Source organism: Leptonotus elevatus, chromosome 20, assembly GCF_054856555.1.
Source record: "Leptonotus elevatus isolate MCC_2025b chromosome 20, RoL_Lele_1.0, whole genome shotgun sequence".
Taxonomy (NCBI): Eukaryota; Metazoa; Chordata; class Actinopteri; order Syngnathiformes; family Syngnathidae; genus Leptonotus; species Leptonotus elevatus.
In genome coordinates this window covers 233712-295617 of record NC_141258.1, presented here as the reverse complement: position 1 = coordinate 295617, position 61906 = coordinate 233712, and the positions used below count along the sequence as shown (strand labels likewise).

Sequence of the window (61906 nt, the reverse complement as noted above, 5' to 3'; positions counted from 1 at the left end):
GCGAGTCGTGGATCAGTTTTGGCAAGATGGACAATCCTCAAGGACTTCCTTCCCGGATTCGTTTGCCGTCTCCGTGGAAACGACGACATCAACAACAGATGTTTGTTTGGCGCACTTTTGCTTTTTTGACATCCTTACAAAGTCAAGCAAAAAAATAAAAACAATTTGTATTACATTACAAGAGAAGTAGTTTGACATTTTGCATTATGGGGAAAAAGTTCCCTTGGCAGACGGTGAACTCGCGCGTTCCAAAGTCAACATTGAACACTCAAATCCTTCCCTTTTTTTTTTCCTTTCTTCTCTTCAACTTTGGTGCTCAAGAGCCACGTTTGAGTTTTGAAAAGAAAAACATCAGAAAGCTAAAGCCGTGGGAAAAAGTGTAAAGGAACATCCACACATCATGTTCATCATTGTAATTGCATTCATTCCTGGTCGTTTCATGAATAATACATTTTCTGTATGTATCCATTTAAAAAAAATGGTACATATTTTTACTGTTGAATTAAATCTAGTAAAATACATCAATGAAAAACCTTTTATACCTATTAGAATATTTTAGTAAACCATACATTATAATAAAGCAATCATTCAATAATAAAAACAATTTTAATTCAAACTTTTCTGAACTCTGGTGCCATCTGGCGTCCAGGGAGCAGAACGCTCGGTAGAATTCGTCCTCCGTTTTAGCCCCTGCCACATCACGCGGGAAATGTGGTGAGCGGTCAGGTCAGCAGCAAACACTGATGTACATTTACAAGCTCAATTCTGACAATTGTTCATGACATTGTTTGCATGTTTTCCTCAGAAGTTTATTCTCTTCATTTTGTAACGTGTGTCTGGATTGTTTCAGTTCTGGCCAAACAAACAAAACTTTTCGTCAACCAGTCTGCAGGGAGATGTGAGCAAGGAAAGAGTGCGTCCACGCACGCACGCACGCACGCACGCACGCACGGCGCCTGCCATTTATATGTGGACTCCCCAGCAGCCCCCACGCAGCACGGAATAAAGTGGATCGTAACAAAGGGTCCGACGGCACACAAAGATTTGACGTGCAGGAGTCGGACGCGGCTTATGACGTCACGTGATGCAGAGGACACGCAGGGACCCCCGAAGTCCCCCAGCCCAGCCCTGCGTGTCCCAAGATGATATCTTAGGCGGCAAGAAAGCTATTTCTTTGTTAAGGCAACACGCAAATTGGATGGACGTTCGAAAGTGTCCTCAGTTCAGATGTTCAATGTTCGGACGTTGAAACACGATATTTCAATATCCGAACACGCCGTCGGGTCCTGCTCGATTTGGCTCCCCTTTGGTTCGAGCATTGGGGAAAAAAGTCAAGAAAAAGAAGTAGGCCTGTACAAGTTGGACTCAAGTCCGGTTGTTGTCAGGCAGGCAGCAAACCTCATTTGGGGTTGAACTAAATAGTGGACCACTGCTGTTTGCAGGGGACGGGGACCAAAACCAAAAACGCAAATAAGCCTTGTGCTTAAGTTCTGTTAAAAAGAGGCGCTTAGGTCAAAATAAATCCATAAAAAAAATAGCAGATGTAAAACTGAGTCTGCAAAAGTGAATTGGAGATGTCAATGTGTCATTTTGACGGGTCGCGATGACTTTACAGATGTGAAAATTCTCAACGACTCCAAATGTAATTGCGACGAGTCAGAAAGACATTGTTCATGTCTTCAAATGTCGGAACTTATCACTTGCCATGCAGAAGAATTACATTTTGATTGAAGAAGTACAAGCGCCCTCTACTGGCGATATAAAGACGACGAGAGTCGGCCATTCAAAAAAAAAAGAAACTATTTAATGTTGTTCAACAACCTGCAAAGGAAAATTTGTAAGGTTATAAAAAATACTAAATGAGGAAATCAAATTGAATATGTAATGACAAGACCCCAAAAAATGGCCACTAAAAAAAAACAAAAGTCCAAATTGATTTAATTATTTTATTCGAACATGCACGTCAGTTGACCTCATTGAAATCATGTGCAACTAATGGACATGTTTTCATTCAAAAAGTTCATGGGATATCGATTTGAATGAATAGCAACGAGAAAAGCACTATATGTTGCTGAACATGAAGTTATTTGTGTGTGTGCGTGTGTGTCCTTCCTTCCTTCCTGTCTCTTATCTGTCTTCCTAAACACTTTAAGCCCTCCTCATTTCAGCTTCAAAGCAACTCCCTCCTCACTAATTGCTTCTATTCAGCCCCATTTCTCTTTTTATTTTTCCCACATTCCCTTCTAACATTTCATTTCATTTTCCACTCAAGTGCTACTTTGCCCCTCTCCGTCAAGTCTCCTTCCATGCGTCCTTCCCTCCTTGAAACCTCCCTTTGATGTGTCCTCTTGCTCGACTCCTTTTCGGCCCTTCCCCTCAATCGCTTTAAATAACTCGGACCTTGACTCTTGAGGCGGTAAAAGTTGACATTTGGGTCTATTTTACAATCCACGGCGGTTTCTGTGGCCGGCTGCGATCCCGACGAGTGCGCCTCGCAGCCGTGTTGGATCGCGCCCGCCGCGGGTTCCCCAGATGTTGTTGGCCCAACTCGGGCGTTCGTGCGGCGGAGATACCGCAATGAAATGTGAGCCTGCGCCGTAATTTTGGGGATGTTTTACTCGGGGCAGGACAAAAGACACGTTAGCAGGCCACAGCCCAGCCGGAGCAGATGTTGGAGCTCCGGGAAAACGAGGCCGAGCGACGCCGAAAGAAGGACGCCGCTGCGAGACGGTAAGTCAGCTTTTCTTTTTCAATTTCAAGGGGGAGACACGCTCGCTAGCAAGTCGGCGTTTGAGCACCAACGTGTCGGAAACGTTACACAAGATGAACGTCGAGGGACTTTCGACGGCAATTGCTTGAAACGTCAACAAACATTTCGTGTTGCGATGTTTTGGAAGTTCGTCTTGGCGCCCAGGTCGTACGCGTCAATCAAACTTGGCGTAACCGGAGCACGTCGTTTGACGTCGGCGCACGCCATCCACACGTCATTACGTCACATGCTGGCAGCGACGTGTAAACCGTAAGCTAGGCGGTAACGTTTAAACTACGCGTTCCCGTGGCGGCGGACCGTCCACACCAAGAACAACTACAGAAAGCGACGACAAACGTTGTCTTGGCACGTCAGACGAGCAAAATTCGTCAGACTTGTCGTCAAAGTTTGAACAAACATTTTGACAGGTTTGAAGTGTTCAATTGCGACTGGTGGTGACAACAAACTTCCCAGAAAGTCTTTGTTTTAAAAAAGCCCACAAATGGAAAAATGTTGTCTTGGGAAGTAGGACAAGTCCAACGGGGAATGTCTTTTTATGGAGGGCTTGCGATGTGCTCATTCCTTCTTTCTTTTGTCTTTTTTTGAATGGGAGGGACGTTACGCAAAAGATGGCGGCCACTTGTCACGTGACTGCTACAAACGAGCTGCGGCTCACTTAGCAAGCTGCTCTCTGCCGGTCTTTGCAGATATGGCTGAAGATGTCGGTGGATTCTGACAATTCCTGCGTGCTGTTGTCCTCGCGAGACCCGCGCATCTCCTGCGTCTTCCAAGCGGCCGACGAGAACGATGACCACGTCCAGGCAGCGGGCGAGGAGAGGTATGGAACGAGATGCCAACAGATCCCAGTAGATGGCGTCGTTGCATCTCTTTGCGGTGCAGCTTTTGATCAATATTGGGCTCAGGGATCTTTGCTCGTCTTTTTGGTTATCCGGGAGAAAAGTGGCAACCGTTGCGGCACTTGACGCGTGCTAGCGGTGGAAAATGTTTGGCAGGAGGCTCAAAGTGCGCCGCTCGCGGGTGAACTTTTATAATCACTTTGTTTTGTCTTCATATACATATTTGAAATCAAATTGAAAAGAAAAAAAAGATGACGGGCATACGCGTGTTCAAAAGCTCAAATTCAAGAAAGTTTGTTCTTCCTTCGGTGGGTTTGACGCGTCTGTGGTCTCTCAACGCAACGTTCTGCAGCGGTTGAAGGACGACGCACTTGAAAATGTCTGCCAACATGAGGCACTTTGCTTGATTGCGTCTTCAAGACAGTCGAAGCTCAAACCTGTGCACTTGCGCTCCCCTCGCAGCGTGCTGGAGATGCTGAGCTGCTCCAAGTTCTCGGACCTGGAGACGTGGCTGTGCATGCCCTCCTCGCTCCTGCTGCCCAGACTCCTGGACTCCGCCCGCTCCTCCTCCTCCTCCTCCTCCTCCTCGTCCTGCTGCGCCCCCAATTGCCGCCGCTCCTCCTGCAGCGATGGCGGCGCCGCTGACGGGTAACGCCGCCATGATGTTTGGGGCTCTGAGATATTGAGAGGGGTCAAGTGTGACTTTAATCGGGTGGCGGGGGCTCAAAATTGGACCCGAGCTCACATTTGGCCAACTCAAAACGTTGACATTATCCAGATTCTTTTGTGCACTTTTTCCAGCAAAAACAAAATGTCCTCATTTGTTTTCTTATGTGTCATATTAAACATTTGAAATACTTTTAATTCAATTCGATTCCAAAAATGTATTTCATTATTTCAAAGAAAAAGAAATGAAAAGGGACAGAAAGAAGACAAACTTGGGAAATCTGCCGCTCAGGAGGGAAACCAACAACCCCAAAAGGGTCAACACAAAATAAATGACGGCCTCAAAGTAACAAAATACTTCAATAGAATGATCTTGTGCTAAATATATTTTCCCTGTAATTATGATTTTATAATTTTCTTAAAAATACAAATGGACTGAGATGATTTAGTTCCACAAACTGACACCTTGAGTTGAAAAACATCTTTCTTTTTCTTTTGTTCTCTATTTTGGTTTTGGGGGGGGAAAATATCGGTTCCTCCTTTTTTTCTTCTTTTTTTTTTTCATTTGCATGTTAACTCATTTGCTCCCCAAATCTATAAATATGTTCTATTTTAAACATCTTAAGTGTCCCAAAAACGTATTTAGATCATTTTTTTTAAATGCTAGAGCATACAGAAGTACAAAAAAGAAACGGCCAGCAGGTGGCAGCGGAGCAAAAGAGATCAACCGGGGGCTATGTTGAAAAAAGCTCTTTTACTCACATTTCTAAATAGATTTGTGAATAAAGATGAAGTTGAGCTCAATTCTAAAGCCAAACAGAAACAGACAGAAATCAACTTTCTTTTTTTTTCCTGATGAAAGAAGAGCCTCTCATCTTTCTTTTGCTCGGTTCCGTGTTTTGATAGCAATAAAACACAACATTCTGTGGGCGGGCCTTGCAAAATCAGTCCAAATCCAGTCAAACCGCCGGGAGCGAAGGGGGTTGCTTCATCGTTGATACATTATTTCAAGGCGGTTAAACTGTCTCAATTCCTCAACTTTTCAGGGCTCTGCTCCATCAGATGCAAATATTTGGTTTCTAATGCTGTATTGTATATAAAGTCTGAACGTGAGCAACGAACGACGGCGCTCCTCGGGTGGCGTTTGTCTGAAAGGCGAAACCGCGAGCGACGGCTCGGCCGCTTGCTTGGTTTCTTTTCAGGGCGGCACAAAGAGCCGATGGCCGCCCTTGATAAGCGCCGTTTTACGCCAGCGGGCGGCAAGCCAACGTCTGAGGAAGGTCCGCTTTCCCTGCAAGTCAGCCGCTTGTTGCGATGGAGCACTTTTTGACGGCCGCCTTTTGACGGGCGCGTGCGAACGACGGCGCCGATGTTGACTTGGGGCGAGCTGCTGGATTTTGTCCTGCGCAGGCAAAAAAAGGGCGTTTGCGAGCGTCGCTCTTGGCGCGGTCGCAGCTACGTCGTCTCGGATGGCAGGTATGACCGGGCGGAGGAACGGCGATTGGACTTTTTTCAACAATCATACCGACAGAAAAAAAAAATGCATGTGAGGTGAAAGTAGAAAATCCCTAAAGAACTTGAAGCATGAAAAAAATGATAAAAATGTCTTATTTTTTTGCTACATGTTAAAGATCACAAATTCACAATAATTTCAATATCTTAATATTCAACATCTATATTGCCCCCCCACCCCCCCCCTCCTGATATCGTTGAGCCCTATTTCCAAGTGTCTTCTATCTGCGTTCTTCCTCGATGGCGAGATGAACGTCACGGCCGTTAACGTGACTTCGCCAGCGCGTCGTGTCGTCTGCCGCATTCTGTGCAAGAGCCACAAAAAGTGCATGTGACGCACGAGCGGACTTTCCCTCCTTTGGGAAGTCTTTTGGACCGCATCTGTGGGAATTTATCTCCGAGAGCATTTTGAGGTCAGAAGGTTCCGATTCATCCAAAAAACAAAAAAAAACGGAAGTCCCCCAAACGCTTCTCACAAGGTTGGAAGCTTCCCGTCTCGTCCGCTTCGCACTCCCAATCAATAGGGGGCAGTATGTAGAACATGAGAGTGTATTGGATAATGAATGAATGACAGCAAAAGAAAAAGCACCATATGACGTGTTATTATTATTATCATTATTATAGAGATTTACCATGACCGAAAACAACACTAAATATGATGTAATACTGTTCATTAAAAAGTTTGTTGAATATGACGTCAATATGCTCGATGAAGCGAGTCGGCAATTAAGCGGCAACTTGTTGACGGCCCATCAGGACGCCGGAGCGGGACGCCGCCTTCCTGGCCCCGGCCTTGGGCAAGGAGACGCCCTTCCTGGTGACCCCGCTGCTGCCCATCCTCTCGTCCACGCCCGCCGACGCCGCCGCCGGCATCAGGAAGCGCCGCCGCCTGGCCGCCAGTCCCGGAGGACTTCACTGGAAGTCGACAGGTGAGACCGTCGCCACGACAACCCATGAAAACCGTTCATCAACCTTACGGCAATTGTGAATCGCAAGCAAAACATTTTGTGTTTTCGGGGCAACTTTTCAGTGCAAAATGGAACTTCAAAAAAGATGACGTAATAAAAATGAGAAGAATTAAAAAAATGGACAAAGTTGCGATCCAAAGTGAAGGCGAGGACTGTTGTCCCCTTTTGAGGTGCGAGCGTGTCACCATCATTTTCTTCTCTCGTCATGACTTGATCTCGTCGGGCCCGCTGCGCCTCCTGGTGGTTGGCCGACTCGTGCGCCAGCATCACCGCCGATGATCCGCTTAAAAAATCTGGAGGTCAAAATCCCAATTTAGTGATTGCCTGTAAGGAACGAGCGCAAAATCCGTATCTTGATGCTTTGATTTGAGCGCGTGGAGGTCGAATTGTGGCCTTTGAGTGTTTGTTTGATTTCAAGAAGAATGTCGAGTCCAAACACGCACGCTCCAGACTTCCTGTGTTGATCACGCCGCTCGTTTGCGCCACCCGGCACAGGAACGTTAATGACTTTCCTGCCGTGCATCTTGGGAACAACTTTTGTCAACAGTTGCACTGTCGCCGCCTCCTTTTTTTGGAGGGGGGGGGGGGGGGGGCTCATTGTTGGTTTACGTGATTTCGGTGAAGGGTCGGCCCGCTCTCAATATTTACATTTTTAAAGGTCCAGTAATAGTTGTTGCATAATTAATTCAGCTGCCCCCCCCCCCCCACATCCCACTAAAATCTAAAACAAAATGTGTTGATTTTATTGAATTTAATAATAATAATGATGAAAAAAAAACATCTGAACTTTTCAGGAAGTAACAATTCCCCCCAAAATGAATAAATACATTTGCCAGTTGTAGATAATAAATGGCAAATGTGCAGGATTATTGTGGTGAGCAAACTTCTTGTGATTATTTTTGTTTTTGTTTTTTATTCATCTGTCCACCAGAGGGAGCTCAATCACGTAATCTGACAGCAGAGTGAACGTTTCAAAGTGGAAAATGTGGGAAAAATTAGAAAGATTGTTGGTACATTGATAATAAATTAATTACCCCCCCCCCCCCACACACACACACACAAATTGGTTATATTTCGCTTTTTTTCCTCTTTTTTTTCAAATGTGCAGGTGATTACTGTAATCTGCACATTTCTTGCCGCTGTTTCTCTCTCCTCATTTGTCCACCAGAGGGAGACATTTCTCCTTCTGACAGAGTTTGTCAGCGCAGACTGAACATTGACAGAAGAACATTGGAACAAAGTCCAAATGAGCAGAATTATTTGGTCAGGAGATAATTCCCAGCACATTATTTATTAAGTAAAAGCCAAATAAGGAGATCATGTTGATAAAGGCTGTGGTGGGAATCCTTAACTCATTTCCTGGAATATTTTTGTCGTGGACAAAAAGGCTGCAGTTGAAAACAAAAGCCCCGCCTCCAGTTCGACACTCGCATGCATATATGATGTGAAGAGCAACTCATTCCTACGACTTACTTTGGAGTTTGCGGCACATTTGTGTACACTATATCTGTGTCTACTGCCCCCCGGTGGCCAAGTTGCGCACACCACAAGGAGCAGCGCCGTGTTAATTGAATCGAAGCATAAAAGTGGCATTTGTTTTTGTGAAGTGCAACATCTGGTGGTGAATGAAAACTGTTTGGATGCAAAGCGAGGCCCGCGTCGTCCTTCTGCTGTTTTGTCACCGAGCGGTCTCGTGCGCTTTTCATGCCAGCGCAGCCGGCCGACATCTGATCGCGCGCGCACGCACGCACGCACGCACGCTAAGTGGAAACCTGAAGCGACCTGAGGAGCTCAACGTGACAACATTGAAACTCTGCATCTGGCGTGTCGGGTGACAGCGTGCCGTCTCCGCTTTCTCTCGTCCAGGTTCGCTGTGGCCACCCGAGCCCGGCCAGGAGGAAGAGGAGGAGGAGGAGGAGGAGGCGAGGGGCCAGCGGGGGGGCGGGGCCGGCGAGCGTCTGGCCGTCAGGAAAACGCTGTCGGTGGACGAGCGACTGCTGCGGCCGCCCGGCGCCGAGCAACGCCACCTCAAACTGTTGGGCCGGTTGGAGAGAGGACGCAAGAAGCTGCGCAACATCCACGTGAGTCTCAGCGACACCTGCACATCATCCGGCCGCCGCCGCCGCCGCCGCGCAACACTGCGGCATCACAATTCATCCTCAACAGGATGTGTGGTCAATGACAGGCGGCTTCTTGTCAATTATGACCTCAGACGAGAGGCCAAACGTCTCGTCGGGACGGACGCCGCGGTCCAAAGACTTCAGTCCGTTCGTAGACGGCATGAAATCCCGTGGCGACGTGTACGAACATGAAAGACGCTGTAACGATATCGGCGATAACGCAATGTTTATTTTGCACTCGCTCACACAAACACGCGCACGTTCAAACACGGTCTCCCGGGCCAGGAAGCGAACCCGCGCCAACCTGCATCGTAGGCAAGCGGACGGTACGACTCCGTCACCCGATATCGCCATATTCAAATGGCACCATATCATCGTGTCAGTATTTGAAAGCAGCACATCCGTTAAAAAGGCAAGTTGGATTCCGTTTGTGCCCTTGAATTTGAATTTGAAAGATTTTGTCACTGCCATAAAGCAGTCCTTTTTTTCAGCATTCCAAAAAAGACATTTTGCGGGAGCGCATGCCGATGACGCTTGTCGCTGCTTAGAAACACAATCTGGAATGGGAGCGTTTTTACAACATCGGGAGTTTTGATACTGGTTTTCTTTCTTTTTTTAATATCACCAACCTCGGCACAATTTGGTGATCATGATCGCATCGTGACGTCCATCTTTCCTGTAAAGTGAATTTCGAGATGCGTTTGTGTTTGAAGATGTAAGATGCTGAAAACGTAGAATGAGGATCGAGTGTCTGGCTGATGTTTTTTTAAGTGCTCAAAAATCACTTTGGCAGCTCATTCTCTTTTATGGAGTCATTTTTACGACAGGAGAGAAGGTTCAAAGGTCGTCCCCCCTTAATCGGCAAAAAATCGGTCCATTGTAGCCAAGTGAAATAACGATATTCCTTTTGGTGACCTGATCATCATCTATATCCATAGTCAACATGTTATTTCTCTTCAGATCTTCCAGTTTTGACATTTCCAAATGATTCCTGGGAAATCACGATTGACTTTGAACGACGTGGTACCCATGTGGTCCTTGGGCCGAGCGCGCAGATGCCGTCGACGAGCCCTTCTGGAGAGTATTGCAATGTCGGCATTCCGAGGATAGTCCACTGGCGCGGTTGCATTAGAGCGCCTCGTGGTTTGACGTGGCGCGTCACGTGGACTGCCCAGTGCGTGCGTGCGTGCGTGCGAGGACGGCTGCTCGGGCTTGGCCGCCTTGGAGCGCCTTCTTGTGGTCCTCACGGCGACTTGCTGTGGCGAGCGTTTTGCGTTTCCTGCCTGTCGTTATTTTCAGGCTTAAGGACGAAACCACATTCGTTTTTCCAAGTCTTAGTATTTGATTGACAGTTGACGGTTGACGGTTGAGCGGGGGGGCGAACGAGAGGAGACGAGCTTTCACTTTCTCACAAAAGTCAAGTCTCATTTCATGTACTTGAGGTTTTTTGGGCTATTTTTTGCGAAAAACTGTTCACCTGACAGGAAATGTAAATATGTAACATTTGAGGTCAGCAATCCGTTGCCATCAAGTTTATGCTCATCCAACGTGACCTCGTCGCACGTGCGCGTCGGTGCGACATCCTTGTCGATGACGCTCATGCGAAATGCGGAAGCGCTAAACGTGTACGCACGCACGCGCGCGTGTGTGACTTTGAGGTTGCGAAACTTTGCAATTGTACGCGGTTGTCGTGTACCCGCGCGTCGCCGCTTGGCTCCGATTCGTGTTGTTGTGAGTCGCCGTCGCAAATCCCGCCCACCAATGAGAAGCTTTTAGCGCAAATGGGCAACGTTCGGGGTCTGGCGTTCACTCGGTGTCAAAACGCCATTCCGGTGTTTGGCCGCTGTTGCCCGGCAACCAAAGGAGGGCCACTTTGTTGTTGAAAAATAGGACGGCGCCTTTCGATGCTGATGATGAATTGAATTGGTTGCAACGAGTCCAACTGCAATTCAAGTGGACAAGGTGCGAGACGACACGGTGGCGCAGTGGGCGGCGCGTCTGCCTCCCGCTTCTCACTTTGGGGGTTTGAGTCTCTCGGCACCTGCGGGAGAAAACTCCCGCGCTGGTTCCTCGCGCATTTACAAAACAGGTTAGCATGTTAGCTTTGTGGACGAATGGGATTGTGTCGTATGGCACAAAAAAAAAAGTTTGTTTGGGATCAGGAGAAATTAAGCAAATGAATAATTAAAGCAAATGAATAATTAATCATTGTCATTTTCAATATGTGAAAGAAAATTGCAATTCAGTTGTTTTTTGAAATTGAAATGAATTCATTGTTAATTGTAGTAGTTTTGCTTTTCATCATTTCATTTTCAATGCCTTCGTTGAATAACAGGAATTGAATTGAAACGATGATTCTGTTCACGTCGTGCTAAAATGTGGCAAATTGTTTTCCGAATTGAAAAGCATTTCCCGCTGAGAGGACGACTTTCTTGTAAACGATCGGCCAAAGAATCCAAATCGTTGTCTCTGAACTTGTTGACAATTAGCCGACGAATGACGTGATGAACTTTCCTTCCGAGGTCATCTGGCCGGTCCGGTTCCGAAGCAGATCACGATCCAAAACCAGCTCATTTTCTTTCCTTGCCCGCTTTTTACTCTCCTGCTGCAGATGTCATTTCTTTGACGATGTGTGAAGCGTCAGCCCAAAACTCATTTTGTGCATGTGACGCGCGCACGCACGCACGCACGCGATGCGCACGGCCGAACCCGCCGCACTAAAAGCTGCAATTAGCGCAGATTTGAATGGCAGTAATTGCAGCCATCGTACCGTCGGCAAAAGTCACATTTGAAGAAAATGAGGCGAAATGGACCAAACGTCGTCATTGGCGTGCGGAGGAGGAGGAGGATGATGATGATGAGGAGGAAGAGTGTGCTGTTCTCGTGTACTCGTTGACGAATCGTGTCAACTTCAGCTCACGTCGCAAATGATGCCCCAAAAATCCCACTCACCAAAAATGAAACGTCGTCACCATTTTGAAATAACCACAAAAGCCTTTTTTCTTGTTTCTCCTCTTGCGACTTCAAAAAGTCCTCCAACGACTTCTATTCGTACATTTGAGAAGTTTTGTATGTTTCCCTCCTTGCTGATTTGTGCTTCAAACGTTGTCTTTTGAGGACGCACTGTCACGCTTTCTTCTGTCGACCGAGTCCGAACATTCCAACTTCAACGTGTTGGGATCTTTTCAAGGCGGCAGATTTTGTTTGAATGGACAAAATGGCCCCCATTTTCGAAAGCCCCAAATTTGATCCGCGCATTCAAATCATTGCAAGTTGAGCGCGTTCAGCTGAATATCATTGCACAATTTTGACAAACGTGCGTTTGGCATTTCAAAACGTGCACGTGCCTGCTGGTGAAGCGTTAAGGAGGAACGCACGCCAAACGCACGTGAGCACGCAACGTCACCAATTGCTGCGCAGTCACGTGCGCGTGTTCGGCGTTGGCTGCCGAAGTATTTGATTTCCCGGCAACGGGCCACCGAACCGGCCCGCGTGGAAAATCCCTCCAAAGCCTCGCGGCTCGTTTGCCCTCCCAATATTTGAATTGTACTTTTGTGGCCTTGCGTGCGTGCGTGTTGTGCGTGCGTGCGTGTTGTGCGTGCGCGCGTGTTGTGGGTGCGCGCGTCACCTTGTTACTGCGACTACGGAGCAATCCTCTCCTTCCACTTTTTTTCTGCCTGCTGTCCAGTTTAGGCAGGTGGAACAAATGTGCATTGTCAACATTGGCTTTTGTTTCCAAAGTGGACCCGAGTCGAGTCGTGGGTGGGTTCGATGTTATGACTTGAACTTTCGTTAACCTGAAATGTTCGAGAGGCTTATTTCCCTTTTTTAAAACAAACAAAGAACTTCTTCTTTTGTTATTGATTTCTTTTTGTGCAGAAGCTGTAACAGATGAATGTTAATTAATTTCGAGAACAACACCGCAAGCTCAGCCGCCATCTTTGGGCGGTGTCACCGAATTTCTCTGTTGAGGAAGGAAATGGGTTGGTGGCATTTTGATGTGTTCCACCAGGGGGCAGACGAGTTCTCTCCATCAGGTCTCACTCATGACTCGCATGTATTCCTCTGGATGTTATTTTTCCCGAGCTGGGTCTTTTTGTGTCGAGTGGAAAGTGTAACAAGTTGACAAAGATTGTAAAGCTGGACGGTGAGCCAGCAGATGTTGTCGCTTGATTTTTCCGTCGTGAGAGAAAACAACAACAACAACAACAACAACATCAGACTGTGATGGAAATCTTCCTCTTCCTTGTCTTATGTGCTTTCAAGCCTAAAATGGAGCCTTGGGGGAGGTCCACTGTGGGAGGCTTCTGAGGCAAAAAGTCCAAAATGAAGTTGAGGGATGAGCGCGTGCCAGCTTGTTGCTCAGCGGCTTTTCCTCACATTGGCCGGCGACCAGTCCGTTGTTTGTCTGCCTGATTTGTGAGCAATAAAATCGACGTGATATGAAATGTCGTCAAATCAAGACAAAGTCTTGTCGCAATTATTGAGAAATGTCATTACAAAAAGATATTCTTCACCCTTGCAAGTTTTCTTTCAAACATTCACAGATGATGTTCTTGTTTTTATGACCTTTGCACCAGGCCAAAAAGTAGACAGTAAACGGTAGAACGCGAGAATGGCGCCCCCAAGTGGACAAAAAATAATAACATGCACGTTCTTGTGTTTGATCAAACTACAAAATCAAATTCCTTTTGTGTCAACTTGTCCTTACGGTTGGATGCCGGATGCATTTGCACCCGTGACTCCAAAGAACATCTTTTTTATTTGAACGTTATTGTTGTAGTTTTTTTAATCTATCTTTTTATAGATTTTTTAAATTGTATTTTATTTATGTTTCGTTTCTTTTTTATTTCGTCGTACCAGAATAACGTGCAATTGCACACCCACTCTACAGTCTTTTTCTGTATTCTCTTTTTTTGCAACTCGCAAGGCGAGCGCAATTGTTTGCCGACTCAAGCGCGCCTTTCTGAGCATCCGCGAACCCGCAGCGCCGCTTCCAAATCCTCCAGCGTGAAATGTTGGCTCCACAAATTGCGCTTGTCGTCGTATGAGGCTTCATGCGGTGCAAAGCGGGAGATGTTTTGCCCCGCCCTCTTTGGGGGGAGCGAGAGAAAGAAATGGTCTGCAGTGCAGCGCGCGCGCGGCAAGTAACGAGCTTCCGCTTCCGCTTCCGCTTTCGCTTTCGCTTTCACTTTCGCCAGCACAATTTCACTTGACGATCGCTTTCGATATTGAACATCTTCCAAATGTCTTTGTCTTTCCCGATCAGCAAACAAAATCGTCCGACGTGAACTCAATTGGTCAGAAAGCGATTGATCACAAACTGCCAGCCGCCTTCGTGGCAGTCAAAACGACGGAACGCCAAATTGGCCTTTCTTTCCACCTGCGTTGACATCAACAGGCAAAAGGAAAGAAAAAAAAAGTCTGCTGGACGAAACAGGCAAACATTTCACGCCGAGTAAAAAGCATTTGGGAGGCAGCTGAGTTCCGCAGTTGAAGGGTTGCGTGCACGTTGCGTGCACGTTGCGGGCTTTGGCGCTTGATTTTGCGCGGACGGATGGCGGTTCTGTTCATTCTTTCGTTCTGAAATCACGGAGGAAGAAGTTGGCAAATGTTCCGCCTCTGCTGAGATGTGCAATTTGGAGCGTCGGTCCCGTTTTCAATTCGAACCAGGACGCAAAAATCATGAGCGATCCATTGTTGAGCTTGAGTTTTAGGATTGCGGATGCGCTTGTGATAGCTTGCTGCTTGCTGACGTGCTCGCGCGCGTGCACGCTTTCGGGATCCATTGTAAGCCGTCCCTTCCGAAGCAACGAAGGGAAAACGTGTCCTTTCCGCCAGCACACCTGCCGGTGGTGCGGTTGGGTTGGCAGTTGGGTCGGCCCAAAGCGCTCATCGGCCCAAAGCGCTCATCGGCACCTGCAGGTCGCGCGCTAATCTGCTGCGCGCGCCGCTGTGCGCTCGGCGCGGGAACATCCCGTTCGCGCGCGGGCCAAATTGACCCGAGTCACGCGAACACACGCGAGGAGGCGGGGCAGTCATCGCAGCGTTTGTCCCTTTTTCTCTCTTTCTTTTTGTACCTGCTGCAAGACACGTTGAAGGACAGAAAGTTCTTGATCCATAATTGCCTGAAATGATTGCGAAAAAGACGCAAAGCTCCAAATCAGCGCCATCTTTTTGTCCTCTCTGGGACTGGACGAGAAGAAAACGTTCTCCCACTGCAGATGCTGATTTTCCATTGGAAATCTTTACGACTCTATTTTCCAATACGCTAACCCCGCCCACTTGATTGTTTGTTTGGTGGCCATTTTGTAACAGCGACTCATTAAAAGCCAATAAGTGTGATCCGATTGTGATCTTTCTCCGTTTTGTCTCCTTCCGCAGAGTCTGGGAACGTCGAGTCGATTCGACTTGAGAAAGAAGTAAGTCCTGACTTCTTCTTCTTCTTCTTCTTCTTTTTTGGTGCATCCGTAGCACTTCTTCCAATCAGGGTGAGCCGATCCCAGCGCACTTTGGCTGACCGTGCACGCACGTTCACACCAGATCATGAAGAAAAACATCATGCATGCAACAAATATATCAATATAATCAAATCTATATAAATACAATCAAATGTGTGCAGTTTATCTCAATAATCAAAGATGTCAAAGTTGTAACCTCATGAATGAGCCAATTCCGATGATCTGCTTGCAATTCAATTTGATATGGACCGTTTTTAAAGACGCACAGCGCCCCCTGCTGGCCAGGAGGTCAGTGGATTGAGCGCATTGGTTGAATCAGTATTGGATTGATTCGGTTGAAACCGTTCATAATTTGATCTATTTTAAATATCCACTTCCTAAATGACATACATGAATACATAATGATAATATCAACATTTGGTGCCATTTTTTTGGTCATTTTTGCGATAGTTCACCCCAAAAACACATTATTTAAGGAGCTCAGCGACCAAATGCATCCAAATGAATATTGCAGGCTTTTTGCTGGTTGTGAAAATGCTCGGCGAGCGAACGTGTTGGGGTCCCTAATGAAGCGTCCCTTTGGTGAGACGGGTGAGACGTGGGCCCAAATGCGTCGTCTTCTGGCCGCTGTGTCATGGCCACTCGGGCCAGTGCGCGTATTGACGCCTCAAGGGTGTGATTTTCAGGAAGAGCGCCCGCCGCCGCCGCTGTTGCCGCCTCCCTCTTTTCTCTCCGCAAACGGCGCTTGACAATTGCGCTGGTTGTCAGCCGCACTCCGCCATCCTCACAACACGCGCTGCGGGGCCCAAGGTAGCCATTAAATCCAATATAGCCTCTGGCTACTTGTTGCCATGGCGACGGATGCGACGCAAGGTACAGTGCTGGCGTGTTTGAGGCAACGCGTCAAACGGACGCTTTGTTCTTTTCCGCCAGTCATTTGTGGCTTCTTTTCCTTTTTTTCTCTTGACTTTGGTGCCTTTTCATCTTCAAGCCGGTGACGAAACACAAAATCACGCCCCCCCAAAGAGAATCGGGATGAAAAGGTACAAATGTGCCGTGATACAAATCAATCGTTGATGAATCCACAACGAATCCACGATTGAATTTATCGTTCATTTGATCATCGATGAATGATTTCGATTTCTAAAATTGTGCAAATTCCCAGAATTTCCATTTTCCTCAACTTGCGTATTATAATTAGGGCTGTCAAAATGAGTGCGTTCATGTTCAGTTCATGAGAAGTTCCTTCAACGATCAAGTGTCGTTTGTGGTGCCGCAATTATTGGCCCCTCAAATCCACCTGAATGGGAGTCATGGAAACAAGGTAGCCAATCCGCCGCCGCCGCCGCTCGCTCGCTCTTCATGTCCTGAGCGGAGGAGGCGGGAAAGTGCCGTCAGCATTGTTTGCATTGTTGCCGTCTTTCGGGACGCGCGCCCGCCGCACGTCCTCGCGCTCGCGCCATCGTCAGCGTTTCTAAATTGCCAATTCGGATTGTTCTGTCACATTCTTGCAAACAATTCTGTTGCTCTTCTGGACTTCAGCAATAACTGGGACATTATAAATGGCTGAATATTCATTGTCTAAAGTTAGCACTGTCGTTAGCGTTAGCTTCTTTTTTTTTTCCCTTCTCAAAGACACCGAGGCAAATACACGTGCGACGTCACGCGCTAATAAATATCCGATCATAAAGTCTCGACGATCGCCTCAGCTGGAAAGCCGGCAGAACAACAGAATTTTGTTTTAGAATGTCACACGTGACTGGCCCATTGCTCCCAAAGACGTATTTAGACGTTTTAACGCTGTTGTTTTTTTCATGCTGGCGCCTACAGAAGGCTTCGATGCAGCCGCTCAACTGAAGAGAACGCTTGAAGCAGCAATGGAAGATATTACAAAAAAACGGCCATGTTGCAAAAAAAGCTCGTTTCCTCACAGTTCTAAACAGATTTGTGAATAACGATGAGACTTCGCTCCATTCGAATGCTAATTGCTGCAAAATGGAAACATAGAAATATATATATTTTTTTCCTGATGAAAGAAGAGACTCTCATCTTTCTTTTGGTAGGTTCCATGTTTTAATAGTCATCCGTCAAAATCCAGTAAAACAGCCTGGAGCGAAGGGGCTTGCTTCAGTGAAAATGGCTGCCAGTCAACGACTTCATAGAATTTCAATGTCACCCGGCGTGCTTGCAATATTTGCACACCAAAAAAGACATTGAAAAACGTGTCAAAATTGGTACAAATTTGGTCTCAAAACAAAAAGAAGAAATTCAGCAAAACATCAAATAAATCGATTTTTTTCCGTTGAACTGTCGCCTGCCGACGCGGGAAGCCGAGTGTCCTCAGGAAAGCGTGAAATCGTGTTTTGTCTTCCCATGAGCGTCGATGAGAGAGCGTCCACTTGAACGAATTTGCCGATTACGCTTGGCAGGCAAGAAAGCAAGTTTGCGCCACTTTAGCATTTTCAAACACGCCTGCTAGTGAGTTAGCCGTCTTATTTGCGACCATCGTTACAATGCCAGGTGTGCGTGGCCGTTTGGTTTTAGAACCCGATGGCAGGCATGTATTCTTTATCCTCTGCCAAGAATGACACTTATAAGACATTTTCTGCGGCTCGGCATTCACGTGACGGGCGAGAATGGAATTTTCCGTTTTTCAGATCACCAAAATGTTGCCGATGCCTTTCGGACGTGCCATCGGGTAGGAATCGGGTGTACCTAATCTTCTGTCCTGAGCTCAATTGACTGCACATTTTTCCTGTCAGACGTTTTCTTGATTATTAATTTTTTCGCTCTTCCGGGCGTGCTTCATCTCCCTCCTCATCATCAGAGCATGCAACACATCCTCATCCTCATCCTCGTCCTCATCCTCATCCTCGCCATTGTGCCTCAGCCCCTCCCCTCTGTGCGCGTGTGATATGAAAGGCGCCTCATCAAGGCTGTGGTCTCCTCCGTCATCTGAGCTTCTTCGCCGGCTGCGCTTTGCGGCGGCGTGGCCGCACGCGCCTGGCGAGCGGGCGTTGTGCGCACGCGTGGCTCGGGCGGCGCGCGTGACATTTCTGCGGCGCGCCGACATGCGCCGGCAGTCCGCTCGGGAGCTTGACGCGCCGCCTTAGAAATTCTGCGCTGGCTTTTCCGCTGTGAGTATGCACGCCGAGCACGCTGCCGCCGATTGCGCCGTGTGAAAATGCTTTTGAGGGAATCTTTGGATAAAAGTAGGTTTAGATAACCAGAGGTGAAAAAGTCACAAAAGGATAGCATATGACTTGATCTGAGCTAAAGGAGAAGAGGATTTTCAGGACTTTCAGGAGTTCTGGAAACGAGTAGCTTCAAAAAATGGTCTTCAAGGGAGTATTTTTGCTACCTCCAAATGGAGGATGGTACTACTTTCCTATTTTGGCTTGAACTCATGTTATATCCCTTCCCTTCAAATGTCTTAAGATTCCCAAGCAGAGAATGCTTGAAATGTGAAAATACACTATGAACATATTTGAATGGTCACCTGTCTCTGGATGGGCCTAGAGATTGACTGGCGACCAGTCCAGGGCGTAGTCAGCCTTTCATCGGTAGCGTTGTGGCAAACGTGTCCGATTTCCGTGCAGCGACTGCAGCTTCATTTTCCACTTCATCAACATGAATGGTCTTCTCTTCTGTCTGGAGGTTGAGAGGCGACCAATCCCCGCCGGCCGAATGTCGCGCAACGTCAGCGACACTCGCTCGCCTGATTTTGCTGCGTTTTGCACACTGTGGAAATGTGGGTGTGAATGGCCCTCTTTGTGTGTTCACCTGAGATTGACTGGCGACCGGTCCCAGGTGTAGCGCACGATAAGGTTGCGATGCATTCAGCGGAGCTTGCTGGGTTGACGTCCCGCTTGGCGTGAGTCGAATAGGAACGTTTCTGATCCTCTCGATAGGAATGCGCATCCGTCTTTGCGTCACTGGAGATGGGCCGGCGACCTGTCCTTTCGCTCCAAAGTCATCCGCAATTGGCCGCAGCGGCCCGCCCTCGGAAAAAGGGACTACGGCGCTGACGACGGCTTTCGGCGCGTTTGTCAGCAGGTCGGACGGCAAGCTCTCCCGATTGGCCGAGAGGTGGAGCCAGCGCGCGGCCGCCGGAGATGATCTGATCAAGGACCTCAACTTGTACACGGGAACCCCTCGCACCTGGCGAAGCCTGGACAGGTGAGCGCTCCGGCGACCGGTTCTCGAGATCACATTGATTAGCTGCACGTTTGGAATTTTGCAGCTGCTCACTGACTAATATGTTTTCATGGTCGATAAATCTGTCCGTCATTATTTTTCACTTTTTTCAATATTCTTTGCTGGTTTTGTATAAAAACAACGCAGGACGTTGCGTCAAATTGTCCCCTAAAGTTGATTGCTCCATTTTTGATGCATCATTGGGTTACTTGTGACCCAAATGTTTTGCGAGCGCATGATCACGATTTGCGGCCGATCGATGGATCGGAGCAGCACTCTTATTGCTTTTTTGTCACACAGCGGATCGCGTGCCTGCCGATCAATCGAGTTGATCCGATTCTCGGCATGATTTTTTTGTGCATGAATGTATGCTACAATATTAATATTGTCACCCTAAATCGAGATATGCCAATAAAGTCGCACCTGATTGGTTTCTGACACGAAAGCTTGAGTGGACCGACGGCACGTCGCGGCGCTCACCTCGAAGACGCCGTCGGAGCGGCTGAGGCCAGCCATTTTTCTTTAGCGTTTAGCGCCTTACTTGCTCGTTAAACGCGCGCTTGGCGTTTCCAGCCGAGTCGCATGGCCGCTGTTGCCGCGGTTACCAGCGGCAGCGCTTCACGACCTCGGCGGCCAACCGGCAGACTTGAAAGCTCAAGTGAGGCGTCCGACCTCGGCGGCTCGTCCTCAAAAGCTGACGAGGGAAACGTGGAAATGCTCTGCACGTGTTGAAGAATGAGGAATCCGTCGATTCTTCGTCCTCGGACCCATCAGTGAGTTTTTGGGAGGCCTCAGCTCGCCTGGAAAGTTGAAGTCGCTTTTCCCAGTCGGACGATTTTCCGGACGATTCCGCGTCAGGATTCCTCTTGGAGTCCGAGAAAATTACATCACAGTTGCTTTCTTTGAAAAAAATATTTTATAATTTTTTTTAAATGACGTCGTCCTTGTGCCTCTTTCGCCCTTCTCTTATGGAAAGTCAGCAAACAGAGTCCATGTGTGCTGCTGGGAAAAACAAAAACAAAATTCAGTCGTTCGGAGGTTGTTGGATGACCTTTTCCAAGATTCTCAACAACAACAAAAAAATCACCAAATTGGACGGACATGTCTATCATAAAAGTCTCACGGGCACACATCTGAAATTGGACAGGAAGTCAGCCATTTTGTTTTGAGGCCAGAACTCGTGCTCGTGACGATTTCAGAGGGGGCAAATCTAGCTAGCTAGCTAGCATCAGGGGCTAAAGCTAAGCTGTGGCAGGGATTTGACTTTCTGGACAAATCGGCGTAATTAGTAACGACGCTAACAAGATTGTTCGCTGCCTATTGCGGACGTCAACGTTGTGTTTTGGCCCTTCATCGCCGCTTACACTTTTGAATGTCTTCATATTCTTTAGTTGCAAAACAATTTGAATCGGCGTGCCGCTGCGTGCGCAACAAACATTCATCATCATCGTCGGAAGCATTTTGCCGATCGAAACGCGAGGCTGCCATTCAATTAGAGACTAACGCGGAGTCGTTACCGCCACCAGCCCGCCGTTGACAGCGACCCGCTTCAGTTTGTGGCCCCGCTGGGCCCAGAGCCAAACAATCAGCCGGAAGGCGCCAATTTGCGGAGTTTGCCGCCGCTAATGACGAGACCCGGCAGGTGTTTTTTCTTCCTGCCGAGCGCTCATCAAGAGTCTTTGAACTGGAAGCCGTCCGACTTGAGAGCCAGCGAGCGAACGCAGGCGACCTCCAGGACGACATTAGGCGGCGAGCGCGCACGGCGAGCGCGCACGGCGAGCGCGCACGGCGGGGAACCCGGCTGCTGATTGACAGGAGGTCGCGTGGGCTGCAGGAAGTAAAAGAACAAATCATTTCCTGTTCGCAGCCACACAAGCGGCTCATATTTGGAGGTCACAACCGAGGTTATTACGGGTCCATCAACGTAAAAGGACAAAAGGCAGGCGAGGCGAGGAAATCAAGCGTTTTCAGCGTTTTGACGTTTTTCTTTTTTCGCCATTGATGTCATGTATCATCCGTTCTCACAATCTCCACCTCCAGCAACAAATATTGTTTATCATATGCATAGATAGCAGGGGCCCTGAAACGGAACCCTGTGGAACGCCACATGACAAATACGCTGTCCGAGTGCGAGGTGCCTCAACGTGTCGGCATTTCTCTCCCTCATAACGCGACGAGCCAAGATTCGCCCTCTCATCTTTTTCTATTTGGAAGTTGCGCTGATGTCAAATCCAAAACGATGCGAAGCCGCCATCTACTGGCACCTGTTCGTCATTACAGCGGTTCGCAAACCTACATTTCACAGACAAAGTTGGGTGTGAGTCAAAAAAACCTATTTGACAAATGGACGACGCTCCAGATTGCATTTTCGGATTTCGGTTGACAAATTGAAAGGTCGTCGACGGCGAAGGGCTTTTCTTTCTCCGGCGTAACCTTGTGCGTTTCTCCTCCGTTTTCCTCCGTGCAGACGCCTGCCGGCTGTTATGACCCAGCAGATGCAGAACTTGCAGTTGTCCCAAAGCAAGAAGGTCCCGGGAGGGCCGGCCTCCCCCAATGCCGCCAAGCGCCTTTACCGCAACCTGTCGGAGAAGCTGCGAGGCAGCACGTCGTCCTTCGAGGACGCGTACTTCTTCGGGAAGACCGACCGCCTTCGCAAGACCTCGGTGAGCTGACGGCCAATCACAACAGCGGCAACAAAAGAGGCAGCAAAATGGCAGCAAAGAGTTAGTTGAGCTTATTGATCAGGTACAAATCTTTCATTTGGACACAAAATGGCTTACTTGCTAACAAAAAATGTTTTATTCATGCAAAACCAAAATCAAAGCGAGCTGTAATGAACGTTCCCAAACTATTTGATTTCTCCAACGGATGCCGGAAGCTCTTTTCTTCCAACTTTCCGAGAACCTTTCAAATGATCAATTTTGATGCTCCGCTCACATTTGACGGCACAAAAAAAAGAAAGAAAAAAAAGTCCCAATTGAGCTCGTCGCGGTTTGTCGACCTTCTGCCAAAATGGCCGCCCCAATCAAAATGGCACCACCTCATCTTGAAAAACACTTGCTTATTTCACAATCGTCAAAAAAGCCAACTTTTTTCCCTTCCATTGTCTTTTCTCTGCCAAAGCAGATGTGCGCGGGTAGAAAAGCAACCATTTTGTTTCCAAGCAACAGCGGAACCCGTTCCAAGTAGGAATAAATTCAGTCCACGCTTCAAGCAGCGTGAAACTCATTTCCGCACCGCTGGCTCACATTTTTAAACGCTTTTCATCTTCTTCTTTTTTCTTTGCTAAAACGGCGCCGCGGCGGCGAGCGATCCTGTCCGTTTGTCACGGCGGGATCAATAAAAATGCGGTTTGCCACCTGGCTAATTGGATGTCTCCTCCGCCTGAACCCGCTGCTCCCTCATTGGTCGCATCCGTGATTCAATCTCCAATGGGACGCACGCCTGCAGCTGTTTTTCATGCTCGCGATATCACCGACTTTATTCCAAGAAATTCGCTGGAAATGATTGATACAATCGATACCATTTTGTTTGTCTTATTATTTAGTCAACTCATTCAGAAACTATTTCATGAGACAAATGAACAAGAATGACAAAAAATCTGACAATAATATTCTTGTACAGGCAGCTCATTCATACAGAAGTGAAAAAAGAGGGGGCCCTAATATTGAACCCTGTGGCACTTTTTTGTGGTGCTCGTCGTCATTCACGCTGTCGTCTTTTGTCACGATTGCCGCGAAGTGTCAGGTGCCGAAACATTTCTTTTTTTTAAAATAATGAATTCATGTTAATTATTAAAAATAATATTCATTCGAATTGAATTGATTTGAATGTACATGAAAATGTGTTTACGCCACAAATATTTGTATCAAGTCAGTGTATTAATTAGCTAAAAGATTTAAAATAGTTGTAATAATGATTTTTTTTTAATGAATTTATTTGGAATTGTTAGCCAATTATTTGATTAGAAATTGTTAAATGATTTTACTAATGAAATTAAAATGTTTATTTCTTTTTTTAAATGATCAAATTTTAAAATAAATGGCAATGAATGAACCAATTTTGCAATACATTTGTAAAAAAATCCATTTGATTGCGTACAAAGTCATTCAATATAAAATGAAATAAAAATGTAGAACGATGCCAAATGAAGAAGTAGCGTCTATTTTGATAACCAGTTTGAGGGGAAACAAAGCTGGTAAATGAACGCGACACATTGACTTTGGGGGGGGGCAGGGGGGGGCACGATGGCGCACAGCATTTGGTCTTGGCAGGACGTGTCAGCCTTCATCCTCCTCTTCCTCTTCCTCACCGCGGCATCTGCGCTGTGGCCTCGTCAAACGTTTGCTCACACATCTTCGGCGCCAGCTCGACGACACGCCCCCGCTCGTGCGTCACGCTCGCAACGCGCGAACCGCGGAGACGTCGGCGTCGGTGGCGCCGATGTCCAAATGAAAGCGTCGGCTCACCGTGCGCCGGAACCCGTGTCCAGACCATGCAGGGCGGCGAGTGCCTGTTTGAGGCGGTGGAGCAGCAGGACCTGGACGCGGTGCAGGTCCTCCTGCGCCAGCTGACGGCCGACGAGCTGGACCTGAACACGGCCAACGGGCAAGGCCTGACGCCGCTCGACGTGGCCGTCATGACCAACAACGCGCCCATCGCCAGGATGCTGCTCAAGGCCGGCGGGAGGGAGGGGCCTCACTGTGAGTATCGCCGCGCATCCGCGCCAAACGTTTGCTTCCCGCACTTCGACAGCGAATCCTCGATCCAAAGTTTCTCGCAGCCTTGAGCGGCTCGGAATTTCAGAGCGTCACTGAATTTGACGCGCGATCGGATTTGGAGCAATTCGTCATTAAATGCGAATCAGCCTCATTAAAAAAAAAAATAACAATAATCGAATTAAATCGATGAAATATTTCACAAGTTGTCAGTAATAAATGGCAAACATGTCGGATTGTCTCCTTTAAGGAAATGAACTTCTGAAGTGATTTCACTTCATTGACCGATGTCGTCATTCACAAACATATCAGAGCTTTTAAGTGGCCCAAAGGAAAGTGGGCGGAGTCAGTGGCTTCTGAAGTTTGTTTTCATTTGGTGCTGTACGGCTGAAAAATGCTATCACATCCAAAGCCGTCTGGAGCTGACTTCTTCTTCTCTTGTCCGCCGGTCGCAGTCGTGAGCGCCGAGAGCCGCGAGGCCCACCTGGCGGCCCTGCTGGCGGAGGCGGAGCAGCGCGCCGCCGACCTGTCGGCGCGGGCGCAGCGGGATGGCCTGTCGCTGGAGGCGTGTCACAAGGACAAGCAGCTGAGGGCCTGGGAGTGGCGGCGCAAGCTGTACGCGCGCATGGCCAGCGGGTTCCAGCAAGCGCGTGAGGCCGCCTTTCGGCGTGGGCGAGCGAAACTGCCAACGTGACCGATCGAGAAAAAAGATCGCGTTCCAAATGGGACGATATTCGTTCATTATAGATAGAGCCGTAATTAAATACACAAATAAAAGACGCCATTCCAAAGTAGCCGTTATTATTTCCACATTTATTTGTAGATTTTAATTTTTTGAATCGTTTTTAAAAAAAATAATTTTTTATTAATGTCACCCTTTTTTATTTATAAATATGTATATTTTTTGTTGTTGATAGTTATTTTTTTGTATTTAATGTTTGAATGAAACATTTTATATCCGCTTTCAGTTTCACTTCTACTTCTTTTGAACTTTGGCAGTTTTGGTCTCCGTCGGCGCCAAGATGGAGGAAATGTGCGCACAAATGCTCATTTCAGCCATTTTGAGCGCGTGATGATGCGTGGACGCCTCTCGCACCTTTTTCTTTCCTTTCAAGTGTTCGTGCGTCGTCTGTTTTGCTTGTTGTTGAAAGTTGTTGTTGTTGTTGTTGTTGTTGTTGTTCAGGCCTCCCCGAGGCCCCCGCGTTGGTGCGCGTGAGCGTCAGCAGCAGCGCCGCGCTGACCGTCGCCTTCCAGGAACCGCACGGCCTCCGCAGCAGCGTGGTCACCAAGTACAGAGGTACGAGGGCCTCCCGTTCGCAAACGGGTCTTAACGCAGGTTGACAGGTCGTGTCATTGCGACGTCCAGATGGCCTGAAGCAAAAGCGATCAGCGGGTTAATGGCCGCCTCGTGCTTTCGGGGGAGAACTATTGATTTGGAGCGACAAATGAACCAATGATGCGTGTGTGCGTGTGCGTGTGCGTGTGCGTGTGTGTACGTGCGCATGCATGTGCGCAGTGGAGTGGAGCTGCTTGAAGGATTTCTCACTGCTGGCCGGAGAAATGCTGCTGGAGAACCTGCAGAGCCTCAAATGCACCATCAGCGGCCTCACCACGGTACGAGCCCGCCCCCCCCCTCCCTCACTGAGAGGACTCGAGTCACTGACTGAAATTGATTTCAACGTGACCGTTTTGTCGAATTGACAAGATGACGACCACGTAACTTGTGACTTTGTCGTGACCGGCACATATTGACTCCTCCCCCCCAAAAGGGTAACTGCAGGTGCACGCTGAAGGTTTGTTGTCGTACCGCAGGGTCGTCCGTACTACGTGCGCGTGCGGGCCTACAACATGAAGGGCTGGGGTCCGCCCGCCTGCTCCTCGCCGCCGTCTGCCGCTCCTTCCAGTACGTCACGCCTCCTCCCTCCGCCGGCGCCCCAAAACGAAAACGACAAACATACTTTTGTGTCTGCGGTGATGACGGTAACTGTAATCAGTAGAGTAACTAAGTTACTTTTCAAATCGAGTCATCAGTGCGGTCACCGAGTTCCGTTTTCAAGGTAACCGCGTGTGTGTTTGTGCATATTGATGGCGTGCGTTTATGCGTGCTGATGGTGCGAGCATGGTATGCGTGTGCGCGTGTGTACACCAGCAGCCAAGAGGGAGCGAGCGAGTGGGCGTCTGTTTTTGCACTCCGCTGATGTCCAAGTGGAAAAGATGGAAAGAGGATTGCGAGCGGCAGTGCCGGCGCACGCACCTCAGGGACGGAAACACGCACGCACGCACGCCAGACTGAACTGACTGAATTAGCGGATTATTTTCTTCATGAAGCTTTATCAGCTCGTCGCATCAACACGAGCTAGTTAAGATGGTTAACGGCTAGTTAGTTACTTGATCCCTTACATACGGGAAATGAAGTAATATTGGAACGGCTTTAAATTGAAAATCGGACTTTTGCCCTCCGTTTCCCGCCAGACTGGCGAGAGAGCGACGGGCGGGATCCCGGGAGGCGGAGCCACACCGAGGCGATGGAGCGCCTGCTGCAGCAAGTCCGGGCCACGCACTCGCATTACTGCTGCGGAGGTGAGCGCCGGCTTTCTTCCTTCGGGCCAAACGCAACTTCCCGTTCAAGCGGAAGTCGACGTCCAACGTTTGTCCGCAAAAAGATCTCGTGTGACCTCAGCGGTCGCAGCGCCGCATTCGGATCCGTTTGACGTTTGTGGAATCCGAGCTGTGAGGCCAAATCCAGCCATTGCGCTCCATTTCAGGGGCAGCCGGCTGTGATTGGTTGCGACCTGAGCAACATGGATGCCATCTTCAGTCGACAGCAAGTGGCAAAATGGCCGCCGCTGAGATGGAGAAAAACGGCTGCATTTTGCTGCTTGACTCAATATCGCCCACAATTTCGTATTTAGACGAGTGAGGCTACTTTGAACATTTTGACCCCCAAAAATTGGGGGCTTGACTTCCCCTTTCAATCAACACACATGCGAGCGGCTGCTGTAGGTCACAGCTCACGCTCGCCTTGCTCACGGAAACGATTCAAGTGCTCGAGTGTTGTCCTCGCACCGTCGTCCGTCAAATTGCAGCTTTGCATCCTTGACTTGTTGCTCACACACGCGTGTGTGTGCGTGCGCGCGTGCGTGTGTGTTCCGCATTTATGCATAACGAGTCTTCCGCAGCAGTTTGCACTCACATGAAACATTTTCAACTGGAGCGACGCCCGAGACTGCGGCAGCTTTTCCAACAGGCCATTGAACAACGCGCACACGCACGCGCACACGCACGCGCACACGCACACACAAAGGTATAATATGCCAAGAGTGCACGAGGGCGCTCACTCTGAATAAATGAAGAAATGATTTTGCGTTGGCGCGAGACGGCAAAAGAACCCAAACGTTGCGCTTGATTCATGAGACGGAAGGCGAAGGCGTTTTGTTGTTGACAAGCGCCGCACTTTGTTCTGGTCTGGCGAGACCCGTTGGGCCTCGGATCGCGAGCGGGCGGCGGCAATCCTTCGCTCGGAAGCAAATGAAAAAACAGAGCTCCGTTCTTCATGCTCCTTGCAAGTGTTGTCATTTCGCATTGTGGTCGAGTGGGGGCGTATTTCCAGGGTGGCTGAATTATTTCATTGTTATTTATTGTTTTTTATTCATTTGTCGTGACATTATTATTATTTATCGTTTATCATTTATTTGTATTCATTTTTGATTATATTGTTGATTTATTTATGACTTATTAATGTGTCTTTTCCACACAAAAATGGCCTTGGAAACGTCGTGTGTATGCTGAGACGATGTTTCCAAATTGAGATCTTGCGCAATCCCCACAAGTATGGGAATTTTTTTTTTTTTTTGGTCATTGTATGGTACGGGTACAACAAAATTGGGGTTCAACTCCAAGTTTGTTAACAAAATACACGATATATTTCAGGATGTCGTCATTTTGACCGAAGTATAACATATTGTACAATCAAATGCGGCGTTCCCCAGGGTTCAGTGGTGGATACGCTTCCATTTGGCATTGACCACCACGAGATGATGAGCTTGTCAACCCTCCATGAGGTTCACGCTGCCTTTCAAAGTATGTCAAGCTAAAGTGTTCATGACCTTGGATCTTTAAAAAGAAGTGTGTGCGTTGCAGGTCCATTTCATAGTGCTAGGGGGCGCAATGACGAAGGTTTTGTATGTTTAACATCGAATGGAAAGTTGTCAACTGGTTCTTCATGTACTTCACATAACATCTTTGATGAAATGTGGCGTTCCTCAAGGATCACTCATTGATCCACTTATGTTTTGCATATGTCCGTCATATAACACGTTTATATTTCTGCCGGCTTCCAAAGCGTCCCAACTGAACGTGTTTGTTATCTTCGTACCTTTCAAGACGGGTGATGGAAGGTAGAGCCCGTTGCGCACCGGCGTCGGCCATCTCTGCGCGCTTGGCTTGCGAGCGTCCCGCATCTGACGTCCGTTTACGGGACGCGTAATTACGGGACGCGTAATTAGCCCGGCTCAAAAGGCAGATTGGCATCGCTGGGCGGCCATCGACGGAGGGAAAAAGAGCGGCGGCCGACCCGATAAGCTGACGCGGCGGCGTCCAGTCAGACGGGCCGTCACGGGAGAGTGAACGTAGCGCGGCTCGCTTGCGCAAAGGCACGCAAGCTGGCAGGAGCTCAACTGGGATGTTTTCCGTTTGTCTTCGTTTGCCGCAGATGCTTCCAAGCTGCAGAACTCCAGCAGGAAGCCGTCGGTGTCCAGAAGCCTCAAGCATCTTTTCAACCACTCCAACAAGTTTGTGAAGACGCTGAAAAGGTTGGCTTTTTGGATCTGCCGCCTCGCCGAGCAAACAAGCCCACTGACAAATATTCACACGCGCCGTCGGCGGCTTACGGCACAAAGATTTTGCTAACATTGCGATTTTTACGGCACAAAGATTTTGCTAACATTGCCATTTTTACGGCACAAAGATTTTGCTAACCTTGCGAATTTTACGGCACAAAGATTTTGCTAAACTCCCCATTTTTACGGCACAAAGATTTTGCTAACATTGCCATTTTTACGGCACAAAGATTTTGCTAACATTGCCATTTTTACGGCACAAAGATTTTGCTAACATTGCCATTTTTACGGCACAAAGATTTTGCTAAACTCCCCATTTTTACGGCACAAAGATTTTGCTAACATTGCCATTTTTACGGCACAAAGATTTTGCTAACATTGCCATTTTTACGGCACAAAGATTTTGCTAAACTCCCCATTTTTACGGCACAAAGATTTTGCTAACATTGCCATTTTTACGGCACAAAGATTTTGCTAACATTGCCATTTTTACGGCACAAAGATTTTGCTAATATTGCCATTTTTACGGCACAAAGATTTTGCTAAACTCGCCATTTTTACGGCACAAAGATTTTGCTAACATCGCGATTTTTACGGCACAAAGATTTTGCTAACATCGCGATTTTTACAGCACAAAGATTTTGCTAACCTCGCCATTTTTACGGCACAAAGATTTTGCAAATATTGCGATTTTTACGGCACAACGATTTTGCAAATATTGAGATTTTTACGGCACAACGATTTTGCTAACCTCGCCATTTTTACGGCACAAAGATTTTGCTAACCTCGCCATTTTTACGGCACAAAGATTTTGCTAAACTCGCCATTTTTACAGCACAAAGATTTTGCTAACATTGCGAATTTTACGGCACAAAGATTTTGCTAACATTGCGAATTTTACGGCACAAAGATTTTGCTAACATTGCGAATTTTACGGCACAAAGATTTTGCTAAACTCGCCATTTTTACGGCACAAAGATTTTGCTAACCTCGCCATTTTTACGGCACAAAGATTTTGCTAATATTGCCATTTTTACGGCACAAAGATTTTGCTAAACTCGCCATTTTTACAACACAAAGATTTTGCTAACCTTGCGAATTTTTACGGCACAAAGATTTTGCTAACATTGCCATTTTTACGGCACAAAGATTTTGCTAACATTGCCATTTTTACGGCACAAAGATTTTGCTAACATTGCCATTTTTACGGCACAAAGATTTTGCTAAACTCCCCATTTTTACGGCACAAAGATTTTGCTAACATTGCCATTTTTACGGCACAAAGATTTTGCTAACATTGCCATTTTTACGGCACAAAGATTTTGCTAATATTGCCATTTTTACGGCACAAAGATTTTGCTAAACTCGCCATTTTTACGGCACAAAGATTTTGCTAACATCGCGATTTTTACGGCACAAAGATTTTGCTAACATCGCGATTTTTACAGCACAAAGATTTTGCTAACCTCGCCATTTTTACGGCACAAAGATTTTGCAAATATTGCGATTTTTACGGCACAACGATTTTGCAAATATTGAGATTTTTACGGCACAACGATTTTGCTAACCTCGCCATTTTTACGGCACAAAGATTTTGCTAACCTCGCCATTTTTACGGCACAAAGATTTTGCTAAACTCGCCATTTTTACAGCACAAAGATTTTGCTAACATTGCGAATTTTACGGCACAAAGATTTTGCTAACATTGCGAATTTTACGGCACAAAGATTTTGCTAACATTGCGAATTTTACGGCACAAAGATTTTGCTAAACTCGCCATTTTTACGGCACAAAGATTTTGCTAACCTCGCCATTTTTACGGCACAAAGATTTTGCTAATATTGCCATTTTTACGGCACAAAGATTTTGCTAAACTCGCCATTTTTACAACACAAAGATTTTGCTAACCTTGCGAATTTTACGGCACAAAGATTTTGCTAAACTCGCCATTTTTACAGCACAAAGATTTTGCTAACATTGCGAATTTTACGGCACAAAGATTTTGCTAACATTGCGAATTTTACGGCACAAAGATTTTGCTAACATTGCGAATTTTACGGCACAAAGATTTTGCTAAACTCGCCATTTTTACGGCACAAAGATTTTGCTAACCTCGCCATTTTTACGGCACAAAGATTTTGCTAATATTGCCATTTTTACGGCACAAAGATTTTGCTAAACTCGCCATTTTTACAACACAAAGATTTTGCTAACATTGCGAATTTTACGGCACAAAGATTTTGCTAACCTCGCCATTTTTACGGCACAAAGATTTTGCTAACATTGCGATTTTTACGGCACAAAGATTTTGCTAACCTTGCGAATTTTACGGCACAAAGATTTTGCTAAACTCGCCATTTTTACGGCACAAAGATTTTGCTAACCTCGCCATTTTTACGGCACAAAGATTTTGCTAACCTCGCCATTTTGGACCATATTTCTTTCGACGTTGAAACTGACGAAGACGTCAGCGATGCGGAAGAGTACAAATGTGAAGTGCTTGATCACGTGACACGCCAGCAAGGTGACGGCGATTTCCGGCTTTTGTCTTCAGGGGGATCTACTTGGCGGCCGTCTTCTACCACAAGGACAAATTGCTGGTGACGGCCGAGGAGCAGATTCCCATCGTGGAGGTCGACGACTCGTGCAGCAGCAACCTCACGCACGACTTCCTGTGGTTCACCAAGGTCAGCGACACCCATTCTGGCAAGCAAGTGCGTTAGCTGAGACAAAAGTAGTGCTTTGCCACCGCGCGGTCGCATCTTGGTGGCAAGCGAGTTTCATTTGAGGCAAAAGTAGCGCTTTGGCGTCGATAAACTCCGTTCAAGCGAGCGGAGGAGTTTTTCGACTCTTTCTGGTCTTTTGACCCAAGCGGCGCTTCGCCGCCGCCCGGTGGCGCCGCATGGCTCTTGAGCGCCGCGTGTGTTTTGCGTGCTAGCTGTCGTGCATGTGGGAGGACGTGCGCTGGCTGCGTCAGAGCACGCCGGTGTCGGCGTCGTGGTCGTCGACGCTGCAGGCGCGCCACAAGCTGCTGAGCGCCGCCGGGCAGATGCAGAACCTGCTGGGCACGCACGACCTGGGCCGCGCCCACTACGAGCCCATCAAGGATCGCCACGGCAACGCGCTGCTGGTGACGGTGCGCGACGCCGCCGACGGCCAGCACTCGCCGCTCAGCGGCAAATGGATGCCGCTGGCCAAAGTGCAGAGTCAGCGCAAGTCGCTGTCCACGCCCGAAGAGCCGTACGCCCTCGACGTCCTCGTCATCACGCTGCAGGTGACGAAAGAACGCCGGCCTTCCAAAATGGAAATCGCCTTTTCAATCTATAAACACATTTATAGATTTCATTTTCATCATTAATTCAAGATTTTCCCCCCAAAATGTAATTGTTTATTCTATACATACAATTTTAAAAGAGGTTATTAAAAAAGAGAGTTCAGTATTTTATTATGAATTTTACTGTTCGTTATTTACATTGTAAGTCTAATATTTACATTTATTGAAACACAATAAAAAAATGAATAGTCATTTTGGATTATGAATTGCAAATTTAAATGGAATGAATTGTTTTATTATTCAAATGAACAATTTTACATGAAGAGCTATTCAACATTTTATGAGTGTTATTTACATTGCAATAAAAAATGGAATACCATGAAAATAAATATGAGAATTATTTATTGACAATTTGATATGCAAGTGTTCTTTAAATTAAAATAACAAAAATACAAAACAAATGGAAAAGCTTACATAGCACATCTTGAGTCTTCTTTTATATTAAAGATGATAAAATTGACAAAAGATTTTGATGCGCGCAGGACATCGTTGCGTACCAGCGCCGCAGCAGCCAGCGTCTGGCGCCGGGCCTCTACCTGGGCTACCTGAAGCTCAGCAGCTCCGTGGACCAGATCCGGGTCCTGGTCTCCCAGAGGACCCCCAACATGCTGTGTCACGCCCGCGTGCGAGAAAACGCCAACGTGTCCAAGTAGGTGGCGGGTTCGCGCGCTGACTTCAGGGGGAGGCGGTTCTTGGCCAGCGGGCTGGGCTTTGGTGCAAACCACTAGGCCACCGCGCCGCTATGGAGAACTCGCCTTTCCCTCAATGTTCCTTCCTGGCCGAGATGACCTTTTGACCTGTGCAATGTCGTATCGCGCTGCCTTCAGGGAGGAGTGGGATTGGATCCGCACGCTGTCTGCCGGCGGCGGCGGCGGCGGCGGCGACGACGCCCGGCCCAGGTCGGAAAGCCACGCGCCGCTGCTCTACTACGAGCTCCAGACGGCCATCAAGAACCTGCTCAAGAACCTCAACCTTCCTCTGCAGCAGGTGCGCAATCGCCGTGACGAGAAAGCGTCCCATTCCCGTCAAGTGAGCGGCCGCCGGCACTTCCTGTTGCAGGCCCGTCACTTGCGGCTGTACGGACAGGAAGTGGTGGAGCTGGGTCACGGCGTCTGCTTCCTGCTGCTGCTGCCGGCCGCCGACGACGTCTGCTCGGCCCCCGGCCAGTCCAACCCTTACACGCCGCTCGCCGGCTTCCTGCACCTGCCGCTGCAGATGTTTGAGCTCGGTAACGCCGTCGGCGCCGTCGGCACGTTTTCAATACCGGAGTTGACTCATCAAATACTGTCTGGATTTGTAAACGGTGGGAAAAGATGAAAAAACAAGCTCGGCAGGATTATGACGTTATTCTCGGAATTGTGAGATTAAAGTCAGAATTCTGACTTTGACGTGAGAATCCTTTTCTTCTGTATCGAGTCGGGCCGTGCCTCTTCTTCACGCTGTTAAATACATTGCAGTAGAGCTCAGTGCTGCCTGGCTCGTTGTGGCAGGAAGTGGTACTGCACGCTTGGCATCCTGCTCAAAATCCCCACGTTTCTGTGTAGCGTTAAAATCTTGACAATGGCCGACGTGACGCCGTGTCAATTGTGGCCGCCATGTTGCCAATATGTCTGCCCGTCCGTCCGTCTGTCCTCAGTGCACTTCTGCACCTACAAGGAGAAGTTCATCAGTTTGTACTGCCGCCTGTCGTCCGTGTTGGACTTGGACGCGCTCATTACCCAGCAGGCCCTGCGGGAGGCCATCACGGACGGCGAGCTGGCCAGCGCCAAACACCGCCATCAGCTCATACTCGACTACATCCAGGTGAGCGCCGTCCGCCAAACGCGAGGCAAGAAATGAACGGCTTTTATGGAGCGCGATCGCCGTCCCGAAGGACGTGTGACGACTCGCAGACATTTTTGGGTGTGTTTTTGCGCGCGCCGACCGCAGCAGCTGGACGAGACTCGTCGGGACCTGCGCTGGCTGACGGACGCGCTGCAGTACGCCCGCTACAAGCACCCGCGCGGCGGCGTTCCCATCGCCTGCCTGGTGGACGCCGGCGCCGCGGACAGCGACGGCGGCCAGCAGAAGACCGACTCCACCTCCTCCGCCATGGACTACCTGCCCTCGCCGTCGCCCGAACTGGGCCGGAGGAAGGCCGTCGGCGGTGAGCGGCATCAGCGGCGGCCGGCTCACATTTTGATTGCGTTGAAAAGGCGGCCATTTTGTGAACGCTGACCCTCCGCTGTGCTCAGACTCGCCGCCGGGCTCGGACGAGGACGCGTGGTCGGAGGTCTTCCTGCCCACCGACAGCGACTACGACTCCAGCGACGCCCTCAGCCCCCGGGAGCTGGACCTGCTCTACTCGCCCCCCCAGGACCTGTCCCGGCAGGCCGTGCGCTCGCTGGGCGGGAGCGCCCCCGACGTGCTGCAGATCCACGAGCTCAGGTCAGCCCGGGCGTTTCTCGTCAGCCCGATTCATGGCGGCGGTCTCGCGCCGCTTTTACGCTAACGCTGTCGCACGTTTGCTCTGCGGTTGTCCAGGTACAGCGCCCCCCCGGCGAAGGACCCCCCCCCGTCCAAAGACGTCCCCGACTCCCCTTCGCTGTCCAAAGACTTCCCGGCCTTTCCGTGGACCTTCCCCACCTCGCCGTCGGCCCCGCTGCCCCCCCGCTTCTCCGCCGACCTCCCGCTGTCCTTGCCGCTCTGCCCGGCGCTGTGCCGCACCGCCGACACTCTGGAGGGCCTCTCGCTCTCAAGAAGCCGGCGGGAGGGCGGCGCCCCCCGGCCCGGGACCGCCCCCAACCCCCCCTCCAAGCGCAAGCTGCTCTCCAGGAGCCACCGCGGCCAGTATTTCAGCGGGCCCCAGCGCTGGCTGAGGGGACACGGCGGGGAAAGCCACACGGGGTCTTTATCCGAGGGGGTCTACACCAAGCAGCGCGACCCGGACCTCCCGTCGCCCAAGGAGCCGCCGCCGTCGCCGTCGCCGCCCGCCCTGCCGGGCGCCACCTACGTGAGTCGCGCCGACTGCGTCCTGGAGAGCCGCAAGGGCCGCCTCCGAGAGCAGAGGCCTCACGTGCGAAGGATCTTCGTGGACAGGCAGCCGGCGGCGGCGGCGGCGGCGGCGAGGTCGCACGACGCAGAGCGGGAACCGGAAGGGGCGGCCGGACACGACGTCGACTCGGACGAGCAGACCAACGCGCAAGTGTCGGAGATTCTCAGCAGCACGCTTTAGACCCGCAAAAGCCCTCACGCGTGTCCGCATGTTCGCCTTTCAAGACGAAATCTCGCCTGAAACGCGAACATCAGACGACGCCACTCTTTTCAAATCATTCCAAAATGGACGTCAGGATTAAGGCCTCGCCAACTCAACGGATTTTTTTATTTTCTAATTGTGTATTTGATTTTTTTTGTGGAAGTGTCTGTGGCCATGTGCACATTTTAGCACCGCCCCCATCCCCCCCCCCTCCCCCTTCCTCCCCCACCCCACACACTCTAAAAACTTAACCAAATTGGGTCAACAAAACACCAACCCAACTTTTTGGGTTCATTGACTTGACACAAAAAATGGCGGCAAATGAAAAACGTACAAAACAACCCCCAAAAAATGGGCTTGATTTGCGGGATTTTCATTTCATTTGAACTTTTTTGTGTTCATTTTGTGAGTTTGTTCAATAACGACAAAAGTGGCCTCGCTCTATTCTTGCCCTGGTTTGGGTTCTTTGCACCCCAACAGTTTTTGAGAGTGCATGGAGGTCAAAGGTCACTTGCTGTTGAAGAACACGCCAGCTTGGACTTCCGTGGCGAGAAGCTGGTGGCCGCTTTCGGCGTTTCGGTTTCTGCCTCAAGTCGTCTGTGGCCGCCTACAAATCCCCCAAAGTGAATTTCCTGAACTTGAAACTGGTTTCCCACGCGGAGACCGCGCACGTTGTCCCAAGTGGTCTGAGCTGGACCCGGAGACTTTGGTTTCTGGACTCCCGCGCGCCGGCCTCCCAAAGCGGGATGCTCAGCGGCCTCTCGAGGAGGAAACGCGCGCCTCTCGGACCTTCTGCGTCGATTGCAGAAAACAAAAAAGTTGCTGGTTCAACTTGGCCAAGCCTCGAACCTCGAACCTCCTCCCGGCGTCGACTGTTACACGGATGGGCGGCCATGCAAGCAGGAACTGGAACTTTGCACTCTGCCCACCCAGAAAATGTTGTGACGCGTGCTGTGAATCTGGATCCGGAATCTGGTCCTGGCCTACTTGAAGACGTTTCTGACGGGTTTGGGAAATACTTCAAATTGGAAACTCGAAATGGGAATCAACCGGCGCTGACGCGTTCAAGAAGAAACCTTTGAAATGTTTTCATAAACAGACAATCACGCAGATTAGAATAATTGAATAAGTGAATCAGGTCTGACTTTTTAAAAAAAAAACTCCTCCTCACGCTTCCTTCTTTTTGTCTGCGTGATGTGCCTGCACTCACTGCCAACAACGAGGCGCTCTCAAGCCGCCAATCCAGCGCAAAGCTCCAGTCTACATCCTGGCTGTCAAAGCAAACTTTTGAAAGAGCCTCCTCTTCTTCTGCCAGTTCCTGCATGACATGCATGAACAACGAGGCGCTCTAAAGCGGCCAAAGAAAGGACTCTCCAAAGCAAAGGTGGACTTTCAGGCCGCACCGAATAATTTACTGATGCAAACAAAAGCTGATCAAGTTTTTACATTATGGGGGAGGGGCAACTCGTGCTTAAACCCCGTTTGAGCCACGCCCCCACCCCAAAAAATAATCATTTTGAAAACTGAAATGGTGAAAAACAGCTTAACGAACACTATCGCTGTAAAAAGAAGCATGACGATTTGTCGTGTCTTCAAACATGCATGCGTGCGTTTACAAACAAATCTCAAATCCTCCATTTTGTCAATTCCTGCGTACGTCCCGTTGATTCCCATGCAACGTTTCCAACCTGTCATTTCGCACCCCTGGTCACGTGTGAGGCACGGAAGTCGTCATATTGCCGGGTCCTCTTTGGCTTGGCATGACGTGTTGCGCTTGGACCGGCATGCGGTGTCGCCTCACCACGTCGGCATGCGGTGTCGCCTCACCACGTCGGCATGCGGTGTCGCCTCACCACGTCGGCATGCGGTGTCGCCTCACCACGTCGGCATGCGGTGTCGCCTCACCACGTTTGTTTGCGTTGTCCGTCTTTGACTCGGGTCTCTCTTTCACGCTGCTCGCCTTTCTTGGGTTTCGTTCGCGTGTCGCTTTGTTTTGCCGGAAGCGCTGCTTGTCTTATTTATGTTTCCGAGCAGATTGTTCGCCTTCCGTCCGAGCGCGTCTCCTTTTTGTTCACGTGTGCACATTGTGGAATAAAAACGGACGAAACTTGTGATGGTGACGAGTCAACAAATGCGCTCGGAATGTGCCGGCAGCTCGCTGAATTTGAGATTCAGACGTCGCGCCGTCGGCGGCGCCGTCTCTTCTTGATTTATTCCCAAAACATTCCCTGGCCTTGATTGGGGGGGGGGGGGGTCGGGGGGGGGCAAAGGTTGCTCTCTTTAGCGAGTCCACAGAGGTTGGCATCAAGGGTCGAGCCGCGGTGTCGGTGGACGTCGTGCACGTGGGTGCGAAGTGGACGGAATTCTAGGGAGGACGCTCGATTCTGGGTGCGGGGGGGGGGGGTGGGGGGTGGGGGGGCACGTGGCATTGGTCCAAGCCGCAGGGTCCCTGGCGTGGCAAGCGAGGGTGTGCGTGTCCAGCGCTTCATGTAGGAAAAAAACTTTATTGTTTACAAATTCAGGGCAATTCAAGTGTTTGTGGCCTTAACCTAAAGTTATCAACAAAAACTTTATTGTTCACAAATTCAGGTTCAAATGAAAAAAAAACGTATTTAACAAATTCAAGTTAAAACAAAAAATATCTTTATTGATCACAATTTCAGGTTAAAACTCGCGTTCCACTTTCAAGTGTTGACATCTCGTCAATAATGCTGTCCTCATTTGTATTTGTGAGAGCGTGCGTACGCGCGCGTGCGTGCGTGCGTGTAACCCTCACAAGTTACAAGATTGACGTCCAGCAAACAGGACACGAGACTCACACGTGGGTTCGATCCAGAACTTTCCGTGCAACGACTGGACGCAGACGCGTGGGCACCTGACAACTTGCAGGTAATTGCAAAGTTTTGCGTTTGTCGTTTTTAAGTGGTTGGTGCGTCGTGGTCGCCCCCCTCAAGCTCCGCCCCCCGCCCCGTTTAAGGAGGACGCGTTCTTATCTGAGCATCGCCTCGCCAGCTCGGACCGATTTTCCAGATCTGCCGGCGCCGCTCGCCAAATGAGCGAAACGCTTGCACCCGCGGCGGCGGCCGAGGAATGTTGCGTGACCTCCGCCAAGGAAGTCGTGTTTTCCTCGCATGAGTCCAAACGGGAAAACATCACACTCGGGTGGAGAGCAACAACGTCTGACGAGCAAAAAAAAAAAAAGCGTCTGCGAGCCAGCAAGCGCCTTTGCAAATGGCGGCGGAACCTCCAAGACGCCAAAAGTCAACGACGCACACACGGATCAAGTACTGAGCGAGAGATGCTGCACTTAAAAAAGAAAAGAAAAAAAAAGAGACTGTTAAACAAACGAGTATTTAGTTGAGCTTTTAACTTCAGTAAAAGTAGAACCCGGGGACGTAACACTTTTAGCACTTTTTGTTTGAGTGCGTGTAACTCGTTGTCTCTGTGCTCGAGATCTCACATTTTGATATGTGGCGTCCATGTTTGTCTGCTATAACTTTGGATATTGGATGACCCGGCAGCCATTAAAAAGCGAACCATTTTTAGCATTTAGCTTCAAAGCTAGCGCTAATGCAACACGCCAAATTAAACTATAGAGAAAGTACGAAATGAGCTTATGCAAGTACAACAACGCAGCGCAAAAACATTTGTCCATTTTTGGTTTCTTACCTGGAAAATGTTTTTGGGGCTCCAGAACACATTTTGCAACTCGGAAGCATGAAACTCGTGCCAGCAACCTTAAGTTGCAAGCGGGCATGTGCTGTCATTGATGATGTCACACTCAGCTCATTTCTGATTGGCCGAACTAAGAGCGTTACCTTTGTTGTAACACTATACATGTGTGTGCGTGTGCGTTGTGCGTGCACGCGTCAGGGTTGGTCCAGCACCTCGATGACGTCATCGTCCACTGCCGGCGACTTTTGTTTGGGCGCACGAGGAGCTCGGCCGTCATTCGGGAGCACGAGAAGGAGGAGGACGGCAGAATCCGAACCTGAACCTCGCCGTGACGAGACGAGACATGCGGGGCGGGCGACGCGCGCGCTCCGCCGGCCACGGACGCGAGCCGTGACGTGACGTGACTTGAGGCGAGGCGGTCCAAACAAGTTGACAAGTTGGGTCCAAAGTTCGGTGATGGCCTTGCGTGCGCATCTTCGGCTAATTCTCTCCCTGCTGGTCTTGACCTTCCTCGTGATTCGGGCCTCGTGCCAGCACTACCTGCTGCTGCGGCCGGTTCCGAGCGACCAGCTCCCGGTGGTGGAGCTCAAGGAGGACCCGGACCCTCTGCTGGACCCCCGCCACAAGGACCTGAACGAGACGGAGCTGAGAGGCGCGCTGGGCGGACACTTTGACGCCGACTTTATGTCCGCGCAACCCCCGCCGGAGCGTGACGACGACGACGATGGGGAGGACCTGAACGCGGACCCGGACCCGGACTCGGACCCGCTCGCGGCCCTCACGTCCAAGGACATCCTGGCTTGGGACTCGGAGGCGCGGCGGGGCAAGAAGCTGAAGGCGAGCAGGAAGCTGCGTCGGCGCCTGCAGATGTGGTTCTGGTCGTGGTCGTACGCCGCCTGTCCGGTGGCGCATGCGTGGAGCGACTTGGGCGTCCGCTTCTGGCCGCGCTACGTCAAGGCGGGCCGCTGCTCGGACAAGCGCTCGTGCTCGGTGCCGGAGGGCATGCGCTGCGCCCCCGCCAAGGCCAAGCGCTTGACGCTGCTCCGCTGGCGCTGCGTGCGCAGGAAGGCGACCCTCAGGTGCGCCTGGATCCCGGTTCAATACCCCGTCGTGTCCGAGTGCAAGTGCTCGTGCGCGCGCCAACTGACGACTCGTGGATTGACTGGTTGATTGACTTGCTCGCCACACTTGCAGGCACGTGGGAGCAAAAGTTGGCCCGTGACGTCATTCCAAAGACTCGGATGTCAAACAAATCGGTCCAGCCACCCCCAAAAGTTGCAACAAAAACGTGCTGTTAATAAAGCACTCTATGAATATAATAACGTACAGTGCTGACTTGTTGGGGGCTATTTTGATGATTTTCATGAATTCCCTGCAATGAAAAATGTTCCTGGAAATTTGTAACCAAATCCGTCATTGGTTTTTTCCCTGAGATATATTTTGTACGAACGACTTCTGCCCTCTAGTGGACGAACAATGAATCGTTCTTACTGTCACTATCCATCGTCAACATAGAGAGATGATGAACAAACTTCATTTGTCATAAAAAAATTATATAAATACAAATAAATAATCATTTTTGTATCCACTGAAGGGAAAGTAGATCGTCGGCTTGGTGGTTGGAAATGATTCTGTTCTATTGTCTTCTCTTCTTCGGCTTCTTCTTACGTTGACACGTGATTGACAGCTGACACGCTTCATAAAACAAAGTTGATCTTTTTTAAACACTGCTCACTTTGCTTCAAAACGTATTGATTACTAATCGCTATCATACTAGACTAATAAAGTGAGCAGTGCCCTCTAGTGGCCAACACATTTCAGTCAAGGCAGGAATATAAATCAACTCGAAAGTGACAAAAGTCGCATTCGTTTTTTTTTAATTCTGTTTAAAAAAATAATAATTGTTCCAAAATGTTGCCTTTTACACTTGCTGTCGCCTGAAAATGACATCACAGTGCCGTGCTGGGTGGGCTCAGCTTGCGAACAACACGAGACCAAACAGGTGAGCCGTGACGGTCTTTTTTTTTTTTGCAAACAGACAACACAACTTTCTCAAATATCAACATCAAAAGGCAATCAATACAAAATCAATTTTATTGAAACAATCACTCAAGATCCATCTGTCCATTTTCTTAACCGCTTGTCCTCAAAATACAGATCAAAGAAAAAAAGAAACAAAGAAGAAAAAAACAGCAAAAGGTTATGCTGCAACATATTAGCGCGCGCTTGTACGTGCGTGTTGCGTGTGTGTGTGTGTGAACTGGATTAATAGTTATGAAAGAAAACATTTGAAGCTCGTCATATGAGGAGCGTGGCTGCAAATGGACGTTTGCTTGTAATGACACAAAAAAACAGCACGAGGGCAGAAGAGAACAACAAAACATGACGGCTGACATTGTGACGTCATTTGGCGTGAATGCTGCATTCGAGGAAGCTGGGAAATCGGGCCTCTAGATGACGGAGTGGTTACCGTCACTTGCCTTCGGTGCAGGTTGACGTGAGTTCGCTTCCCCGCCTGGGAGACCAAAGGTGTGTGTGAGTGCACCATGAAGAAAAAAAGAAGAAGAAAAAGGAAGCTGGGACCGCATACCAGGAAGTATGCACAGGAAGCTTCTTATGCAGGAACGCGCCTCTAAACTCGGAGATTCGACTTGCGAACTCGAAAAAGAAAAGGGAAAAAAGGACCCCAAATTCAATCTGACGTCACTCGACAAGAGAGAAACAGGCCGTGAATGCCAAAACATAATTTACAATCTTTTAAACAGATATTTATGCACACCAGCGTTCGCGGGGTTTATTTTATTGTGGAACTTGTCATACACGACTTCCGGCTGCCCACCTGACCATTGGCGACACTTCTCCATTGAGAGATATTCATGCACTTTTTTTGTATTATTATTCTTACGTGAATGTGGTTATTTGACATGTTTTCACGTACCACAACGTCTGACTGCGTTAAAATAGCACTAAGGAACTTTTCAACCGTAATAAAATATTTTCAGAACTCTTCTGATGAAACAGCAACTGCAACACGAGTTTGCATCATTTGGACTGGCATTAAGCAACTTTGAGGAAGATGCTCGGAACACTGGCACACCCCAAAAATCCAAAAGTGCTGACCCCTTGATGGCATGCGTCAACCCCCCCCAATTCGTTACAAAGACGGAAGTCAATTGGAATGTTGACGCACGATTACTGCTTTCATGGCAGAAGCTGCAAAGCAACGGCAAACAAAAGAAAAGAAGAAAAAAGGCCAAGGGAAGCTATCCGGATAAAAGGACAGTCAAGGAGCAACATTGGCCTGGATTTCACGTGAGCTCCAAAACAAAACAAAACGATGCAATGCGCTTATCCTCATAGGAAATGTGGTCTTTCTTCAGGCATAACAATACCGCGTTTGTCCATATGGCGCCGCTATAATCCATGTAAGATGGAAGTTCCTTATAATGTTGCTTTAAACAGAACAACAACAACACAATTGAGGTACAACATGCTAGTTGCTTTTAGCACCAGATTATCTTGTGAAATCCTCTTTTTGTTTTTGTCATGTACACGAAATTTGACGTCTGTCTGTATTTGGCCCATCACAGGCTTATTGCCAGGGAAGCAGTCCGTGTGTCCGTCCAGGGTGGATGAGTTTGAACCGAGGTCTCCGCAGTTGCAGGTGACCATCATTTTCCCTTCCTTTATTTAACCGCCCCCCCCCCACTCCCCAAAAAAGTCTCCAGGCTACATTGTGAGCTTTTGCATTTTAGCTTTTACATTTAGCTTCACATGCTATTTACATTAGCCTCTCCAGGCTAATTTCTCAAATGTAAGCTCCTGCGTTTAGTTTCACTTGATCTTATATGTTAGCTGCTGCCTTCATGTTAAGTTTGTGGAGGTTAGCTTCATATTAGCTTCTAGATTTAGCTTTAACTTGCTAGCTACATTTAACATCCTGTTTGCTTCTACATTAAGTTTTATTTTTAGCTTCTACAAGTTAGCTTGGTTTTGGTAGCTTCATGTTTGTGTCTTCCTGTTAGTTTGATGTTTCATTTCTTCTCAAGAGTTTGCTTAATGTTAGCTTCTACATTTAGCCATTTTGTGCTATTTACGTTTAGCTTCTACATTTTGCATCATGTTACCTTGTACATGTTAGCTTTATATTGGCTTATGTTGCTAGTTTCAGTCAGCTTCTACATTGTTACTTTCATGAGGAAGCTAATGTCAAATTAGCTTCAGTTTAGCTTCTGAATGTTAGCTTGATATGAGCCTTTTTCTTGTCCTCTCGAGAGCTCTGAGGAGCTTTCAAGTGACGTCTGTGTGAAAGAACACGCGTGTGCTGCGTTTTAGTGGGCGCGTTGATGGCTTCACATGTTTGTGTTCATGTGTTTGTTTCCCACCGCCGCTGGCTGCCTTTTATTTTTAGCAGCCAGTAAAAGGCGACCGCACTTTGACCTTGACACGTGGTTTGACCTTAGCATGTGCCGCTGCCTGCTGGCTCGCATCACAAAACCACCGAAACGCTTCCGCCATATTGAAATCAATACATAAACAGATGACATGTACGGTCGGGGTGTGAGAAGCAAGCGTTCATCTTGCCGGCGCTGAGCGTCCAATGAGCAGCCGGCGTTTGTCCAGTGGTCCGATGTCGGAATCGATTGCGGCGGCGAGGGAGCCGTCAGTCGGCAGGGTGAGGAAGATTTGTCTCGTTCATTAGGAAATGGTCGCCCGTTTGTCACGCGCTCCCGGCCGGCCGTGACAGGTCGCCGCGCGTCGTCCGTGGAAGAGAAAGCGACGAGATTTTCCTGGGGATGATTGACGGGCCGTCATCTCCCTGTGACAAATGTAATCCCAAAATAATCTGACAAGCGCTAACAGGTTTTCCTCACGCCGCGGCGGCACAAAATCGATAGTTCATCATCTGGAGGCCGAGCCGCCATCGCCGGCCGGCCGCAACAAACACACATCGGCTGTGTTCAAAATCCACTTTGGACTTTAGGACATACGTAGTCAGTTGGCCTTTTCTTTCGGAGGGCCGCCCCCTCCATGTATGGCGCGATGCATTTTCATTTCCTATAGCGTGAAGCCATTGATCGTTATTATGAAAATCCATTTGTCGTGTTGTTGGCGATCCTTAAATTCTCATCATCCTCAACGCGACTCAATCACCACAATGATGACGTTTTAGGGGCCGATCATAAAAAGTAGCATCAAAAGGGAAGAACGACTCCAGTGTTCTTTTTTTTTTTTTTGGTTGATTGGGGAGTCGGGAACGAGCCAATCGATTCCCAAACGCAGCCTTTGTTTACTTGTTGGGAAACAAACACAACTTCAGGCGGCGCCAACTTTCTTTACGTCGGCCAACGCCGTAAAAGCCTGGCACGCACACACACAGATAAAACCCACACGCAACACACGCACTAAGTAACACACAAAACACGGACCAGCACGCGCACACGCAAAAACAGAAAAGAGAAACACACGCACACAAGTGCGCACAGATGTGCAAACACACACACACACAAAGAGTGAGTTTGACTAAGTGGCTGTCTTGGTTTTCTAGGTCAAAACTTGACGAGCTCACAAAGTCTTTGAAGTTGTTTTTTTTTTTTTTAAGCCTCCAAACTACTTTGAAAAAGTACTCGATCGCTGAAGTACTTTGGACAATTACTTTGCACAAAGTAGTAAACATCAAAGTGTCCTCACTCGCTCCTTCCAGAACTTTTCACGGCACTCGAACCACGTTCGCATCGTGTTCATCGCAGGCAAAACTTCCGTCTTGGCATCTTATGTTACTAAAAAAAACAAAAACACGCACATTGGCTTCGTGTTAGCTTCCACATGTTCGAAGCAACGGACAAAAAACGGCTTCAAATTCAAGTAAAACACTTATTGATTACTTATTATTATTATTACTTATGACTTAATATTATTTCTGCTTCTTCGTGTTAAGCGTATTTTTATTAGCTCCTCCATGTTAGAGTCTTGCTAGCTTCTGCTTGTTTGCTTCATTTCAGCCTTATGTTAGCTTCTACATATTTTCACAATAGCATTTCGTTAGCTTCTCCATGTTAGCTTCTTATTAGCTTCCACATGATAATTTATACTGTATATGTTTGCTATGTGTTAGCTTTAGGTTAGTTTGCACATGTTAGCTCCTTCTTATTGTTATTGTTAGCGTCTAAATGTTAGCTTAGTTGTTTGTTTCGTGATAGCCTCATTAGCTTCTTGTTAACCTTGTTAGCTTTAAATGTTTGTTTCGTGTTAGCCTTGTGTTCATTTCTCCATATTAGCCTCTATATGTTAGCTTTACAAGCTTGCATCTTCTTTTGAGATTCATGAGCTTTTACGTGTTAGCTTCTATGTGTTAGCTTCCCCATGTTAACTTCAACAAAGGAGTTTATTTGGGGAGAACGAGGATGAGTGCGCGCGCACACGGAGGGATTTAAGACCTTGGCGAGTGTATGGACGGTGCTGCCTGATTGAAGACAAATTGTCTGTTAGGTTGTGGGGGGGTGGGGGGTGCAGGCACAGGAGATAAGAGAGAGGGGGGCAGGCGTGGGTGCTCTAGGGGGGGGGGGTTGCTTGTGCGCTGGGGTGGCGGTTTCAGCATTGTCGCACTTCCAGCTGCTTGATTAAAATATCCGTGTTACGCAACCTCTGTCAAGGAAAACACAGCTGGTTTGTCCAGTCACACACGAGCAACCAATCAGGAGCAAGCGTTTGTCCACTCCGCAACATTTGGCCTCCTTTCAGCAACAGGGCAAACATTTTTTCATTCGTAAGACAATCAAGCTTCACGCTTTCTTCTTTGTCACGTGAACGCAACACAAGCATCCCACCAGCATACAAATGTCCTGCAGGACCCGAACGCCCCGCCGCTGCCATTAGCGAGCAGTTCAGACTTGAGCGTGACATTTATACAACTTCCTGTTTGCTATGGCGGCCACGCATGACTCACATTTGCTTGTTTTGTATTTAGATTTGTTCCGAGATGTAATGGCCACATCCGACCTGCAGGTGGCAATCTGCAGATTTGAACGAAACGTTAAGACAAGGCCGCAATAACAAATATCTTATTAATGGATGAAACTGTTGAGGATTGTTTTGGTTTTGTATTATTCGATTATACAACTTCCTGTTTGCTATGGCGGCCACGCATGACTCACATTTGCTTGTTTGTATTTAGATTTGTTCCGAGATGTAATGGCCACATCCGACCTGCAGGTGGCAATCTGCAGATTTGAACGAAACGTTAAGACAAGGCCGCAATAACAAATATCTTATTAATGGATGAAACTGTTGAGGATTGTTTTGGTTTTGTATTATTCGATGAATCGGTTCAAAAACTTGATTCAAGAACAGGACATTATTTCTAATTGACAGTGCAGAAATGCTCAAATCTAAATTGATTCTCATTCGCTTCATTTTTTTTTCAGCAAAAAGAAAAATTGAAAATTCTCTCATTCCAACCTTCATCAGGGCTGTCACTGCTTCCTTCAAGTACTGCTTGCAAAATTGGCAACAATTGTTGATTGTTTTCCAGAATGTTAGCAAATGTTTTCTTTTGAGAGCAAAAAAGAGGAGATGCTAATCAGTTTGTCTTTTTGCTTTTGAGGGGCTGAAATGTGGACAATTTCAAGTTCAACAAAGTTTGTAGACCACGAATGGATCAAAATAGTTGTCGATGATTCATTATAATCGATGAGTTATTCCTTCGCTTGCTCATGGATTCGTGCCTTGATTTCCTCCTTCATTCATGTGAGCATCTCGTATTAGCGACGTGCTAGCTTGACGTCTTCTCCTCCTTTATTTACTCCTTCCTCTATTCATTTCTTCACTTCCCTATTTGTCCTTTTTCTCCTTCATTCATGAGTTCTTGGACTTCTCACTCCGTTTTTTTTTTTTTGTGGATCGCTGCATGTGCTTACTAACGCGCGCGCGTGCCAGTGTCTCCTCGGCTCCTCCCACTTTGGCGCCGGTCCAAATGGAAAGACGTCACGTGTGCGCGCTGCGCCAGACGCGGCGTCGTTCTCTTTTGCTTTCCCGCCAGCTCGGCTCCGCGCAAGCACAACTTTTGCGTGTGCGTGCGCGCGCGCGCGGAAGAGCCGAGTCTCACCTTTCCCCGCCATCGCGACGTCCCGCCTGGGGTGGGCGGTGCGTTGAGGCGCGCGTCCGCGGCGCGCCACCGCCAGCTGGATGTGCGGACCGTGCGCCGCGGACTCGTCAGCACGCGGGAGAAGGACAAGACGAAGGAGCACGAGCACGAGCACGAGCACGAGGTTCGCTTGAGAGCGGACGCGGGCGGGCGAGGAGTGGTCGCCAGCCGGCCGCCGCAGACAACAACACTCCACCCGCACCTCCTTCCACCGCGTGCTGTCCGTGAACGCAACACTCGCTCCCACATGAGCGCAAGAGCTTCTCTTCTTCTTCTTCTTCTTCTTTTCTTCTTCTGCTGAGAAGGATGTGAGGCCAAAATGTTTGTCCTGCAGGTGAGTTTGTCACTTGCTGACGTTTCCCAAAAGCAATCGAATGTTGAGTTTTCCCGCTTCATTGCCGCAGCACTTTCGGGGCTTTTCTGCGACGGCGCCGCAACACGTCAGCGCGTTTCAGTCCAGACCCGCACGGCAGACCGAAGGGAACCAAAGGTTTCCGTTTGGAAAACGTGTTGTTTAGCAGCTTTCGCGTCAGTCAATGTTTATCATCGACTGACGTGTGATGTCATCACCATCGGCCGAACCCTTATCGAGTCGGGCTGGGCGAGTACCGATACCGGCCTTATTTCACTGTATCGGGTACACGTGAAGGCTGCCAATAGCAGCCACCGATACTTAAGCATACTTGATGCGACCATTTGTCGCATTGGCGAATCATCATGTTAGTCAGAAGGAAAGTTTTGTTTTGTTTTTGCTGACGTTACGTTTTGTGTCGTCATTGACATTTTTGGTTTCAAAATGAACGATGGTATCGGTACTCGGTATCTGCGAGTACGCCAAAACGAATCCTCTAACTGGTATTGGTTTGGCCAAGAAAGTGGTAGCGGACATTCCTTGAAGTGAGGACGAGTCGTGCCTTCGATGCATTGCGGCTTGAAAATGAGCTAAACGTCGCGTGCCGCTCACAAAATGATTTGTCTTTTTCACGACATCGTCCAGCAAATGAAAATGGATGTTGAGGAATGCCGAGCGATTGATGGCTTTGATTTCAGCCGTCCGTCGTGTCCAAACGCCGCCAGATGTTGATGTTGTCGTTGGCGTGCTACGGATTATTGTCATCAGGATGATGTCGGGCTTGGGAAGTTCCGTTTTGGACGTTTCGCTGCGAACGTTCCCGTTGAGGCGTTGAAGAATGTTCCGCTCGAGATGTTGCAGCTGATTGGTCGCCGGGACGTTCGGGTCCGGTCGGCAGATTTGGAATCGCATCGAGACGAGATCGTAGAGAAGAGACGAAAGCCGACGCAAGCGCGATCGCGTGACCTCAAGGCGACGCTTCGCATGACATTGACGTGACCGTGGATGGCATTGTGATGATGTCATACATCCTGTGATGATGTCATCAATGTGTGACCACACAGGTGGAACATTTCCACTGATTTGCAAAGAATAGATCGGCATAGCAACACAGAGGCTGAAATCTGATTGGACAAAAAAAGATTGTGTTTGGGAATACAAACAAAAACAATTTCACAGATGGGGGGGGAATGTAAATATGGACGCATGTGAAAGTTGAGGTGAGCGGGGCGGGCCTTGCTTGTGACGTCATGTGACCCGCGAGACGTCTGTGTGACGTCATGTGACTTCCTTGCGTGTGTTTCCGCAGATGTGCGCCGCCGTCTTTGTCTTCCTGCCGCCCGCCCGTGGGGCCGACGTGACGTGCGACGCCGTCCTCGTGTCGGCCGCCAACGCCTCCTCCGGTAAGAATCGCGCACGCGTGCAGTCATGACGACATCACACCCGTGACACGATCCGATTATTCAGTGGAAACGTTGGATGCAAATCCAGTTTGCCTTCAAGCGCTCCGCAAAATCTTTTTGGGTGTTTCATGTTGGAACAAAACGATTGCGTAATGTCGCCGGAGAGGACGTTTAGCAACGTCCGCGTCCGACTCTTCTTCTTCCCTACATTTATTAGGATTCAGTTACTGGTTCACAAATGGACACAAATGTTGACGATTGTTTTCCAAAGATGTTTGCAAATGTCGCCTCTTTGGAAAAAAGATCACGGCCAACGTATAAAATATTTTCACAAGTGTTGTCGATGAATTGTCACATCGATACTTTCTTTTTTTTCACGATGGCGTTTTCACACACGCGAGTGTGCGCTATGAAGGCATTGGCGGACTGCGGGCTAATTAGCATTAGCATTTGGATCCAGGTGCCGTTTGCTCGCGATCGTCCGCGTCATCATCAATACGTTTGGAAATGACTCAATCATCGTCCCGTTAGCGAATCCATGAGTCATTTCGTCGCCATCGTCGCGAATGAATGAATAATGTTGACAAGCGCATGAAGGAGGCGCTAATGAGCAGGCCAGCTGACGTGCGGTTAAAAATAACTCGTCCCAAAGTCGTCACTTGAATTGCTTTTGACGTCTCAAAACGGGTTTACGTCTGCCGGCCAGGCGGCGTCCCCCCCGGCTGCGTCCCCCGCCCCCCTCGGGTCCCGTCCCGCTTCTCCCGAGGCTGCCAACTTGTCAGAGGAAGAGCGGCCGGCCCGGGGGCACGTCCGTGATCTCGGTGGCTGTGGTGGCGCGTGCGCGCGTGCGTGCGCGCGTGCGTGCGTGCGTGCGTCCGCCGGGACCCCTGTCACCAACGCTTACTGTTGCCCTTAAACGCACACACACACACACACACACGCACGTACCTCATTGCGCACACACAACAGAAAGTGCTTTAAAGATTTCTTCCATATCCAGCTTAAGTTGCATGTACTAGTACGCTCTTTGGCCTCACGAGTAAGACAATTCAGTGCACTAGTGTGTTACAATGACGTGATAGTAAACTTGATTGGAGGACATTTGACTACTGAGGCGCTAGTTGACATCTGCATGCTACTAGTACAACTAGTGAAGCGCTATATGTTAACTAGTAGAATTTGACAATGCCACTCGTCATACAAGTAGAATGCAGTTGTCAACAAATGCACAGTTTTATCTCAGTAGTAACTAGTAAGAAAGTCTGCAGATCCAGCGTATGCAGGAAAGGCGTTCCATCTTTAATGCACTAGTAGCACGGCCATGTCTTGGTCGCATTGCTTTTCCCCCCACAGCTACGACATATGACATTTCTGCTCACTATTAGCACAACTTTGTCTTACTACTTACTAGAACAATTTCCTGTAACTTGTGAGGCAGAACTACTCGTAAGTAGAGCTACTAGTGTGCTACTAGTGTGTGACACATGCCTACTGGGCGTTACTAGTTCAGAGCAGTAGTTTACAAGCAAGGATTACTCGTAGGCCAAAAGTGGAACGAGTAGAGAAAAATGTGTTACTCGTAAGATGCAGCTGTTCGACTAGCGCGAGTCAACGAGTACGTCAGCTGAACGTCAACGCCATTGAATAGCGCCGCTGATGTTTGCCTTTTCAGCCCAATGGCCGGCGTCCTCCTGGAACGAGACGCAGATGCCGGGCAACGCCAGCGTCCCGCCCGGCGGTGAGGGGAGGACACGCAAAGGACACGCCCAGGCCGAGCGGCCCGGCTTGACGCGTGCGCTCCATGTTGCAGGCGCGGCGGACGCGTACTGCGAGGCGGCGCTGGACGGCATCGGCACCTGCTGGCCGCGCAGCCCCGCCGCTCACGTGGTGGCCCGACCGTGTCCCGACATGTTCTACGGCGTGCGCTACAACACCACCAGTAAGAACCGCATCAAGCGACACGCCACCAACACGCCGTCTGCAAAGCACATACGCGGCACGCTGACAAAACGTGCACGCCCTCCAAGCGACTTGCCCGCAACAGCAGCAGCTCATTTTGCCGGCTCGTCGGTGGCCTCAATCCGCCATCTTGCCGGTGGCGGCGGGGAAACAAGATGGGGGGAAAACGCCAAATGGAGTTGCGTCGCTCCCGCGGGCTCACGTGCGTTTCTTTACACTAATTAGCATGAACATTCAAAAAAAGAGGACACAGGAAAAAGGAGGCGAGGGGGCGGGGACACGCGCTGGAACACGCCATGACGTCATCAGTATGTGCTGATGTCATCACTTGGTGACCACGTGGGCTTTTAGTTGTTGTTGTTGTTTTTTCCTGCTTAAGGCGTCAAGCTCACTAACGTTGGCAGCCGAGTGGAACAACACGGCCGCTAATTAGCCACTAATGTGCTTCGCCATTTCTTCACCTCGTGGTGACATTTAAAAAAAACAAAAAACATCAATGTGAATCTCGTCAAAGGAGTTGGGGGGGGGGGTGCTAACGGCTAACAGGAGCGAGGCTAACAGCAACACAAAATCCAAAAAGCTTTCCATTTGCAGTCATTCGGGAACGCGCGAATGAATGGAAAACGTAGCGACCACTCCCGACCGCCAGTGGCGACAATAACTGCCGCTCGCTAGAATTGCCGGGGGGGGGGCGGGTCAAATCCCCAAAACATGAATAAACAGGAACATGACACCAAAACGTGTTTTCCACCCAAAATTAGGGAAAGTAAAGCAAGCCCAAAAGGAACCAATCCGTTATGGAGCGCGTTCACGTGTAGCTAATTGTATGTTAGCGCGCTAGCAAGTGTGTCCAATGTTCTTGTGATATTGTTGTGTGTGTTGGCATGTTGAGCAGTGTGGCTAACGTTGTGCTAACGCGTGTCGTTAGCCTTCAAAGTGTGGCTAACTGCTAGCATCTTCACTTGCACGGCTAACGTATCTGTTAGCATGTTAACCAACGTGGCTAATGTCAAGTGTTGGCGTTTGATGTTATTTGTGTTAAAAGCGCGGCTAACGTCGTGCGTTTGCCAGCAAGGTCATCGCAACATTTGGAAAGATGACAAAAAAGTCACGCTGGAGGAATATTGATGTCGACGCTGCGGACTTTATTGATTGGAACGTATACTTTAGCGCTCTATTTTAAACTCTCAATTAATTATTCATCCTTCTTGAATATTTCAGCAGGCAGGTCACATGACTCCTTTGCCGTCTTTTTATAGCACTGCTGTCAACGTTTGTCACGTTAGCAACCTCGCTAGCTAATCTTCATGCAAACACACACGCATTTAATTTGGTTGTTGTTGGAAGTTTGTTGGAATGTTTGCGATTGGGAATTTTGCAAACTTGGAAACACGGGGGGGGGGGGGGGGGGCATCTAAAAGTCCAAATCTCATTGAATGACCTTGAACATTAGCAGACCACAAACTTGTCCAACGAATCATTTGAAAGTGGGAAGAAGAAGAAGGAGAAAGAGGCGGAGTCGAAGATGTGATCCCCATTAAAGCGTTTCCTTCTAAAAATATCGAGTCTATTGCGTGCCTTGAAAACGTTCCATGAATCATCGTGCTGGATTTCCCAAATTAGATTCCAACAAATCCCGGACTTAACATTGTTTGTTTGTGTGTCGCTTTGTTTGTTTTCTTTTTTCACTTCCTTTTCTTCCATCGAGTGCCTCGAGCGAGATCCTCTTTGGAACGCGACGCTGATGATTCGACAAACATGTTACAACATTCTGAAAAAAAAGATTGTGATTCTCAAACTTTCTACAGCAAGTAGCACCTCAAAATCCAACATTAAACACAGCCGATGCTAATTGCGCTAATGTGTGCTAAAGGTGCACTCATGTGTGCTCCTGTTGCTAATTGTTATGGTGTGCTAACAGTGCTAATGTAAATGGTCATGTGTGTGACCGGTTCAAAAAAGGTGCAAATATGCCTGCACTGCCTGTTAGCCAACTGTGCTAATGTGTGCTAATGCTGCTGAACGGTGCTAACGTGTGACACGTTCTGTTTTGTCCAGTTTGCTTAGAGCAACAGTGGTAGGGAACCCCGGAACCCTGAAACCCCAGAACCCCGGAACCCTGACCCTCCAGAGCCGCTGTTCTGCCTCTTTTCCAGGTCCCTCTCCAGCAACACACCTGAATCATCAACAAGATCGTTATCAACAGCTTGCTGATGAGCTGGTCATTTGGGTCAGCTGTGTTGGAGGAGGGAGGCGTGGAAAACAGGCAGGACAGTGGCTCGTGAGGATCAGGGTTAAAGGTTACACCCCAAGAAAGACCCAAAACCCAGTCCACACGCACACTTAGCCAAACACCTCAAACAACCAGCCCCCCCCCGAACACACACACACCTTCTCCAGAGGCAGCTTGCTGGATGTGCCTGCTCACCCTCCCCCTTCCTCAGCAAAACCAGCATCCCCCAATGCACCCCTTGAATCTCACTGCTGACTTGTGGAAGTCAAGATGGAGGTGTGTGTGCGTGTGTGTGTGTGTGTGTGTGTGTGTGTGTGTGTGTGTGCGTGTGTGTGTGGGGGGGGGGGGGTGTGCGTGCGTGCGTGCGTGCGTGCGCACAGCGGGGAATTGTTCTCATACTAACAAGCTTCCACGCACACGCACACGCACACACGTCTTGCGTGCAGTGTGTTCCATTTCCCGCCTTTTGGCAAACGTGAGCTTTGCGTGTTTGCGTTGCGGAACGTCTCTGTTGGAAACTTGTTTACAGGTTTTCTTTCACGCGGCGTCGGGGGAATTCTCCGTCGGCGCCGTCTCGTGAAGTAGACGTGGCGTGCGAAAAAAGCAGCTGACGAAGGTTGGACCTGCGTCAAATGTTCGCAATGAGTCTTGAATGAGCGTCGCTCGTCCGTCCGTCCGACCGTCCGTCCGTCCGACACATTGCAGTCGGCGAGCGGTCGTGGTTTCCACCTTCGGGTCAGTAGAGTTGTCACGGTTACCAAACAGCGCCGTCTCACCGGAGCACTCCTCCAATCCTTTCCTGGAAGCTTAATTAGTGGACAGGAAGGACGAGCGAGCGAGTGAGCGAGCGAGCGAGCGTGAGGGATGTTGCGCATCCCGCACGTGGGTGGGCCACCTGCTCGCCGCCAACAATGGTGGCGGACGAGCGGTGAAATATGAGGCGGGACGCTAATAGAACTCCTGGCGGAGAAGTCATTTGGCAGCCGCCGGCATCCGAAACTCGGAAGGTCACGGCGGTGCGCGTGGACGTGTTTTGACGAAAGTGGCGTGCGGCTCATCCTGATGGCAGAGGACGTTTTCATTCAGCGCCGTGATGCTATTTTTAGACCGACCGCCGTCAGCACGTTAGCGCCCGCGGGCTGTGCCGCCTTCTCGCTCGCACGCCGCCAAACATTTGCATGCGTTGACTTGCGACGCGAAGTCACTGCAGCAGCTCGCAGGATGACAAAGCGCTGCTGCGGCGAGACGCACCGACGGACGGCGCCGGCATCATCGGGGCGGCCTATTGCGGTTCGCGTGAACAATCGGCTCACACGTCAACTCCAATTGGTTGCTTGATATTCTGACAAATGAAAAATCCGTTGGAAGTATTCGACGGAAAACAAAGTGCAGTTTTGTTTTGTGCTGACGTGCGGCAAAACGTTGGCGACGTTCAAATTGAACCCGCTGCCTCGTCAACAAACCGCGAGTGGCTGCGTCCGGTCACATGGTCCGTGGGAAATCGCCCAGACGGCGGCAAGTCAGCGCGGAGGAATCTCAAGCCGGCTTCCGTTTGATGCGGCTCGTCTTGATGCCGGATGACGTTTCCCATTCATGCGCCGTGTCACTATTTTTAGCCCGCCGCCAGCACATGAACACGCCGGCGCCCTCGGGCTACGCTCGCGCGCTTCCAAACCTTTTTCCTGCTGGATTTTGCGCTCTTGACACGCCCACCGTTGGCGTCTTTCCCGTGCGGGTCACATGACGCGACCTGTCGTCATCTGACACTCGCCGGGAAATCCTTTTTGCCGTCTCATGCATATGCAACGATCGTGTCCACCTTCACTCGTTCATCCGTCTACGACGTGACGGGACGCCGATGAGCGTTACGAGCCGACCTCAAAACGGCGATTGGTTTGCGTTGCGTGACTTGAAAGGGAACGTTTCTTTTCTACGGGACGTTAAAAATGCCGCGCGCTTCGTTTGCATCGCGACTCGCCGACTGATGAGTTCAAGACATCCTTCGTGTGGAACGCACACACGCGCGTTGTGAGGTTGTGTGTGCGCACCGATGCTAACATTAATGGTGTGAAGACTAACGAGTTCACATACCAAAAGGTCACACACGCCAAATTCGTGTTGCCCTCTTCAGGAATGTCACTTTGTTGCAACGTGTGCTCATAAATATACTTTTTTATTTTATTTAATTTTTTATATCGTCATTTGCAGGAAACTATTTTGTGCCTTGTGTATGTTTGTTTTTTGCAATTTGAATTGAGGTGAATGTAGCGATGTTGGGAATGTTCCAGTGTGAAGCCACAGGTGTGCTTATGTGTGTGCGTGTGCGTGTGTGTGCGTAGACAACGTGTACAGGAAGTGCCTGTGGAACGGAACGTGGGCGCCCAAGGGCAACTACTCCATGTGCAAGGCCATCCTGCACCAGGAGGTGAGCAAGTCGCAAATCGTCTGCAAGATCTTTTCTTTGTCTGCCGACGTGTTTGTTCCGAGACGATTTCCAGCTTTCCCGACTGGACGCGCAGATGCGAGCGACGCCATCGTTTTGGGGTCGGGTGACGGCGCCGTTCGCAACAATCTTCACAGGCTTGCTTGATTGGACAAAACTCACCAACGTTGACCAAAATTCATGTCAAGCAAAAATGGAAAAATCGTTCGAAAAGAAACGACATCTTCCAAAAATAAATCAAACAAGGCCGAGCTTGAAGAGTCGCTCGCAAGTCCGAGCAAACAAACGACGGCTCGGATTTGGCGAAATCTCACACACTGGGATGCCTCAGGGAGGGGGTGGGGGCACGCGGGAGCCGATGATTGGATGCGGGCAGGTGCGTTTGTGTGCAACGGCGTCGGAATTGGGGGAGTTGATGTGCCGATTCCAATCTCTTAATCCCCACACAGACGCCAGATTACGTAAATCCTCCCGTCAGGCCTCAACGGACGGCAACGGAAGCGCTGAAAAAACAAAAAGTCGTCTTCATCCAATCGTTTGCTCTCGCGCTTGTCCTCGTTTCCCTCACATGAAGTGACGATGATGATGATGACGATGTTGACGATGATGATGATGACGATGACGATGATGATGACGATGATGATGATGACGATGAGGATGAGGATGACGACGATGTTGACGACGATGATGATGACGATGATGATGATGACGACGATGACGATGATGACGACGACGATGAGGATGACGACGATGACGATGAGGATGACAATGATGATGATGATGACGACGATGTTGACGACGATGATGATGATGATGACGACGATGACGATGACGACGACGATGAGGATGACGACGACGATGAGGATGAGTGATGATGATGATGACGATGTTGACGACTATGATGATGACGACGATGATCACGATGACGATGATAACGACGATGATGATGATGACGATGATGACGACGACGACGATGTTGACGACGATGATGATGACGACGATGATCACGATGATGATGATGATGACGACGATGATGATGATGACGATGATGACGACGAAGATGATGATGATGACGATGATGATGATGATGATGACGATGTTGACGACGATGATGACGATGACGACGATGATGATGTCTTGTGCGTTTTTCAGAAGAAGGGCAAGATGCACTACCAGATGGCGGTGATCATCAACTTCTTAGGTCACGTCATCTCCATGCTGGCGCTACTGGTGGCTTTCTTCCTCTTCCTGTGTTTGAGGTAAGAAGGAATAAGAAGAAAGATACTCCCCCCAACCCCCCCCCCAACCGCCTCTTATTGCAAAGCACCGTTTGGTCACGGAATGGCAATCTGCCGCCGCCAAGTAGGACACGTCTCCATGCCAGCACATCTGGGAGGGGTGGCAAATGGAAATGGGGGGGGGGGGTGGGGGGTCATAGATGGGAAACCTACACACACACACACTGAGAGGGGGGGGCTTCACACTGATGGAGGCGCTCGTCGAACCGAGTTTGTCTTCCCCACTTGCGAGAGTGCAAAAAGCGCGAAGGAGAAAAAGAAAAAGCAGAAAGACGAGCGCGTTTATGCACAAGTCGTGTTGGGGCGACCTGTCACCCCCGGGTGGGGGGGTGGGAGGGGGGTCGGGGGCTGAACAAAATGGAGCAAAAGAGCTCCAAAAAGCCCAACTTGTCAAGACACTCCATTCTCACCTCGGCCAAAGCGCCGCCGGCCTCGTGGCCAGCGCGTCTGCCTTGCACTTGAAAGTTCTGGGTTGGAATGCGGGCAGCCAGCAGCTTCCCTTGTTAGCGCGTTCGCTAACGTCGAACGTTTGTTTCCCTGACGAGATCCGTCCCGTTGAAAAGTCATCATGCTTCCGTCCTCGCACACCTGCCGTCCTAACCGGCGTGAAAGGTCACAGAGGCTTTGCGTCACGGCTCGCTTCCTGACGGCCGTCGTGCTTCCCCATCGGACACGCCCCCTTTTCTATTTTGCGCCCATGATCAAATGTTTTCCCTGCTGGCGGTCTGTCAGGAGCATCCGCTGCCTGAGGAACATCATCCACTGGAACCTGATCAGCGCCTTCATCCTGAGGAACGCCACCTGGTTCGTGGTGCAGCTCACCATGAGCCCGCAGGTGCACGAGAGCAACGTGGTGAGGCCACGCCCACAATACAGAAAGACAAAATCATTTTCATTCTTCTCAATGAAGGTTCATCCCACGAACCGCCTGCTTCACTCCAACTAATGGAGTCCAATACAACAATATTGATCACGTAAACGATCAATAGAAAATGACTTTTCATTTGAAGTGAAGGCGTTTAACGTTTAGTTGTTTTTAATTACAATTCAAAGTCACCGTCATTGATTCATTTTCATTTACAAACCATTTGATGACATCACGAATGACGTCATTCGCAAAATACTTGAAAATCATTTTCTTCATTGCTGAATTCAATTCAAGCTTGAGTGAGCATCAAAATGTTGTTGTTTTATTTTGAAGGCGCACGTGTGCTTTATTTTGAAGGTGTGGTGTCGTCTGGTGACGGCTTCCTTTAACTATTTCCACTCCACCAACTTCTTCTGGATGTTCGGCGAAGGATGCTACCTGCACACGGCCATCGTGCTGACGTACTCCACCGACAAGCTGCGCAAGTGGATGTTCATCTGCATCGGATGGTGTACGCGCGCGCACGCACGCACGCACCGCAGCTCCGCTTACACCTGCGTCCCGCGGTTGTTGCCGGCGCTTCGCTTAGCGTAGCATATAGCAGAGGTGAACGTTTTGAAATGTGTTGAATGTTTGGTGGACGCTTCCATGAGCGAGCGTCACAAGGTTGATCGAAGGTCAAAGCGGGGACAGAAAGCAGATTTGATGGCAGGGACGCCGAAAGTGGCGAAGAGGAGAAACATGCAACAAAGAAGTGGAACGAGGCCGAATGTGAAGTTTGGAAAATTCCGGCAACGATGATGACGATGACGACAAATTGCTTCTCCATCATCTGGCCAATCCATTTTGTGCGTGTGCTTCCGTCTGTGTGTGTTTGTGCAGGCATCCCCTTCCCCATCATCGTGGCGTGGGCCGTCGGGAAGCTTTACTACGACAACGAAAAGTCAGTCCCGCCTTCAAATCAGCCAAGGCACCTTTTTTCACACGCTAACAAATACATTTCATTCATCCTGCGTGCAAAGGGAAAGTGTTAGCAATTTGCACGCTAAAATGCCCCATGACACTGCCCCCCCCCCCCACACACACACACACTTTTATCTTTCCTTCCGCTCAGGCGGGTCTGATCATTTCTGATCCGTGTCAAGTTTTTCCAGGAACATCAAAGCTAACAGATGTGCGCATATATAACTGCCCCCCCCCCCGCCTGCTCCTCCATCTCAGCACCCCTCGTGACTCTGCTTCCCCCCAAAGCAGGCTATCCATGGAGCAAGCATCCCATCAACCATCTGCACAAAGCGTTAGCACGTTAGCACATTAGCACGCTCCCCGCGGGACCGAGCAGGCGGCCTTCCGCTTCCACTGGGAATGTTTTGGAATTCCTCCACAACGCTGCTGATCTTATGTCATTGCTATACTTAACCCCCCCGAGCCCCCAATCCGGACTCCGCATCATCTCCCCACCCCACCATCACTTCCTTCCCACAATTCCTTCCAACTTGATTGGATTCGACTCGAACCGTGGCCACTTGACTCAAGTCGTCCGTCGTCGTTTTGCTGACTTTGCCGTTTTCAAAGTTGGCTTTGCGTTAGCTTCCACTTGGCAGATGCTCGCAGAGACCCGACCCGATGTCACGGCATAGGCCACGCCCCTGAAAGGCGCACACGCAACACCAAGCTTTCTTTTAAGCACTTTTCATCGCCGCCGTCATTGTTTGCTCGTACGGCCGGTTGCCGCGGTGACGCGTCTGTCCTGTGCCGCCGGCAGGTGTTGGTTCGGGAAGCGAGCGGGCGTCTACACCGACTACATCTACCAGGGTCCCATGATTCTGGTTCTGGTGGTGAGTCGCTTTTGCCTGCGCTGACTGATGACATCATCACTTTGTTGTTGTTGTTTTTGGGACGGCGCGTCAATCGGGCGATGACATCACTCACTGGTTTCAGATCAACTTCATCTTCCTGTTCAACATCGTCAGGATCCTGATGACCAAGCTGCGAGCGTCCACCACCTCGGAGACCATTCAGTACAGGTAGGAAGGGGGCGGGGCCGGTTAGCAGCGGCGAGCGCTCATCTCGTGCGCGTTTGTCCCGTTGGGCAGGAAAGCGGTGAAGGCCACGCTGGTGCTGCTCCCCCTGCTGGGCATCACCTACATGCTCTTCTTCGTCAATCCCGGCGAGGACGAGATCTCGCAGCTGGTCTTCATCTACTTCAACTCCTTCCTGGAATCCTTCCAGGTATGCAAATGGCGCACCCGCCCGCCGCGGCGCAGCCGTTCCCGTCCGGCGCGCTGACATTTGACCTCCTCCCGCAGGGCTTCTTCGTGTCCGTCTTTTACTGCTTCCTCAACAGCGAGGTAAGTTAGGCCCCGCCTCCTTTGCCACCTTTACGACCACGCGTTACCACGGCGACCGGACGCCACAGGGCCGTCGCCGACGTTGCAGACGCGTCACCCCGAGTGGTCGCGTGTGGAATGTCGTCTGGCGACAGAGGTGGTGCCAGGCCACGTCGCCGTGGCGACGGCCGGCCGGCCGCTAATAGGAAGCGCCGCGACCGGCGTCCGCTTCGGGAAGACGCTTGATTGCCGGCCGGATATCGATTGCGTGTTTGCCGCAAGTTCGCGCGTCGGCTCGTTTGCACAAGCTGGATTTGATTAGTGGACACGGGGGGAGGAACCATTTTGAATTGCCGTCTCCCCGTCCAATGTAGTGAATGGCATCTGGTTGCCACGGTTACCGCCGGCCTCCCACGCGGCACAAGCGCACGTTGAGGTGCCACCTGTTGTTGTGTGTGCGTGTCGTTCAGGTGCGCTCGGCCGCCAGGAAGCGTTTCCATCGCTGGCAGGAACAGCACTCCATCCGGCCGCGAATGACGCAGGCCGTGTCCATCCCCACGTCGCCATCGCGGGTCAGCTTCCACAGCATCAAGCAGTCCACGTCGCTGTGACGAGCCCACGCGCCTTCCGCCGACGCGGACGCTGGTCGGAGCGCTCGGGCGGGGAACGCGTACGTAGCGCACGTTGCCGTCCATCCGTCATCTCGCCGGCGGCGGGACTGGCGGCGACGGGCGCCCTCGCCGGCCCTTCCGCTTCGCCTTTGTCGTCTTTCCGGAAACGTTGCACACATTCCGCACTTTGTTACAATGTCCAGTCCCGCCTTCAAAGGAGGAGCAAATGCTAAGCTAATAGGAATAAGAAGAAGGAGGACGTTTTCTTCGTAACGCGCTTTTCATTCCTTGGAATGGCGCAAACGTTGTTGGGGTGCATGAAGGCAATTTGCAAACCTCGTTAAAGAGGAACGACTTGACATGTTTTGGAAAGACTGCCGCGTCGTGAGTTTCCCCCAAGGCCCGGACCCAAGCTAGCAAATGCTAACGCTAAGATACGTGTTAGCATGTAAGCTCTCCTCAGCGAGATTGCCCGGCAGGTGTTACGGACTGCATCCAAAACAGATAGCAAACATGAAGCTAAGCTAATGCTAAGCTACACATTAGCATGCCACGCTGCTTTCTGCAAACTGCAGAAGCGTGTACTAGCCTGGCGCATGTGTCACATTCTGCGTCCAAAACACAGAGCAAATGCTAAGCTAAGATAGCAAAGACAAATGCTAAGGTATATGTTAGCACATAAGACTCTAACCTGGAGCACGTAGCAGCCTGGCGGCCATGGCACTTCCCATGTCGAAAGCGCAAAGCGAATGCTAATGCTAAACTAGCCAATGCTAAGCTACGTGCGTCGTGCTTCCACAGACAAACGACCGGCGGTGACGGCGAAGGAGTTTTTACCAAACACTCATTTCTACTTTGTTAGCAGCGTTTTACTCGGAAGTCGTTTGCCTTCTGGCGAGCAAAACAAGGCGACGAATCGAGGACGTTCCCTTCCCA

General features: G+C 49.4%; 3 protein-coding genes across 11 annotated transcripts; all 3 read left to right on the top strand.

Annotated features, from left to right (window-relative positions):
• The first annotated feature begins 1825 nt into the window (after positions 1–1825).
• ankfn1a (ankyrin repeat and fibronectin type III domain containing 1a) lies at positions 1826–37767 on the top strand. Of its 4 annotated transcripts, XM_086064035.1 has the most exons (24): positions 1833–2730; positions 3457–3587; positions 4069–4254; positions 6541–6713; positions 8619–8833; positions 15257–15294; positions 19387–19512; positions 21998–22193; positions 24023–24233; positions 24704–24898; positions 25432–25545; positions 25765–25862; positions 26061–26151; positions 26721–26828; positions 28960–29059; positions 31641–31773; positions 32025–32360; positions 32903–33069; positions 33248–33407; positions 33480–33648; positions 34057–34223; positions 34350–34566; positions 34655–34847; positions 34944–37767. In XM_086064035.1, the coding sequence occupies exons 2-24, from the start codon at positions 3469–3471 to the stop codon at positions 35632–35634; spliced, it is 4203 nt and encodes a 1400-aa protein (XP_085920161.1). In that variant the 5' UTR covers positions 1833–2730; positions 3457–3468; the 3' UTR covers positions 35635–37767. The 4 variants fall into 4 exon arrangements, with proteins under 4 accessions (XP_085920163.1, XP_085920162.1, XP_085920161.1 ...); XM_086064036.1 differs by lacking the exon at positions 19387–19512 and having other exon boundaries at positions 1827–2730; XM_086064037.1 differs by lacking the exons at positions 26061–26151; positions 26721–26828 and having other exon boundaries at positions 1826–2730; positions 24704–24863.
• Positions 37768–38442: 675 nt separating this feature from the next.
• LOC147156220 (noggin-1-like) lies at positions 38443–40923 on the top strand. Its single transcript, XM_086064039.1, has 2 exons — positions 38443–38544; positions 39529–40923. The coding sequence occupies exon 2, from the start codon at positions 39787–39789 to the stop codon at positions 40498–40500; it is 714 nt and encodes a 237-aa protein (XP_085920165.1). The 5' UTR covers positions 38443–38544; positions 39529–39786; the 3' UTR covers positions 40501–40923.
• Positions 40924–42018: 1095 nt separating this feature from the next.
• Positions 42019–61123, top strand: crhr1 (corticotropin releasing hormone receptor 1). Of its 6 annotated transcripts, XM_086064402.1 has the most exons (16): positions 42019–42642; positions 42711–42813; positions 42921–42994; positions 49135–49228; positions 50901–50966; positions 51039–51167; positions 55760–55845; positions 57016–57122; positions 57894–58014; positions 58387–58540; positions 58912–58972; positions 59795–59867; positions 59971–60056; positions 60126–60261; positions 60339–60380; positions 60830–61123. In XM_086064402.1, the coding sequence occupies exons 4-16, from the start codon at positions 49135–49137 to the stop codon at positions 60968–60970; spliced, it is 1296 nt and encodes a 431-aa protein (XP_085920528.1). In that variant the 5' UTR covers positions 42019–42642; positions 42711–42813; positions 42921–42994; the 3' UTR covers positions 60971–61123. The 6 variants fall into 6 exon arrangements, with proteins under 6 accessions (XP_085920528.1, XP_085920530.1, XP_085920529.1 ...); XM_086064404.1 differs by lacking the exon at positions 42711–42813; XM_086064403.1 differs by lacking the exon at positions 42019–42642 and having other exon boundaries at positions 42661–42813.
• The last annotated feature ends 783 nt before the right edge of the window (positions 61124–61906 follow it).

Bases quoted from the DNA above. Each gene is read 5' to 3' on its own strand.
- crhr1 (XM_086064400.1), top strand. The intron at 49,229-50,900 runs GTAAGAATCGCG...TTGCCTTTTCAG, and splicing joins GGCCGCCAACGCCTCCTCCG to CCCAATGGCCGGCGTCCTCC. The intron at 58,973-59,794 runs GTCAGTCCCGCC...TGCCGCCGGCAG, and splicing joins CTTTACTACGACAACGAAAA to GTGTTGGTTCGGGAAGCGAG.
- ankfn1a (XM_086064035.1), top strand. From the start codon at position 3,469: ATGTCGGTGGATTCTGACAATTCCTGCGTGCTGTTGTCCTCGCGAGAC. The intron at 8,834-15,256 runs GTGAGTCTCAGC...CTCCTTCCGCAG, and splicing joins AGAAGCTGCGCAACATCCAC to AGTCTGGGAACGTCGAGTCG. The intron at 26,152-26,720 runs GTACGTCACGCC...GTTTCCCGCCAG, and splicing joins GCCGTCTGCCGCTCCTTCCA to ACTGGCGAGAGAGCGACGGG.
- LOC147156220 (XM_086064039.1), top strand. From the start codon at position 39,787: ATGGCCTTGCGTGCGCATCTTCGGCTAATTCTCTCCCTGCTGGTCTTG.